This window comes from Gopherus evgoodei, chromosome 24, assembly GCF_007399415.2.
Source record: "Gopherus evgoodei ecotype Sinaloan lineage chromosome 24, rGopEvg1_v1.p, whole genome shotgun sequence".
In the NCBI taxonomy this organism is placed as follows: Eukaryota; Metazoa; Chordata; order Testudines; family Testudinidae; genus Gopherus; species Gopherus evgoodei.
In genome coordinates, this window is record NC_044345.1 from 873,296 (window position 1) to 941,934 (window position 68,639).

General features: G+C 60.9%; 2 protein-coding genes and 1 long non-coding RNA gene across 3 annotated transcripts; 2 read left to right on the top strand and 1 right to left on the bottom strand.

The window, feature by feature from the left end:
* The first annotated feature begins 2,273 nt into the window (after positions 1-2,273).
* Positions 2,274-26,737, top strand: LOC115639524 (thrombospondin-3). The gene is made up of 23 exons (XM_030542407.1): positions 2,274-2,352; positions 5,172-5,378; positions 5,690-5,946; positions 13,608-13,710; positions 14,533-14,559; positions 15,110-15,192; positions 15,668-15,719; positions 15,822-15,970; positions 16,898-17,038; positions 17,940-18,017; positions 18,109-18,261; positions 18,715-18,825; positions 19,138-19,245; positions 19,601-19,760; positions 20,031-20,149; positions 22,015-22,067; positions 22,573-22,766; positions 23,225-23,403; positions 23,672-23,720; positions 24,065-24,261; positions 24,432-24,604; positions 25,527-25,666; positions 26,295-26,737. Exons 1-23 carry the CDS (start codon positions 2,274-2,276, stop codon positions 26,351-26,353), a joined length of 2,871 nt encoding a protein of 956 aa, XP_030398267.1. The 3' UTR covers positions 26,354-26,737.
* Positions 26,738-26,835: 98 nt separating this feature from the next.
* Positions 26,836-28,107, bottom strand: LOC115639525. The gene is made up of 2 exons (XR_003997697.1): positions 27,664-28,107; positions 26,836-27,404 (listed from the first exon to the last, which is right to left on the bottom strand). It is a non-coding gene; the product is annotated as an uncharacterized LOC115639525 (long non-coding RNA).
* A 6,231-nt stretch (positions 28,108-34,338) lies between these two features.
* Positions 34,339-53,628, top strand: LOC115639604 (mucin-1-like). The gene is made up of 9 exons (XM_030542587.1): positions 34,339-34,357; positions 42,558-42,794; positions 44,779-45,526; positions 45,776-45,932; positions 47,189-47,262; positions 47,713-47,855; positions 48,352-48,476; positions 48,604-48,750; positions 53,195-53,628. Exons 1-9 carry the CDS (start codon positions 34,339-34,341, stop codon positions 53,255-53,257), a joined length of 1,713 nt encoding a protein of 570 aa, XP_030398447.1. The 3' UTR covers positions 53,258-53,628.
* Positions 53,629-68,639: the final 15,011 nt, after the last annotated feature.

Consider the following 68,639-nt stretch of genomic DNA (forward strand, 5'->3'; position numbering starts at 1 on the left):
CAACAGAAACACAGGTTACAGCAGAGCTTGCAGGCACAGTCAGGACCCCTCCACCGAGTCCTTCTGGGCTTTCAGGGTGCTTGGATCCTAGCTAGGATACCCTGAATTCCGCCCACACAGCCCCAAGCCCAAACTCAAACTGCTTCCCTCCTGCCACCCCCTTCCTTTGTCCCCTTCCCGGGCAAAGGTGTTGACCTTTTCCCTTCCTTACCTAGCTCAGGTTACAGGCTCCAGTATTGTCCATCCCCTAAAGTCCTCCCCTGCTCTCCCATTCCCCACACAGACAGCCCCTACTCCATCACAGGAGGTGCAGAGATGGTGCAGGGCATGATGCTGTGGGAGTGGATGGGACTTTGGAGTGAAGACTCCAGTCCATTGGGCCAACAACAGGAAATCAGACCCGTCACTTGTCTTAACTCTCTGTAAACTGACCCTCACCAACACTGCCTCCAGATTCTGTGTCCTGCAAACCTCTGCCATCCCCAAATGCACTGACCGTCCGGAGCCTCACCGGAAAGGACCTGTGTCATTGCAGGCAGCTCAGCGAAGATGCCCAGCCAGCCCCGGCTAGAGAATGGCCTATCCTCATTGGCCACCGCCAGAAGTTGGGCTCTAGGGAACATGGATCAAAGGCCTGGCCTCGTTCTGCGACCCTCGCATGTGCACTGCTGCCCTGGTGCTGCCCTGGTCCTGTGGGATGCCAGCTGGGTGCCCTGACCAATGGTGCCTCCCCATTCCCAGATCTGTGGGTCCCCGCCTGCCCCCCTCTGCCTTTCCCTGCTAGCAGACTTCAGAGGTGAACGTGCTTCCAAGATGACCTCGTTGTGTTGTTCTGGAGCTTAGGTTGGGTCCTGAGAGCTGATTTGTGCAGATGCTAGGTGGCCTGGCTTTGCTGCCTCACCTTCAGCATGGGCTGAGAACAACCTGTCTTGGGACTTGGGCTTCCCATGGAGGGAGGGGACACCCCCCCCCACCATGGCAGACTCTCAAATGCATGTGTGGAGTTATATCTCCTGTGTATCTGGCAGGCCCTGGGGCATGTGGGAGTGACCTCCTGTCTCTGGCAGGCCTTGTGATATGTGGGGGGTGACCTCCTGTCTCTGGAAGACCCTGTGGGATGGAGGGGGGGTGACTTGGCAGGATGGTTGGTGTCAATCGTTGTCTGGGTGATGATGTATCATGGGCCGTATGCTGCACACACCTGTCAGGAAACCTCTCCCAGGGGTGCTTGTGCAAAGCCCAGCATTTGGCTGCTCGTGCAAAGAGGTGCATGGGGTCACTGGTGCAACATTCTGCACTCAGCTTTCCAGTTCACAGTGGCTTGGAGCTGGAAGAGAGCATCCATCCATTGTTCCAAGTTCCCATCCTCCTTCTGGGTGCTGACACTGCGGCAGGGTACGTGCGTGTCTCCTGCACACATGGGCACACAAACATGCACCGAGGCTGGTTCCAGACTGACTGACCTCCCCATGACCCTGCAGCTGCCAGCAGGATCTGAAGTCGGGCAGTCAGGAGTTGGGCCTGGGGAAGGTGGCTGGTGATGGGTGGAGGTGGTCTGGTCCTGCTGTCTCCCGAAGACAGGGCTGCCTGGCTAGTCAGAGCTCTGGTGAGGCCGGGCCATTGGAAAGTAAGTCTCTGACAGTCATGTAGATGCTGGCTGGAAGTCTCCTCCTCTGCCATCTGGGGCCATTACCTTCCTGCACTGATTTACCTGGCGGTGCAGTACTGGCCCCCGAGCCCACCTGTCTGTCTGCAGGCCTAATGGTGACTAATAGCCCACCGCCCGCCTCCAGCCCCTTCCCGGCAGGCCAGGGGACGTCCGGCAGCAGCTGCCCCAGGGCAGGGGGAGCCCTGCCAGTGCTCAGCCTCCATCAGAGGCAAGATGACTCCGAGTCTCCATGCTAAAGCCACGCGTGCTCCAGGGCAGGGCAGCCCCCAGGTGCCCCCAGCAGAGACCCAGCGCACCCCAGGGTGCAGCAGCCCCCGGGTGCTGCAAGCAGAGACCCAGCGCACCCTGCCTCGTGCCGCTGCGAGCTGCTGACAGCCTGGGGCCGGGCTCCCCGCGGCGTGGGAGGGGAAGAGGCCTGCGAGCCAGCTGGTCTGGCGGCGGCTCAAACCTCCGAAGCCGGGCTGCGTGCTCCGGGTCCCCGCGAGCAGCGCCCCTGATTGACGGCTCTTTGTTTCCGCCCGCCATCCCCCGCCCCCGAGCAGCAGCGCTCCGGGCTCCGGCGCTTCTCCTGGGCTTCCCCCGCGCGCAGGGGCTGGGGAGCGGCATGGAGAAGGGGGCGCTCTGCGGGCTGCTGGCGCTGCTAGTCCTCGGCGCGGCCAGCTCTGCCAGGCAGGAGCTGCAAGGTAAGCGGGGCCCCGCCGTGCCCCAGCCCGGGGGAGATGCGGGCTGCGGGCTGGGACTGCCCGGTCTGGTCCTGCTCCGCCCCGCCCCGGCCGGCTGCAGCCCGCTGCGCTCCAGGGCGCGCTGGGACCCCGAGGGAGGCAGAGGGACCCCGAGTGTGTTTCGGCTTCAGCCTGCCGGGCGCGGAGCCGGGCGCTGCGCCCTGGGGTAAGGGAGAGACCGCCCTGAAGATCTGCCCTTCTCCTGGGGGGACCTGCCTGCCCGGGCCGGGGCCGTGTGGAACCTGGAGCTGCAGGATGGTGCCAGGGATGCTGCAGTGGGAATGGATGGAGTGTGGGGTTGTGAGGAACTGCAGGGGCTGGAGATGCTGGGGTTAGGGGCCGGCGCGTGGCGGGGGAAGGGAGCCGAGGGCCGAGATGGACTCTGAGAGCTGCAGGCTGGGGAAGTTGGAAATCCTGGGTATAGGGGGATGGGGGTCACTGAGGTGTCTGGGAGCCGTGGGGCCTGGGAACTGGCTGGGATTTGGGGAGTGGAGGGACTGGGAAAGGGCAGATAGGAGCAGCGTGTTGCCCCACACCCCTGCCCAGCCTCTCTTCTGTATCCCCTCCCTGTGAGCTGAGGAGTGGAGGAGCCTGGGATTCACACGCCCCACCGTCCTAGCCAGTGGCTTCCAACTCTGCAGCAGAAGGAACTGGCAAGTGCTCCTGGAACCCTCCTTGCCCAGCCAGGACAGCCCGTCTGCACTCAGCTCCGCGACATCAGGCTGGTGGGGAGCAGCATGCTGGTTGGAAGCTGGATTCCTGACCTCCCTGGGAGGTCTGGCGCTAGGGACTGTGGACAGCTACAAGTGTCTGGGTCTCTGTGCTGCAGTACAGAAGGACATTCTTCCCCCCAAGCCTGGAAACCACAGGGCAGCCTGCAGTGTGGTGCTGCTGGAGGGACTGGGGGTCCATCCAGGACAGGGTGTTGCCCACAGCGCTCTGCAGGGACTAGTGGTGGTGAACCAGACCAAAGGCTGTGTATCAACCTATCAATCTAAATATTCAGCGGGTAGCTGAGAGCTAAGCCAATGCCTCTGGTTCCAGACCTGCAGCTCCATGTAGCACACTGGCGGGTGCAGCCAAGTGCTAGCAAAGGGACTGGCTGGTTCCGGAGCAGCCCATGCTCGGAGTTCAGAGGGGCTGTCAGGATAGGTATTATTCAGGGGTGCTCATTGGCCAGGAGGAACCCATAGGCCTGCGGTCAGAGTTCAGAGGTGCTCAAAGGGTCAAGGTGCTAGATGTCTAGGATACAGCCTGAGGTCAGAGTTCAAAGGGCTGGGTCACGGTTCGTTCGGGCTTTGATCAGATTCACGTCAGAAAGGAGGCCCCTCTATTGGTGACCCGGAGTGCCAGCCTGAGCCGGCTGGGACATTCAGGGAGCTTCCAGTCAGGGCTGGATTTGAGGGGCTGCTGGATGAGCTCACCTAATGCAGGGAAACTCATCGGGGGCACAGGCTACACCCTGCTGCCCCGGATTCCCTTGCAGAAGGAGCAGGCGGCATCTCAGGGTGCATTGGGGTATCTGTGTGCCCCACGCACACGATGTCACTGTTAAAGATTCTGTGGGGTTTTCCAGGGTGCCGCTAGTGTGGGACGGCTGCCAGGTCCGACCCCAGACGTGGCTGAATCAGCTGAGGGATCCCTGTACTCAGTATCCAGGACTTCCTATCTCCAGTGTGCTTTTCGGACCTGCACTGGTGACCCTCCTAGCTCTGTTGAGTGGGGGGCAAGTCTCAGTCTCACCCCTTTCACAGGCGAGGGAGCTGCAGTGAGGGAGACCGTAGCAGGGACAGGATCTGAAATCTGGAGCACCAGGCTCCCGGTCGCTCTGGAGCAGGCTGTTCGGAGTCTGGTGCATGGAAGTGGGGTGGGCACCCGCTGTGGTTTTCACAGAGGCAGGTCCTATGGCCACTGAACCTTTAGTCCAGACGAGTGCATTGCTGGTGGAGAGATGCCAGGCATTAGGACTGGCAGCGGTAACCCCCCCCCCACACACACACACAATGCCCCATTCCAGCATCTCTGTGGCTTGGCCTCCCTGCTGCCTGTTTGTGAGGGGCTCCCAGGACCGGACCCGGCTGTTTCCAGAGGTGGCTGGGCCTGTGCCCCGGGAGTGCCTGGGCCAGGACAGCGTTGAACTGTTAGGGTGGCCACAGCCGCCATCCCGTCTGCCTGCAATGCCGGAGCGCCACCTTGTGGGGCGTGCTCCCCCGCTCTGCCAAGCCGGCACCTTTCCACGGGGCTTCCACTGCCCAGGCTTGGTCTCCCTGTGCTCCCACGCGAGAGGCCTGGGGGCTCAGCTCCCAGGAGAGGTTTCTCCCTCCTTGTGCCGGGTGCTTCAGTGGCCAGGCCCCTGGGGCTCTACAGCAATTTCTCCTGCACTGATGCAAGGGAAGAAGAGTGACCTGGGCAGGGAAGATGAGGGGGGATCCTGGGCGCGCCGACAAGCTGGAGAGGAGGCCCTGATCCTGACTCAGGCAGAATGGAAAGGATGCCAGCCCTCCAGGGCAGGAACTGCAGCCTCTGAGCTCTGCTCTGCCAGGCAGTCACCCCCCTGGAGGTAGAGTGGGTTTGCTCTGTTTGCATCTGTCCATCTCTGGTATTTGCAGCGTGTCCTTCACTGCCCTTTTTGACCAGCCATGCCCCTTGCGGGGGAAGCTTTTCAACGTCTCCCCAAGCGCTGTGCTCCCTCGCCCCGGGGTGACAGGCAGGTCCTGGGTTAGGCTTTCTGCAGGTACCTCTGCCTGTGAGTGCAATTGCCTGTTCTCTCCTCCCTGCAGTCCTAGACCTGCTGACAGTGACTGAGGCTCGGCACATGGCCAGTGTGGCAGACAAGATCAGGACCCAGCTACTGGCAGTTGATGACATTTACCTTCTCTCCACCTTCCGCCTCCCCCTCAAGCAGGGCGGGCTGCTCTTCGGCCTGTACTCCAAAAAGGACAACACCCGGTGGCTGGAGGCCTCTGTCATTGGGAAAATCAACAAAGGTAAGGGGGTTGCTGAGCCAGGGATAGTGGTGCCCGTTGGGAGATGGGACGCCTCTGGGCTTGTGCCTGTCTCAGACCCCGGAAGAGAAGTGGACAGGTGGGGTGTATGGGGGCAGGTGTCCCAGCAAGGCAGGGCGGGCTCTGCGGGAGGGGAAATCCTGGAGGTTGCATCAATGGACCTGGCCATCAAGACGGGCCGTCTGCTGGGTTGGGTACATTGGCTGGCATGGGCGTGCTGGGCAGAGCATGCCTGTCCCGTTGGGGTCCCCACCCTGTGGAGAAACCCTCATGGCCGGTCCTTTGCTTGGCAGTGCTCGTGCGGTACCTGCGGGAAGATGGCAAGGTGCACTCCGTCAACCTGCAGCACGCCAGTGTGGCGGATGGGCGGAGCCACACGGTGATCGTGCGGCTGAGCGGCCTGCGTGGGGACAGCCTGGCCATGGAGCTCTACGTGGACTGCAAGCAGGTGGACTCCAGCGTGGGGCTGCCCGAGGTGATGATCCTGCCGCAGGCAGAGGTGGAGTCGGTCGAGGTGCGCACAGGGCAGAAGGCCTATCAGAAGATGCAGGTGAGCGAAAAGGGGGTGCAGGCTGGGAACTGCGGGGCTGCAGGAGCCCAGTGCTGGAGGTGGCTGTGTCCCACGGGTACCAGGACCGTGGCAGTGGGACTGTGTCACGGAGCCACTGGGCGATGCTCTGGAACTGCTCCCCACCAAGCCAGTCAGGACTTTGGGGAGCCTCCTCTCCCTTGGAGCAGAGCAAGAAGCTTGTTCAGGGCAAGAAGCTCACACGTCTTCACCTCCTGGGTCTCTCCTTGGAGCATTCAGCATCCTCTGCCCCTCCGTGCGCTTCCCACAGCGAGCCCACCCCAGCGGGGTCCTGGGGAAGCCACAGGGTCCTGCACCCCCACTTTGCAGTCAGACGTGACTCTCAGCCAGCCAGTAAAACAGAGGTTTATTCGATGATGGGAGTCTACTACTGTGGGGAGTGGGAGAGCAGGGGAGGACTTTAGGGGATGGACGATGCCAGGGCCTGTAACCTGAGCTAGGTAAGGGAGGGGAAAGGTCAACACCTTTGCCCGGGAAGGGGAGAAAGGAAGGGAGTGGCAGGAGGGAAGCAGTTTGAGTTTGGGCTTGGGGCTGTGTGGGCGGAATTCAGGGGATCCTAGCTAGGATCCAAGCACCCTGAAAGCCCAGAAGGACTCGGTGGAGGGGTCCTGACTGTGCCTGCAAGCTCTGCTGTAACCTGTGTTCCTGTTGTCCAATAAACCTTCTGTGTTACTGGCTGGCTGAGAGTCACTGTGGGTCCCAGGAAGAGGAGTGCAGGGCCGGACTCCCCCACACTCTGTGACAACTGGTGGTAGCGGTGGGATATACTGCACCCCGTGGACGGCGCTTCCTGCAGTAAGTGACTGGGGAGCAGTAAAACGAAGGGGTGGTTAACCCCTGGGAGTGTGTGCCCAGTGAGAAGGACTTTGCAGTAACAGGGTCCCCGGGGGATTGCAGTGAGCGGTCCCAGGGGCGAAGGAGTCTGCAGCTCGACCCTGGCAGAGAGGTGGTGACCTCAAGAAGGGCTGGTGCACTAGGGGTCCCCCTGGAAACCGTGGGGAGCGGCGAGCACCCCGGCCTATGAGTGCCCAGCAGGAAGATGTATGCCAAGCGGCGCAAGTGTGACCTAGTGGAGCTGTGCAAGCAGAGGGGGCTACACCCAGGGAGGCTCATCAAGGACCAGCTGATTGCCCAGCTGGAGCAGGGAGACCGCATGAATAAACGGAGCCCTGTCTCTGAGGGAAGCAGCCGGGCAGATGCAGCGCAGGCACCAGTGTCTGTCCCCGCTGGGAGTGGTCAGCCGGCGGACGAGGGCTTCCCGAGACCCCCCCTTCCTAGGCCTAGGGGAAGGGCGGGGAGGAGCCCAGTGTATACCGAGGGCACCGTGACCCCCCCGGCCAGCAGGGGATCCTCCCGGCGAAGCCCACCCCCCAGCAGGGGATCCTCCCGGCAACACTCGGCATCCGTGGAGCGGACGCGGCTGGAATATGAAAGGGAGAAGCTCGAGTTAAAGAGGCAAAAGCTGGAGGAGAAGGCGAAACAGCGTGAACATGAGGAGAACCAGCGCCAGCGTGAGTGGGAGGAGAAGGAGAAACAGCGTAAACATGAGCTGGAGCTGGCCCAGCTGAGGAGCAGTGAGGCCCCAGCTGCGGTGAGTGAGGGGGGACCCAAGCCTACAAAGAGCTTTGATAAGCACTTGCTGCCCCGGCGTAAGGAGGGGGAGGACATAGATACCTTCCTGACGGCCTTTGAGAATGCCTGCGAGCTGCACCGGGTTGACCCTGCAGACAGGATCGCAGTTCTCACCCCCTTACTGGACTCCACAGCCGTGGAGGTGAACACCCGACTGAAAGGGGCGGAGGCAGGGGACTACGAACTGTTCAAACAGGCCGTGCTCCGCGAGTTTGGGCTGACTCCTGAGATGTACCGGAAAAAGTTCCGGAGCCAGCGTAAAACCCGTGAGGTCACATACCTACAACTGGTCAACTGGGCCCAGGGGTATGCCCGCAAGTGGACAGCTGGGACCCAAACTAAAGAGGACCTGCTTGACCTATTCATACTGGAGCACCTGTGCGAGCAGTGCCCGTCCGACCTGAGGCTGTGGTTGATGGACCAGAAGCCGGAGAACCCACAGCACGCAGGCCAGCTGGCTGACCAATTTGTGGACAGTCGGGCAGGGGATGGCAGGGAGGAATCTCGAAGGAGCAAGCCTGCCTCAAGGCAGAGAGAGAGTCATCATGGGACCTCCCAGCGGGGTCCTATGGAGAACCCCCCCAAAAGGGGAACATCCAGCGGCAGGTCCCTCCGACCCACTCAAGGGGACCCACGAGACATGGGCTGCTATCGCTGTGGCCAACGAGGTCACATACGGGCCCAGTGCCCCAAGCTCAGGGACAGACCAAGCAGACCCAACCCGCAGAGGGTGGACTGGGTAAAAACCCAATCGGAGGAGGGGCTACATTCCCAGGAAAGGGGGGCTGGCAACATACCACCTGTGGATGCTCCAGGCTCCGGGTTTTTGGTTTACCGAGTGGGCGCGGGGCTGTCCCTCCGGAAAGAGTGCATTGTTTCCCTGGAGGTAGGTGGGAGGAAGGTCACTGGGTACTGGGACATGGGCACAGAGGTGACGCTGGCCCGGCCTGAGGTGGTGGCCTCAGATCGGATGGTGCCCTACACCTACCTGACCCTGATGGGGGTGGGCGGGACCCCATTCAAGGTGCCCGTGGCAAGGGTACACCTGAAATGGGGGGCCAAGGAGGGCCCCAAGGATGCGGGGGTACACCGATATTTGCCCACTGACGTGTTAATGGGAGGGGCAGGGAGATGACCCCTTAGTAGATCTATTCCCTGGGACAAAAGCTGGTTCCCCCCTGGAGGCGATTCCCCTCTCTGATTAGCTGACCCCGGGCCAGCACGCTGAGATCAGGGGGTGCTGCATCTGTACCGACAGCTGTTTTCCAACCAGCCTGGACGCACTAATTTGACTGTCCACCGGGTGGAGACCGGGTCACATGCCCCTATAAGATGCTCCCCTTTTCGGGTCACTGGTAAAACTGCCCAGGATCTTGAAAGAGAGGTCAGGGACATGCTGGCTTTGGGGGTGATCCAGCCGTCTTCCAGCCCTTGGGCCTCGCCAGTGGTGCTAGTCCCCAAGAAGGATGGGTCAATCCGGTTCTGTGTGGACTATCGAAAGCTCAATGCCATCACCGTATCTGATGCCTACCCTATGCCCAGGCCTGACGAGCTCCTAGACAAGCTGGGAGGTGCTCGGTACCTCACCACTATGGATCTTACCAAAGGCTACTGGCAAGTGCCGCTGGACGCAGATGCCAGGCTGAAATCGGCCTTTATCACCCCTCTGGGGCTCTATGAGTTTCTGACCCTGCCCTTCGGCCTCAAGGGAGCACCGGCCACCTTCCAGCGCCTGGTTGATCAGCTACTGAGGGGGATGGAGAGTTTTGCCGTGGCGTATATTGACGACATCTGCGTCTTCAGCCAGACCTGGGAGGACCACATGTCCCAGGTTAAACAAGTCCTGGACCGACTCCGAAAGGCTGGGTTAACAGTAAAGGCTGAGAAGTGCAAGGTGGGGATGGCTGAAGTATCTTACCTGGGCCATCGGGTGGGGAGCGGCTGCCTGAAGCCGGAACCAGCCAAGGTGGAGGTGATCAGAGACTGGCCTGCTCCCCAAACCAAAAAGCAGGTCCAGGCCTTTATTGGGATGGCGGGATACTATCGAAGGTTCGTGCCCCACTTTAGTGCCATAGCCGGCCCCATCACTGAACTGTGCAAAAAGGGGAAGCCAGACAAGGTGATCTGGACTGAGCAGTGCCAGGAGGCTTTCCGGGCACTGAAGGAGGCTCTGGTTAGCGGCCCAGTTCTGGCAAACCCAGATTTTGACAAACCCTTTATGGTGTTCACTGATGCCTCAGACACGGGACTGGGGGCAATGTTAATGCAGGAGGATGAAAAGGGGGAGAGACACCCCATCGTGTACCTGAGTAAGAAGCTGCTACCCCGGGAACAAAGCTACGCGGCCATCGAGAAGGAATGCCTGGCCATGGTGTGGGCCTTTAAGAAACTGGAGCCATATCTCTTTGGGTGACACTTCACCGTGTACACCGACCACTCTCCCCTGACCTGGCTGCACCAGATGAAAGGAGCCAACGCCAAGCTCCTGAGGTGGAGCCTGCTCCTGCAGGACTATGACATGGACGTGGTCCATGTGAAGGGAAGTGCCAACCTGACAGCGGATGCGTTGTCCCAGAGAGGGGACCCTGAACTTCCCCAGGTCACTGGGCAGAGTGACCCTGCTCAGTTCAGTCTCGAAGGGGGGAGAGATGTGATGCAGTAGGGACTGTCTGTGTGGGGGGTGGGAGAGCAGGGAAGGACTTTAGGGGATGGACGATGCCAGGGCCTGTAACCTGAGCTAGGTAAGGGAGGGGAAAGGTCAACACCTTTGCCCGGGAAGGGGAGAAAGGAAGGGAGTGGCAGGAGGGAAGCAGTTTGAGTTTGGGCTTGGGGCTGTGTGGGCGGAATTCAGGGTATCCTAGCTAGGATCCAAGCACCCTGAAAGCCCAGAAGGACTCGGTGGGGGGGTCCTGACTGTGCCTGCAAGCTCTGCTGTAACCTGTGTTTCTGTTGTCCAATAAACCTTCTGTTTTACTGGCTGGCTGAGAGTCACTGTGGGTCCCAGGAAGAGGGGTGCAGGGCCGGACTCCCCCACACTCCGTGACAACTACACGCCACCTAATCAGGTGGAAGAGATAGATGAGGCTTTTTTCAAACAACTAACAAAATCATCCAAAGCCCAAGATTTGGTGGTGATGGGGGACTTCAACTATCCAAATATATGTTGGGAAAATAACACCGCGGGGCACAGACTATCCAATAATTCCTGGACTGCATTGCAGACAACTTTTTATTTCAGAAGGTTGAAAAAGCTACTGGGGGGAAGCTGTTCTAGACTTGATTTTAACAAATAGGGAGGAACTTGTTGAGAATTTGAAAGTAGAAGGAAGCCTGGGTGAAAGTGATCATGAAATCATAGAGTTTGCAATTCTAAGGAAGGGTAGAAGGGAGTACAGCAAAATAGAGACAATGGATTTCAGGAAGGCGGATTTTGGTGAGCTCAGAGAGCTGATAGGTAAGGTCCCATGGGAATCAAGACAGGGGAAAAACAACTGAGGAGAGTTGGCAGTTTTTCAAAGGGACGTTATTAAGGGCCCAAAAGCAAGCTATTCCGATGGTTAGGAAAGATAGAAAATGTGGCAAAAGACCACCTTGGCTTAACCACGAGATCTTGCGTGACCTACAAAATAAAAAGGCGTCATATAAAAAATGGAAACTAGATCAGATCACAAAGGACGAATATAGGCAAATAACACAGGAATGCAGAGGCAAGATTAGAAAGGCAAAGGCACAAAATGAGCTCAAACTAGCTATGGGAATAAAGGGAAACAAGAAGACTTTTTATCAATACATTAGAAGCAAGAGGAAGACCAAGGACAGGGTAGGTCCACTGCTCAGTGAGGAGGGGGAAACAGTAACGGGAGACTTGGAAATGGCAGATATGCTTAATGACTTCTTTGTTTCGGTCTTCACTGAGAAGTCTGAAGGAATGTCTAGTATAGTGAATGCTTACGGGAAGAGGGTAGGTTTAGAAGATAAAATAAAAAAAGAGCAAGTAAAAAATCACTTAGAAAAGTTAGATGCCTGCAAGTCACCAGGGCCTGATGAAATGCATCCTAGAATACTCAAGGAGTTAATAGAGGAGGTATCTGAGCCTCTAGTTATTATCTTTGGGAAATCATGGGAGACGGGGGAGATTCCAGAAGACTGGAAGGGGGCAAATATAGTGCCCATCTATAAAAAGGGAAATAAAAACAACCCAGGAAACTACAGACCAGTTAGTTTAACTTCTGTGCCAGGGAAGATAATGGAGCAGGTAATTAAAGAAATCATCTGCAAACACTTGGAAGGTGGTAAGGTGATAGGGAATAGCCAGCATGGATTTGTAAAGAACAAATCGTGTCAAACTAATCTGATAACATTCTTTGATAGGATAACGAGCCTTGTGGATAAGGGAGAAGCGGTGGATGTGATATACCTAGACTTTAGTAAGGCATTTGATACGGTCTCGCATGATATTCTTATAGATAAACTAGGAAAGTACAATTTAGATGGGGCTACTATAAGGTGGGTGCATAACTGGCTGGATAACCGTACTCAGAGATTAGTTATTAATGGCTCCCAATCCTGCTGGAAAGGTATAACAAGTGGGGTTCCGCAGGGGTCTGTTCTGGGACCGGCTCTGTTCAATATCTTCATCAACGATTTAGATGTTGGCATAGAAAGTACGCTTATTAAGTTTGCGGACGATACCAAACCGGGAGGGATTGCAACTGCTTTGGAGGACAGGGTCAAAATTCAAAATTATCTGGACAAATTGGAGAAATGGTCTGAGGTTAACAGGATGAAGTTCAATAAAGATAAATGCAAAGTGCTCCACTTAGGAAGGAACAATCAGTTTCACACATACAGAATGGGAAGAGACTGTCTAGGAAGGAGTATGGCAGAAAGAGATCTAGGGGTCATAGTAGACCACAAGCTTAATATGAGTCAACAGTGTGATACTGTTGCAAAAAAAGCAAACGTGATGCATTAACAGGTGTGTTGTAAACAAGACACGAGAAGTCATTCTTCCGCTTTACTCTGCGCTGGTTAGGCCTCAACTGGAGTATTGTGTCCAGTTCTGGGCACTGCATTTCAAGAAAGATGTGGAGAAATTGGAGAGGGTCCAGAGAAGAGCAACAAGAATGATTAAAGGTCTTGAGAACATGACCTATGAAGGAAGGCTGAAGGAATTGGGTTTGTTTAGTTTGGAAAAGAGAAGACTGAGAGGGGACATGATAGCAGTTTTCAGGTATCTAAAAGAGTGTCATCAGGAGGAGGGAGAAAACTTGTTCACCTTAGCCTCCAATGATAGAACAAGAAGCAATGGACTTAAACTGCAGCAAGGGAGATTGAGGTTGGACATTAGGAAAAAGTTCCTAACTGTCAGGGTAGTTAAACACTGGAATAAATTGCCTAGGGAAGTTGTGGAATCTCCATCTCTGGAGATATTTAAGAGTAGGTTAGATAAATATCTATTAGGGATGGTCTAGACAGTATTTGGTCCTGCCATGAGGGCAGGGGACTGGACTCGATGACCTCTCGAGGTCCCTTCCAGTCCTAGAGTCTATGAGTCTATGACAGGAACAGGGTCTAAAACAGAGCTTGTAGGTACAGAGAACCGGACCCCTCGGCCAGGTCCATTCTGGGGGACAGTGAGCCAGACCCACCACCTCTGCACTTCACTCCTCGACCCCAGCCAGCTCCAGACTAACAACCCCCCCCAGCCCCTCCTTTCTGCTCAGCCCCTTTCCTGGGCCAGGAGGTCACCTGATCTCTTTGTCTCCAACACCTTCAGTTGGCACCTTTGCAGGGGAGGGGCCCAGGCCATCAGTTGCTAGGAGACAGAGTGCCAGGCATTTAGGTGCACAGGCCCTTTGCTCTGCCAGATACTTAAGAACTGCCATGGGGACACTGAGGCACCAACACAGTATTCAGAGAAAACATTAAGAACATTCCCACTTCGTTACAGACCCCAGAGACTGAGCCTTTTTCTTTTTGTGGATCAGGGGTTCGTGGAGTCAATGAAGCTGATTCTAGGAGGGTCCATGAGCCGAGTTGGGGCCCTGAGCGAATGTCCCTTCCAAGGGGATGAATCCATCCAGAACGCAGGTAACTTCAGGAGGCACTGCAGGGGTGCACGTGTGCTGCACACACATATGTCATACATCCAACACAGGCACCGCAGGGGCGCATGTGGGACGGACACATGTATGTCATACATCCCACGCGGGCACTGCATGGGCACATGTGGGCTGCACACATGTATGTCATACACCCAACATGGGCACTGCAGGGGCGCACATAGGCCACACACACGTATGTCATACATCCCACATGAGCACCTCATGGACACACTGTCATACATCCAACACGGGCACTGCACAGACATACACACACCTGTTATATACTGAACAAGGGCTCCATACCGGCACATATAGGGGGTCCAAGTACACATATACGTGTGTGTTACATATTGAACAGGGGCAACTGCAGTGACATGGACAGAATCCGAGTCATGCATGTTACACATGGAAAGCAGGTGACCCAGACGTGTGTGTCATGTAGGAAACACAGGTGGCCACAAGCTCACGCACACACAGGTTGCTGAGAGAGTCCGTCAGGCAAAGCACAAACTGGGTGGTGCCACTTCCCTCTCCTCCAGCACCTGACGCCACCAGGGCAGGCTCTCCCCAGCAGCCTCCTCCTGGAGGGCACGAGGTCTCGAGCCACCTGGAAGCTTTCCCGTGGGGCTCTGGGGCATTCATCATCTCTGGTCCCTTGGCGTTCGGGGGAGGGACGATGCTGCAGCCTGGCAGGCTGCTGTTGGCTTCCATCTGGCCAGCGGCCGCCCCTGAGCCGTGGCCTCATGCCCCAGGAAGGCAGATGATGCGCTAGCCAGACTAACTTCTCCTCCTGTCTCTTCTCTTGCAGTGACCAGGGTGCTAAACTCCATCCTGGGTGAGTTGCTGGCTGCTCGTCACCCTCCCACCCCCTGGGGTCTGGGGAGCCGCTTGTGGGCAGCTGGAGGCCTCAAGGATGCCGGGCGGGGAAGAGGAATCGTGCAGCTGTCTAGTGACCTCGCCTTTTGCCCAGCCACACCTTGGCACAAACACTGCCAGAGCCACAAATGCAATGAGTTTGGGGGTCTAAGCCTGCTCCCTTGTCCACAGCATAAGGCCACTGAACAGGAGTGTTATCCTGTGCTCAGAAGACCCAGGGTTGGGATAGCAGGAGCACTAGCAGGGCTGTGTGGGATGCAACTCAGCCCTGGTCTGCGTTGCTCGGCCCTGGCCCTGTCCATCTTGGCAGGTCTGGTGACCGGGGAAGAACCAGGAGGTCAGGGTTGACTTGAGGTTTGTCCCTGGTGGGCTCGGCTCCTACTGGTCACTAGGTGGTGGCGTCTGCCCTTCCCCATGGGCTCAGGGTGGCAGTGTGCAGAGTGGTCCCCAGCCAGCGGCCCCCAGAGTCTTTGCCCTGGACCCTGACCGTGTCCTTTGTGTGTGGGCAGGTGAGCAGGCCAAAGCCCTGGTCACTCAGCTGACCCTCTTCAACCGGATCCTGGGGGAGCTGCGAGAGGACATCCGCGACCAGGTGAGCCAGCTTTGGGGGCTGGTGCTCCTGGCTCCAGGGCAGCCCCCTTGCTGTGGCAGGATCGGCACAGTCTGGATGTGGCCGTTAGCTTGAATCTCGCCTTGGCCCTGCGCATTGGCAGGGGGTTGGGTGCTGGGGTGGAGTCCGGGGTGCGGGGGGAGGCAAGGCACACGTAGGGTCACCGAATGTAACCACAGCTGGGAGCCAGGCGACACCCCATTGCTTCACCTGCCCCCCCCTCCCAGATTGGTTCCTGTGGGGCCCCCCCCCCCGAAACTGACTCACCTGGCCCCTTCCCCTCTCTCTGGGGTGTGAAGAAGGTTCTTGTGTCCTTAACTGGGTCCTATAGTGGCATTTGGGGGTGCAGCATCTCCCGCTCTTGCTGCCCAGTGTGGGGACTGTCTGGCCTGCAGACTGTGCCCTGCCCGGTGCCCAGGTCCCTGGCTCTGACTCCTTCCATTCGGCTGCCTTGCAGGTGAAGGAGATGTCTCTGATCCGGAACACCATCATGGAGTGCCAGGTCTGCGGTGAGTGCCTGGGCCCTGAGAGAGCTGGCGCCCACCGTGAGGGTCCCCTTCCCTGTGCAGGGCCGGCCAGCTGACCTGCCCCCCTCCCGGCTCTGTCTGCAGGGTTCCACGAGCACCGCTCTCGCTGCAGCCCGAGCCCCTGCTTCAGTGGCGTCGACTGTATGGAGACGTACGAGTACCCCGGGTTCCGCTGTGGGCCCTGCCCGCCCGGCTTCGAGGGCAATGGCACCCACTGTGCCGACATCAATGAGGTGAGAGCGCCCCCCGCCGTGCCCTGGGGCCAGCGTTTCCACGGAGCGCCCCCCCCCCCCGTGCCCCCGGGGTCAGCGTCTCCAATGAGCCCCTCCCCCCCGCCATGCTCTGGGGCCAGCATCTCCGCAGAGCGCCCCTGCGCCCCCGGGGCCAGCGTCTCTGCGGAGCCCCCCCCCCACGCCCCCAGGGCCAGCGTCTCTGCGGAGTGCCCCCCTGCGCCCCCTAGGCCAATGTCTCCGCAGAATGCCCCCCCCACACCCCTGAGGCCAGCGTCTCCACTGAGCCCGCCCCCCCCGGGGCCAGCATCTCCGCGGAGCTCCCCCCACCGCGCCTCTGGGCCAGCATCTCCGCAAAGCGCCCCGCCCTGTGCCCCTGGGGCCAGCATCTCCGCTGACCCCCCCCACTGTGCCCCTGGGGCCAGCATCTCCTCTGAGCCCTCCCCGTGCCCCTGGGGCCAGCGTCTCCGCAGAGCACCCCTCCCGCCGCGCCCCCAGGGCCAATGTCTCTGTGGAGTGCCCCCCCCCCGCGCCCCTGGGGCCAGCATCTCTGCACAGCTAGCAGCCGGGGCTCACGAGGGCCCAGGAGACACCATCCTGTCCACCCCCAGCACGCAGTGGGGCTCCATTACCTTCTGGCTCCAGGCTCAGGGAAGCATCTCTGTGCCACAGCTGCCCATTAGAGTCCCAGCATCCCCCAGGGCCTACCTGCAGGCTGTGCCCTCTAGAGAGGGTGTTGGGACCCCACTGCTCACCAGCTCCCATCTGGCGAGGGCTGCTGATCCTGCAAATCCCCGGCTCTCCCAGCAGGGAAGTCTCAGCTTTCCGTGAAAACAGAAGTTCTACCCATGGTGTCTGTGGGAAGCACTGGGGAAAGTCACCCAACTGATCTTCTCCCCATGGGCCTCGCGCCATCCCTCTGTCTCACAGTGCGGTTATGCAGACCCCTGCTTCCCAGGCTCCAAGTGCATGAACAGCGCGCCTGGCTTCCGCTGCGAGCCCTGTCCTCATGGGTACCAGGGGAACCTTGTCTCTGGCGTGGGCACAGACTATGCCAAGGCCAGCAAGCAGGTGAGGGCAGAACCTCCACACTGGCCCTGCTGCCGGCAGCTCCGTGCAGCTGGGAGCCTCTGGAGAGCGCAGGAGGCGGGTACAGCTGAGAGCGGGTTCCCCGAGCAGGCTGTGTGCCCAGCCTCTGGCAATGGGTGTTGTGGGGATACGTAGCCTTGGGGGGGGAGGTCTGGGGAGGGGGAGGCAGTACGAGGCAAAGGGCTGAGTGATGGTCTCCACCTGTTGGGCCTGGTCTCCCCGCGGCAATTCTGGGGGGGAGCCTGCGGGGAACACTCAGCTGGGGAGGGGCAGAGTCCCTGTGGGGAGAGGGTATTGCAGTGTAATGGGGGGGCGTTACGCTACTGATGGGCCCCACGCTGGGCCTAGCCCAGGAACCACTTGCCCCTGTGCACTCAGAAGCACCTATAGGAGCCGCAGGCAGGGAGAAGCCAATGAGGGCCTGAGCTGGGCCTGGGTGAAGGGTGAGGCCTATAGCTGCATGCCCTGGGACCCCTGAGAGCAGGGAGGGTTGGGGGCCTGCAGAAGCCAGCAGGGTGCTGGGTCCCAGTGGTGTCAGGCTGGGGGGGTCCCTGTGCGTGCCAAGGATGGTGCACGGTCGCTGTGGTGCCAGGAATGGTGTGGGATCCCAGGAATGGTGTGGGGTCCCTGTTGTGCTGGGGTATGTGTGTCTCCGTGGTGCTGGGGCATGTCCCCGTGGTGCTGGGGGAAGGGTCCCTGTGGTGCTGGGGGTGTGTGCGGGTTCCCCATGGTGCGGGGGGGGGTGCGGGTTCCCCGTGGTGCTGGGGTAGGGGGATCCCTGTGGTGCTGGGGGGTGTCCCTGTGGGGCGTACCCATGCTGGGGAAGGCACAGGGTCCCCAGGGGCCTGTGCCACTAAGTGACAGTCTCTCTGGGCTGCTGCAGGTTTGTACAGATATTGACGAATGTAACGATGGCAACAATGGTGGCTGCGACCCAAACTCCATCTGCACCAACACGGTGGTGAGTAGCACCTGCCCCCTTGCCCACACTGAGCGGCCTGGGCCGGGACTGCCTGGGCGCGTCTCACCTGCTTGGCCCCATCTCCCTGCAGGGCTCCTACAGGTGCGGGCCGTGTAAGGCTGGGTTCCTGGGGAACCAGACGCTGGGCTGCATCCCACAGAAATCCTGCAGCAGCCCCACCCACAACCCCTGCGACATCAATGGCTACTGCATGTTTGAGCGGAATGGTGCCGTCTCTTGTGCGGTAAGCGTGGGGGGGGAAGAGTCGGGACAGGGCCCAGTGAGCATGGGGGGTGGGGGGCAGAGCTGGGGTAGGACCCAGTGAGCATGGGGGTGGGGGGCAGAGTCAGGACAGGGCCAAGTGAGCATGGGCGGGAGGCAGAGCTAGGACAGGGCCCAGTGAGCATGGAGGTGGGGGGCAGAGCCGGCGCAGGACCCAGTGAGCTTGGGGGGCGGGGGCAGAGCCGGGACAGGGCCCAGTGAGCATGGGGGTGGGGGGCAGAGCTGGCACAGGACCCAGTGAGCAAGGGTGCGCGGCAGAGCCGGGACAGGGCCCAGTGAGCATGGAGGTGGGGGGCAGAGGCGGGGCAGGACCCAGTGAGTGCTGCAGGGGAGTGGGGGGGCAGACATGGCTGGTTGCTCCCTGTGGGCCCCTTCCCCCCATGACGGCTCCTGCTTTCCCCACCTCTCCCTCCAGTGCAACGTGGGCTGGGCCGGGAACGGGAACGTGTGTGGTCGGGACACGGACATCGATGGCTACCCAGACGAGCCGCTGCCCTGCATCGACAATGACAAGCACTGCCAGCAGGTGGGGGGCTGGGACGAGGGGGCCTGGTGGGGGGAGACGCATCCCTGGGGCAAGAAGGGCTGGTGGGGGAGTATCCAACCCTGAGGCAAGGGGGACTGGTGGGGCAGGGAATCCAGCCCCCCGGGGCAAGGGGGGTCAGTGGGGGTGACCCAGTCCTGGGGTCTGGAGGCTGGCCATGGGACCCTGCCCTGGGAGGGGTGCAGCAGAGAGAGCAATGGGGGTTCCAGGTTCCAGGCTGGTTGGAGCTGAGGTGGGGGGGCTGCTAGTGACAGGATTGCTGCCCCCGGCTCTAACATGGGTTCCTCACTCCAGGACAACTGTCGGATGACGCCCAACTCCGGGCAGGAGGACGCTGACAATGACGGCGTCGGGGACCAGTGTGACGACGACGCGGACGGGGATGGCATCAAGAATGTGGAGGTGCCGTGGTGCTGTGGCCTGGGCTCCGTCCCTGGCACTTGGTCTGGGTGGGGGCAGGCGTCGCACAGACCCCCTGCCATGGCGTCCAGGGAACGGGGCTTTCTGCTCGTTGTGGGCTCTCAGCTGAGAGCCCCCATTGATGGCACCTATGACCATGTCCCTCAGCATGGTGGAGGCAGGATCTTTCCTTCACCTCCCTCCCCCCAGCTGGGATGGGGGTCTCTCCCCATTCCCTCGTCGCAGTGACAGAGGTCTCTCCCCATTCCTCCTCTGGGCTGGAGTCTCTCCATGCCCCCCCCACAGCAGAGATGAGGGGGTCTCTCCCCAGTGATGGAGGTTTCTCTCTCTCTCACAGGACAACTGTCGACTCTTCCCCAACAAAGACCAGCAGAATTCAGACACCGACTCCTTCGGGGATGCCTGTGACAACTGCCCCAACGTACCCAACAATGACCAGCGGGATACAGACAGCAACGGTGAGGGGAATGCCTGTGACAACGACATTGACGGGGATGGTAAGTGAGGGGAGCTGTGGGCTGGGCCAGGAGGGGCCTGGGGGCTGGGCTGGGCTGGTGGGAGGCCTGGGGGGCTAGCCCTGGGGGAGGGGGGAACTGGGGCCTGGGCTGGGAGGGGGTTGGGCTGGTGGGAGACCTGGGGGGTGGTAGGGCTGCCGGGAGGCCTGGGAGCTGGCCTGGGAGGGTTGACGGCTATGTGGGGCAGGGGCTTGTGGGCAGTACCCATTCACACACACACACACACACACACACACTGCTGTCCCTCAACAGGGATCCCCAATGTTCTCGATAACTGCCCCAAGGTGCCCAACCCGTTGCAGACAGACCGGGATGAGGATGGCGTCGGGGATGCCTGTGACAGCTGCCCTGAAATGAGCAACCCCACTCAGGTATGGGGCCAGGTGGTACTGACCCTGCCATGCCCGACCCCGGTGGCCAGGGTGTCACGGAGTGTGGGGGAATCAGGGCCCTGCACTCCCCACTTCCTGCGATTCACCGGGACTCTCAGCCAGCCAGTAACACAGAAGGTTTATTAAATGACAGGAACACAGTCCCAAGCAGGGCTTGTAGGTACAACCAGAACCCCTCAGCCAGGTCCCTCTGGGGGGCAAGGAGCTTAGACCCCAGACTTGGGGTTCTCTGTCTCTTCCCAGCCAGCCCCAAACTGAAACCAAAAATCCCTCCAGCAGGCTCTCCCCTCTCCTTTCCTCTCCCTCTCCCTTTGTCCAGTTTCCCCGATAAAGGAGTCGACTCCCCACCCCCTTCCTGGCTCAGGTCACAGGCTCAGGTACTGTCCCCCAACTAAAGTCACCCCCTGCTTTCCCATCCCCCACGCAGACAGCCCCAGTAAATCTAAATGACATTCCCAGGTCAATCCACCCGGCTCCCTACTGCGTCACACGGGGCCACAGGCTACGAGCTAGAGGGGGGACCATGGACTATCTAGTCTGGTCTGCTGTACACCTGGGACATGTGGGTGGGCTGAACTGTCAGGGCTGGGGGCGGGAGTCTCTTCATCTGACCCCATTACAAATTCACAGGGGTGTGCTGCCCGGCCCTGGTACAGAGCCTCCAGGGAGCTCTGCCAAGCCTGCAGCTCGGGCTTTCCCACGGGGGGCTCTGCAGTCTCTGGCTCTGAGACTGGGCTGTTGGGCTGCAGCCCCCAGCCCTGGTTCTCTCCACGGGCTCCCAAGGGCGAGTCCAGCCGAGCTATGACTCCTGCTTAGAGGATCTTTCTCCTGGAGGGGGCAGCACACACAGCGAGTAGCTGCATGCACAGGGTGCAGCCTTGTCAGAGCAAGCCAGCATTTATTAATCACCTGGAATCCAGCCCTGGCAAGCGCAGGTCAGCGTGGCGAAGCCAGGCTGCAGACACAGCCTGAGCTGGGCAAGGAAACTACCTGATACCCCAGGCTCTTCTGGGATCCATTCTGGGGCTCCCCTGCCCCGGCCTCGGGAGTAACCTTAACACAGACCCCTCACATCTTATGCCCTGGTGCTGTGTCCCCCTCTTCCCCTGCCTCGGCTGCAGGAGTTCAGAGCTAATGTCCCAGTCAGTTGCTGAGGCTACTGTTCTCTCCATTCATAGGTGGACAGTCCTTGGTAGTTCATTCACACCTGCCCAGGGCCTGCACATGTGCCTCCAGCACCTGGCTTCTATTCCTTTGTCCCACTGAGTGCGCAAACTGAATCACCGTATAGTATTCAATAAAATGTTACCAAAAATTTACACATTTTCTACACCCCGACTACTGGGATACCTGAGAGCCCCCTCTCCCTCAGTAGCTGGGGGTGGCTGGGGCAGGGATCCCCCTCTCCCTCAGTAGCTGGGGGTGCTGGGGGCAGGGAACCCCCTCTCCCCCAGTAGCTGGAGTGCCATTGAGGTGGCTGGGGCAGGGAGCTCCTTCTCCCCCAATAGCTGGGGTCCCATTGAGGTCCCCCTTGGTGGCTGGAGCAGGGAGCCCCTTCTCCCTCAGTAGCTGTAGTGCCATTGGGGTGGCTGGAGCAGGGAGCCCCTTCTCCCCCAATAGCTGGGGTCCCATTGGGGCCCCCCTGCGTGGCTGGGGCAGAGAGTGCCCTCTCCCCCAGTAGCTGGGGTCCCATTGGGGTCCCCCTGGGTGGCTGGGGCAGGGATCCCCCTCTCCCCCAGTAGCTGGGGTCCCATTGGGGTGGCTGGGGCAAGGATCCCCCTCACTACCAATCAGGGCTGTCCCTCGGAGGTTCCTTGCTGAACTAGAGCTCTGGTCTCTTTCAGACAGATGCAGACAGCGACCTGGTGGGAGACGTCTGTGACACCAATGAGGACAGGTGGGTGCCCATGTCCCTACCCTGCCCAGCAGAGACAGGCTGGAGGGGGCAGCTATTGGCTTTCCTGCCTCTGTCCCTCCCTGGCAGGAGGGAAGCCGCGGGTCCCTGTGGGGCAGCAGAGCTCTCTAGGGGGTAGTGGGAGTCCCTCAGGACTCATAGACTCAAAGACTTTAAGGTCAGAAGGGACCATTATGATCATCTAGTCTGACCTCCTGCACAATGCAGGCCACAGAATCTTACCCATCCACTTCTATAACAAACCCCTAACCTATGTCTGTGTTACTGAAGTCCTCAAATTGTGGAGTTGGGATAGCGAGAGCCTAGGGGCAGATGGGGGTGGCAGGAGCCCTGGGAGGAGTCCATTGGGGAAATTTGGGGTCCCAGGGGGAGATGAGCATCACTGGGGGGCACGAGGGGCTTAGAGGAGGTTGTGGGGGGTCTTGGGGGATCCATGGGTCCCTGTGTTGTGCCCCACACGCACTCATCCCGCTCTCTGTCTGCTCAGCGATGGGGACGGGCACCAGGACACCAAGGACAACTGTGCCGAGATCCCCAACAGCTCCCAGCTGGATTCGGACAACGATGGGCTGGGGGATGAGTGTGACAACGACGACGACAATGATGGCATCCCCGATTACGCAGCGCCCGGCCCCGACAACTGCCGCCTCATCCCCAACCCCAACCAGAAGGACTCGGACGGTGAGCGGCCTGGCCTGGCAGGGAGCAGCACGGCTCAGGCCTGGGCAACTTGAAGGAGCCAGCCGCCCCTGCAATGCAGACATGGGGGCTGCTGCCACACAGACTGCACCCCTTTGGCCCAGGAAACGGGCCCTGCTGGGACAGGCACTTCCTGGCCACTGGAACTGTGTCCGCCCAATGCTCTGCTGGCATGGAAATGTCATCCAGGGTCAGCCCCCAACTGCCAGCTACAGCACCGAGTGCCAGGCTGGCCAGAAGCTCTGTTGCTCACAGGCCCTAGAGTCCAGTGTGCTGGAGGCTGAGCCCCCCCTGCTCTGTCCTGCGCCCTCCCCCGGCGCCGTGTGCTCTGCCCCGCACCCTTCCCTCCCCTCCCCGGGCACCCCCGTCTCCCCCCGCTTTATGCATGTGGGTGCTTGCCCACGGCCTTTCCCGTGACCAGCTGCGTGTTGTGTGCTCAGGGAACGGTGTGGGCGACGTCTGTGAGGAGGATTTCGACAATGACACTGTGGTGGACCAGCTGGACGTGTGTCCAGAGAGCGCTGAGGTGACACTGACCGACTTCCGGGCCTACCAGACCGTCATCCTCGACCCCGAAGGGGATGCCCAGATCGACCCCAACTGGGTGGTTCTCAATCAGGTACAGCTGCGCCAGGTGCTCCCTCGTGGGGTAGGGGGTACGTGGCCTGTGTGAGCTGCATGGGAGACCCAGCCCTATCTCCTGTTCCCCAGCTGGTGCCTGGGGCACACAGCACTGGGGAGGGTGAAAGCAGGGATCAGCATGGGGAGCTTCTCCCTGCAAACAGAAGGGGCCATGGCTGGGGCCAGAGAAGTGCTGGCCCTGGGGCAGGGCGCTTGGAGCTGCACTTACAGAGACTGAAAGTCACATCCAACTTCTCTGCTTCCAGGGCATGGAGATTGTGCAGACCATGAACAGTGACCCAGGCCTGGCAGTAGGTAGGTGGGTTTTCCTGGCCTTTGCCCAATGATCCCGTGCCCCTGTTGGTCTCTGCAGCAAGTTACACCTCCCCACCTCCCCCTCATCTCTTCCCTTTTCCCTCATCAGCTGAGATTTAAGGTCCAGGCTTCCCACTCCCCCCACAAGCGTGACCTCTGGGTCCCGGAGCCAGAGACAGGAGATGAAGGCTGGGAGGCAGCAGGCTGCTGGGGTGATGCTGGACAAGGCCTTGTCTCGCCATGGCCAGTCCCCCAACTGGAGCACTGAGGTCCCTTCTCCTCTTGCCTAAGTAGCCCAGGTGTGGTTGCCCCTTGCTAACTCTCCACCCTGCCCTTGTGCACAGGCTACACGGCCTTCAATGGGGTGGACTTCGAGGGCACCTTTCACGTTAACACCATCACGGATGATGACTACGCCGGTTTCATCTTCAGCTACCAGGACAGTGCCAGTTTCTACGTGGTGATGTGGAAGCAGACAGAGCAGACGTACTGGCAGGCGACGCCCTTCCGGGCAGTGGCTGAGCCAGGTCTACAGCTCAAGGTCAGTGCTGGGCAGCCAGGGAGCTGCATGGGAACCCCCAGGCCTGGACACAGCATCAGGCAGCCAGCTGAGTCCAGTAGATGCTGTTCCTGCCCCACTGTGGGCGCCCTAGTTCCCATCCTCCACCCTTGGGATCCCTCTCCATTAACTCTCCTGCCCGCTTCCTACAGGCCGTGAAGTCGGAGAACGGCCCTGGGGAGCACCTGCGCAATGCCCTGTGGCACACAGGCCACACCCCAGACCAGGTCCGGCTTCTCTGGAAAGATCCCCGCAACGTGGGCTGGAAAGACAAGACCTCCTATCGATGGCAGCTCACACACAGGCCCCAGGTGGGCTACATCAGGTGAGAATGGGGAGGGGCAGGCCCAGAGCCCGGCAGTAGGAGCAGGGTGGGCATGGAGAGCACACACCCGACTGGGGATAGTGCGGCTGGCGGGGGTGTCCCAGCACCCCACGGGTTTGGTGGAGCCCCAGTAGGGATAGTGGGGTTGGCGGGGGGGACCTCAGCACCCTATGGGTTTAGTGAGGCCCCCAGTGGATATAGTGGGGCTGGCAGGGGTGTCCCAGCACCCCGTGGGTGGACCTCCAGTGGAGCTGGCAGGGGGACCCAGGAGCCCTGTGGGTTTGGTGGGGCCCCCCGTGGGGATAGTGGGTTTGGCGGGGGGACCCCAGCACCCCATGGGTTGGTGGGGCCCCAGGGAGTATAATGGGGCTGTTGCGGGGACCCTAGAGCTCTGTGGGTTTGGTGGGGCCCTCAGTGGATATAATGGGGCTGGCAGGGGGACCCCGGAGCCCATTCTCAGGGCAGGGGGCCCCACTGGAAGCTTGGCCCAGGAGGACGGCCATGCAAGGCAGTTTCCTTTTTAACCAGGCCACCGCGCTGGTTGGCAGCTCTTGGGGGGTGGGTGGGGGACGTGTTTGTGCAGCTCAGCGCCTGGGAACCGGCCCCCACAGCCCAGTGCTGACTCCATTCACAAGCTGGGCCTCAGCGGCCATTGTCCCTGTCGCCATAGCAACCCAATCCCTGCTCGGAATGCTCCGGCCCAGCAAAGGCCTTTCACATGCAAACAGGCCGAACAATGGGGCTCGGAGAGGCCAGGTGCTGGGGCCTGAGAATGTCCCTTCCTGAGCCTTGGGGGGCAGCCTGGGAGCTGACTGTCCCCCAAGGGGTGCCCTCTCCTCTGTACATGGCCCCCCAGGTCTCGCCGGCCAGAGCCCCCACCCCACGGGACTATGCTCACTGGGCCTGGCCCATCTCTCCCCAGGGTGCGGCTCTATGAGGGACCCCGTCTGGTTGCCGACTCTGGGGTGATCATCGACACCACCATGCGGGGCGGGCGGCTGGGCGTCTTCTGCTTTTCCCAGGAGAACATTATCTGGTCCAATCTGCAGTATCGGTGCAATGGTGAGCATGGCGGGGCAAAGGGCATGCTAGCTCCAGGATTCAGCACCGAAGCCCGTCTGCCCTGCTCTGTGACCTGCCCAGGCAGGGAGGGTTTGGGTGGGGGTGGGGCCCCACCACACCTGGCTGGACTAGGGGTTGTGCCAGGCAGTGCCCATGCAGCCGCGGTGTCAAGAACTCGACAAGGCTCTTCTCAGCATAGAGCATTCGGATTTTATTGACGTTCTGCCAGGGACGGGGGGCTCGGACTCCAGGCCCCTCCACTGGGGTTGCTGAGGGCACCAGTGTAGGTGCTGATCTCTGTGACATGGAGAGCTGCAGCCCACTTAGGGGTCACTAAAGGGCATTCACTCACTGGTGACCCAGAGTCAGATCAGAGCCAGCACCCCCGTGAAGGAAAGGTCTGTGTCCCATTCCCCTGAGCCAGCTGAGGCCCCCCCGGGCCTGCATCAGACCTGGCAGCCCCTAGAGGGGAAAGCCCCTGTGTCCCACTCCCTGAGCCAGACGGAGGCATGAGCCCGTAGGATCAGGGTGTAGGAGCCCCTATGGGGCAAAGTGCCCAGTGATCCCTGTTTCCGGGTTCGCCCTGCATTTGCCTTCATCCTCTCTCTCTCTCTCTCCTACCTGGCAGACACGATCCCAGGAGACTTTGAGCCTTTCCGCCGATTCCTGCTGGAGGGCCGCGAGTGAGGAAGCCTCCTTCCCCAGCCACACCCAGGACCTCTCCAAGTGCATCACCAAGGGACTTCCTGTGACTTCCACAGCCTCCTCCCTGAGCTGGGCCTTGGCCTCTCCCTGTCTGTGGCCCACAGGCCTCCACGCTGTCCAGACCTGGGTACTGGAACCCATCGGACCTTGCGTTGCAGTAACTGGTACTAAAGTGCCTGCCCAGCCCAGCTGGGCCTGCCTCCCCCTCAGCAGGATAACCAAATCACACACCCTCGCCAGGACCCAGCCTCATGGGGCTCTGTAGCTGGGCATTGAGCAAAGGACCGCAAGGCAACTGGTGCATCTGCTGGAGGATTGGGGCCATCAGGCAAGCTTCTCCAGTTGGTACTGCTAGTGCCCAAAGCACCCGCCCCTCAGCCCTGGCGCTCCTTCTCCTGCTGGAACCTTCACCCCGAGTCTGGCCTTAAAGTTCTGATTGTTTTCTGCCCTGTGCGCCTTGTTTCTGGGTGGGGTGGGGGGGCAGGGTGAGGAGACAGAGGGCAGATTGACCCCAGCACTTGGAGCTGCTTGCCTTGTAGATCCCAGTATCCCCTGGGTTCACCAGAGTCCTGTTTCCCATTTGAAGCTTGTCCAGGGCTGGTGGGAATGCTGGGATCTCTCTGGGATGCTTCTGGCTGCAGAAAGGAACCTAGACTGTGTCCTCTTTGCTGACATGCACTTCCAGTCTTACTGCGGTTTCTAGCCTGTACTGGCAGGGCACTGCTGGGAGGAAGCTCGCAGCACTGAGGTCTCAGCTAGGCACTGAGAGGGCACTGCTGTTGGGAAGCGTGTGGCACCTGCGTCCTCAGCCGGAAACTAACAGCACACTGTTGGGAGGAAGTTTGCAGCACTGGGAATCGTGACAGGCCACTGCTGAAAGCAGCTCACACTCATGGTAAGTCAGCCCTGGGAGGAGGGGTAACTAATCCCTTGCCAAGGAACCTGTTCCAGGACGGGGCGCTCGTCTCCTTGCTGAGCAGCTCAAATCCATTCAGACTCCGGCTGGGACGAGTGCAAGACGAATGCAATGCCTCTGAAAGATAGTCATGCCAATTACAGCTCTCCCAACCTTAGAACGAAAGGGACCGGCTCCCCCCCGCGGGGCTGGGGAGCAGTGAGAGAGGCCGGGCAGGAGGGAGCGGCTCTGGAACCTCGGGTGAGCCCAAGGAGGCAGGAGGCCGGGACGAGTGCAATATTGGTTGGTGATAGAACAACACTGCACAGCATCCCGTCCCTCCTGCGGCCCTGGAAGGAGGTGCCAACCGCAGCCCTTCGCCCAAGCAACGTCTCACCTCCGCTGGGCTCATCCTCTGGGGCTCACTCTGCTCTGGGGGTAGCGCCTGGCTCCACGGCTTCTGGCCCCGGGGCCGAGGCTGGGCCCCAGCTGACAGCTCCTGGGAAAGTTCAGGAATTACTGATCCCCCGGCACAGGCCCAGGGCTCTCTGAGGACCCAGGCGGGCCAGAACCGCCCCAGCCAGGGGGTAGACCTGCTTGGAGCCAGGTGGTCCCGGTGCAGCTAGGTTCCGCAGCCCCGTCCGGACCCACTGGGTCCCGGCGCTCCAACGCACCCTGGCTCTGTGGGAATTCAGTTAAATAATCAGAGTTACTGTTGCCATGGAGACAAGTGTCCCAGCAACAGGGCTGAATGCAGGTCACAATGAGCAGCTGAGCCTGCAGCTTCCCCTCCCCCCAGGGCAGCCCAGCCTGGAGCCCAGGTCCCCAGGGAAAGGACCCCCCCTTACCTGCCTCGCACCCCCAGCCAGACAGAGGAGCAGGGGGACCCAGCCCTCCTGTGCCGGCCCCGGGCTGCTCTCTGCACCTCATCCCGGCTCCGGCCACCTGCCTGGACTGGGTCCTGCCTCCTTCCCCTCCAAACTCTGCAGCCCTGAGTGCGAGGAGCGCCCAGCCCCGGCTCCGGCCCAGCGCAGCAACAATGGAAATGCCAAGTCGCCTGAGTTCACTGAGGCATGGAGAGTCCCCTCTTAAAAGGGCAATGCGCTCCCACCGGCCTGGGACTGAACCGACCCACTGGGGATAGCCCGGCCTGGCAGTGGGTCTGGACTATGCCCTGCGGGCTGTTCCCCAGGGTTCTGCCCAGGCCAGTTTTCAACAGTGAAAGCCAAGGGGCTTCCAGCCTTTGTCCGGGGAGTGGGGTGGAGAGGATAGCCTCTTCCCTGCCATGCCCTGGTGCAAGGGACTGGGGTACAGTCAGCTGGTTATGCCCCCACTCCACCACCCCCCATGCACAGGAGATGGGGCTGAGGACCTGCTGGAGGCATTCAGTGCCATCTCCTAGTGACCAGGGCTGCCGTGTCTAGGCGGCAGGGTGCACAGGTGGGTGTCACCTGTACTGGAGAAGCAGGTGACACCCACCTCCTGCCAAACTGCACTGATGGGATGGACCGGCTCATCGCCACCTGTAGTCAACATTGTCTAATGCTTTCTGTGATAAGACCATTTTCCATTGCTTGTAACTTTACCAAACTTAGGCTGCTTTGGCTGAAATTTCCCAAGCTTAGCATCTGCTTTAGGCTGAATTTTTCTGGAAATTTTCAGCAAAAACAGTTCAGTTATTTCTGAGAATGAGGTTATGGGAAAATACATCACCCATGTTACAAATTTCTTACAATTGCTTCAGTGAGAAGCTCTAGTGCCCCCGTGCTTTGTTGCAGGGTCTTGTCATTTGGTCTTTGTGTCGGGGAGGGGCCTTTTGCCATCCTCATGAAAGTGGGCCCAAATCTGCCCATTATAAACCTCGGACAATATGCACAAGGCTCATCAGAGGCTGGTAGCTACATTCTCCAAACGTTCCCCCTGCACTGAGTCTGCTCCACCCCCCATGCCCCAGCTCCTACAGGACAACTGGCCTGAGCATGCTCCAGCCCTGGGCTGCTAGGTCAGAATAGGACTTTCTCTGCAATTGCTCCTTCCAAACCCCAGAGCCACAGCATAGCACAACCGAGGGCAGAGAGATTGTCTGTCCCATGCGCTCTGTGCCTTTCCCCCACCCGCACTAGCCTCAGGCAGCCTGGAGGAGACATAGAGCCCTGTTGTGAAACAGGAGACAATATTCACCTGCAGAACCTGGCATGGACCCCAGGATTCCTGAGTCTCAGGCTTGGTCTACACTAGAGATTACTTTGGTATAATTTATGGTGCTCAGCACTGTGAATAATCCACCTCCAGCATGACATAAATTACACCAACCTAAGTGCCAGTGTGGATGTGCTACGTCAGTGGGAGAGCTGCTCCTGCCGCTCCTGGAGGTGGATTTATTATGCCAATGAGAGAGCTCTCTTCTGTCGGCATAGAGCGTCTTCTCCAGACACCCTGCAGCTGCACCACTGTAGCACTTCTAGCGTAGACGAGCTCTAAGGTTTCCTGTCAGCAAACACCTGTGAAACCCACTGGCAAACTATGTGTCTCATCCTCCTCTGCTAGTGTGTCCTCATAGAGAATGACAACCTACTACTGCTACCAGTTACCTCCCTTAGCTCTGTGCTCTCGATTGAAAAGTTCCAGCCCTGATGGCAACTCGTGTGTGGGACAGTGTGATGCCACAGGACGGAATTTCTATTTTTTCAGTTGTCTTTTTAAAAAACCTAGGAAACTGCATTAAAAAAAAACTATGTTACAAGACCAGTAAGGCTGCAAAGGCATGCATTAGGAAATGCCTGAATGAGCTCTGCCCATGCAAATTAATTTGGCCTCCTTGTATGTATGCATTATGATTAAGTTGGTAGAATTTGATTTTTATTTTTCTAATAATTTTGACGTGTAATAGCAATGTTTATCTTTAAGCATCCCCCCTTCCAGTTTTTAATCAATGTAAATGTTCACACTTGCTCAAAGTTATGGGTTAATTTTTTTTTCCAGTTTAAATTTTGACAGTTGTGGGGAAGTCAGACAATAATTGTTTAATGAGAGCAGACATTGCGATTCAAAAAGTTAAAGCTTTATACCTATTAAAACACAAATGATCAACATCACATGTCAAAATATACAAGGTAAATATCCTAAAATCAACCAGCAGTTTTCGTAATTTGCCTAGTGTCATGGAGTCCTCAGGCGATGCTCCGGAACTGCTCCCCACAAAGCCAGGCAGGACTTTGGGGAGCCTCCTCTCCCTTGGAGCAGACTTGTTCAGGGCAAGAAGCTCACACGTCTTCACCTCCTGGGTCTCTCCTTGGAACATTCAGCATCCTCTGCCCCTCCGTGCACTTTCCAAAGTGAGTCCATCCAGTGGGGTCCTGGGAAAGCCACAGGGTCCTGCACCCCCACTTTGCAGTCAGACGTGACTCTCAGCCAGCCAGTAAAACAGAGGTCTATTCGATGACAGGAACACGGTCTAAAACAGAGCTTGTAGATACAGCGAACCAGACCCCTCAGCCGGGTCCATTCTGGGGGGCAGTGAGCCAGACCCCCCCCATCTGCACTCCACTCCTCAACCCCAGCCAGCTCCAGACTAACAACTCCCTCCAGCCCCTCCTCTCTGCTCAGCTCCTTTCCTGGGCCAGGAGGTCACCTGATCCCTTTGTCTCCAACACCTTCAGCTGGCACCTTTGCAGGGGAGGGGCCCAGGCCATCAGTTGCTAGGAGACAGAGTGCCAGGCATTTAGGCCTTTGCTCTGCCAGATACTTAAAAACTGCCTAGGGGACACTGAGGCACCAACACGGTATTCAGAGAAAACATTAAGAACATTCCCAGTTCGTCACACCTAGTTATAAATTCCAATGATTGCTGAAGGCAAGAGTTGTCATTGGTTTGTGTGTGTATTATGACATAGATGTTTACCAATATTTACCCATTTAAAAAAATGTATTCCTTCCAAGCCTAATTATGAGACAGTCTGTAACTAATCAATCACATAGTAGTTTTTGCACAACAGCCGAGCCAGCCCTGTGTGTATTTCAATGTCAGTACATGCTTCCCAGCTGCCCCTCCCTCACAGGCGGTTCCTTCTGGTAAGAAACACAAACACACTCATGTTTTGCAAGTGTTGGTGCTGACGAGGTGAGGGTGGAGTCTGGCTCAATGGCTTAAGGGCTTTTGGGAAGCCACTCCAAGGGCAGGGGCAGAGGCGTCACACCCCTCCCCCACGCCCAGTGGGTGAAGAATGGCTTATGTGGCTGGGTGAAAGCATGTTCCCAGAACTGGTGCTCATATGGGGCGGGGGGGGATCCTGCCAGGCACTGCCCCAGCACCTGCTGATCTTGGAGGGCTCAGTGCTTGGCAGAGTGGGGGCACATTTCAGGGTGCCCAAACCCAGCCAAGCAGCTTGGGCTGGCAGGCTGGGAGCCGGCTTCTGTTCTTGAAGGTTTGAGAAATCCAGGTGCATCCCATCTTACTGCAGGTCTCTCTGTTATAGTGACAGGGAGACTGAAGTCTCCTTTGGCCCCCAGGAGAGTGGGGTCGCTCCAGGCCCAAGGCAGGGTCCATTGGTAGGAAGTGTGAGAAAACAGCAGGGTAGCTGGAGAAAAACTGCAGCATGTAGACCTGAGACTGGGCCCATTGGTGTGTGCTAGTGTGCAGAGAGGGGCTAGCCCCACCAGTGGGCCCTGGGGAGCCGCTGGGGGTGGGGCTGGGGGCTGGGCCCCCAGTGGGTGCTGGAGAGACGCCCGTGGGGGGTGCTTGGGGCTGGGCCCCCAGTGGGCGCTGGGGAGCCACCAGGGGGCGGTGCTGGGGGCTAGGCCCCCAGTGGGTGCTGGGGAGCCGCCGGGGGGTGGTGCTGGGGGCTGGGCCCCACCAGTGGGTGCTGGGGAGCTGCCAGTGGCTGGTGTTGGGGGCTGGGCCCCCAGATGCTGCTGGGGAGCCGCCAGGGGGCGGTGCTGGGGGTTGGGCCAGTGAGCAGAGTTGGAGGTTTACAATTGATGGCAGGCAAATTAAATTTACACACACAAAACACCATTTTAAGGGGTGTCTGTGCCCTGGTTCCTGCCTTGCTCCCTGCGAGGCATCTCCTCAGCACCGCTGGACACCATGCGCATCACCCCTGCCCTCTGCTCCCTCCTCTGGCCTCCCAGAGACCAGAGCCGAGTTCAAGGTCCCCGCGTCAAGGCGCCTCCTGGCCTGGTCCCAGGGTATCTAGAAGATTGAGACTTTCAGGGGGTGGGATGGAGTCTCACACATCAGCCTAATGCTGGGTATTTACACCTTCCTGTGCAGCACCTGGTGTTGCCCCATCAAAGAGAGACACTGACGGACCTCAGGTCTGACCCAGTCTGACTGTTCCTAAACACAGAACCCCTGCCCTGTTGGGAGGGGGAGAGAGAAAATGAACTACATGGGACACGTTAGTCAGTTGCAGTGTTGTAGCAGTGCTGGTCCCAGCAGACGAGATGGGTGAGGTAATAGCTTTCACTGGACCTATGTCTGGGCTGTGGAAGGTACCAGCCTTCGAGCTATGGAGCGTAGGAAGAGCTCTGTGTAGTTCAGATGTTGGTCCAATACTAGATATTACCCCACCACCCTGTCTCCCTCTGATCTTAGTGTCACGGACTCACAGATCATGCCTGCTCGTGGCCCTGTGCGGTCCGTGGGGGGGTGCCCCTTTCAGTGTGACAGCCCTTCTCGGGGGGCCACTCTCTCTCGGGGTCAGGCCCCTCTACCTCCTGGAGCCACACATCTCAGCCTTAGCACACCTGTTTCTAGCTGTGGGCCCCTCAGGGAGTCCACCCCCAAAGGGGTTGACACGCCCCCGCCCTGTTCTCTAGCCTGGAGTGACTCTCAGCCATTGTAACACATGAAGGTTTATTGAGCGTCTGAATCCAGCACAGGAAACTCTCAGGGCCTCAAGCCTGGCCTCGCTCAGCACAGCACATCCCAGTCCCCCCTGCATCCAGGGGGGCTCTGCCTGCTCCCCCTCTCCAGCCCCAGCCCCCCTGCTTCCCAGCTGGGCCTCCGATATCCCCGGCCCCAACCCTGCCTCTGTCCATTGTCTTCTCTCCAGGTAAACAGGGTTGTAAACAGGGTGGCTGGGTCTCCTCTCCTCTGGCCCCTCTGGCTGGAACTGGCTGGTCAGGTCACGAGGGTCCTCTGTTCACAGCCCATTGTCCTCCCACTGGCCAGAACCGGCTGTGACTCCTGAGCCGGGTCTCCGGGTCACCAGGTCACCAGTCGCTGGGGTCTCCATCCAGGGCTGGCTTTACGCCTATTCCACCAATTCCCCTGAATTGGGCCCCGCGCCTAAGAGGGCCCTGCGCCCAGTGAGAATCCCTTCCCTGGCTAGAGGCGCCTTTTTAATTTTTACTCACTTGGCGGCACTTTGGGTCTTCGGTGACCCTTCGGCAGTGGGTCCTTCGCTCATTCTGGGTCTTTGGCAGCACTTTGGTGGCGGGTCCTTCAGTGCCACCGAAGACCTGGAGTGAGTGAAGGACCCCCGCCGAAGTGCCGCCAAAGACTCAGAGCACCGCCCGGTGAGTACAAGCCCCACGTGGTTTTTTTTTTAAGTCATCCCGGCCGTGGCCCTGTCAAAACTGTTCGAATTGGGCCCAGCACTTCCTAAAGCCGGCCCTGTCTCCATCCTCGAGGCCATCGGCCGGGGTCCCAAGTCCCCTCTCCCGACCTCTGTAACAACAAACTCCCTCTCCCCTCACCTTGTTAAACCAGCAACACCCGGGGACACTGAGTCCCCCTCCCTCTGCGTGCAACCCACTGGAAAACACAGAAAAACCAAGAGACCCCCCACTTTGTCACAGTTAGTCATGGCACTCGGTGTGCTGATGGTTTTTGTTGCCCTTCTCTGCCCCTTTCCCAGTGCTAACACATCTTTCTGAGATGGGGCGACCAGCCCTGCAGGCAGTGTTCAGGTGTGTGAGGGGGAGCGGGGTATCAGGGATTTACATAATGCCATTATGGTATTTACTGTCTCACTGTCTATCCCCTTCCCCGGCAGGGCCCAACACCATGTTCTCTGCTTAGCCGGCCACTGCGCACTGAACACACGTTTCCAGAGATCCAGGCACGATGAAGCGGCTGGTGCTGAGTGAGGGGCCAGGCCCCGAACTGGCCAGTCCTGGGGTCACTCGCTCAGGCTCAGGCTCACCTGCACTTCAGTGACCCCAGCGGCCAGGTGAGCTGCTGTGAACACAAAGATGCCCAGTAGGTGGCAGCGTCGCTCGACCAATGAGCTGCTGTCGCTGCAGAACAGGTGCCACAGGGATGGGGGGGGCAGGAGGGGAGGAGCTCACTGGATACCCCCCTCCCCCCATGGTTACACTGTTGGAGGGGGGTCAAGGCCAGGGCAGGAGGCAGATAGACATGGGCAGGGCGGGGAGTGCAGAGGGCATGGGGCAGATAGACATGGCCGGGGTGGGGGTGTGTGATGAACTAGGAATGTTCTTCATGTTTTCTCTGAATACTGTGTTGGTGCCTCAGTGTCCCCTAGGCAGTTCTTAAGTATCTGGCAGAGCAAAGGCCTAAATTCCTGGCACTCAGTCTCCTAGCAACTGATGGCCTGGGCCCCTCCCCTGCAAAGGTGCCAGCTGAAGGTGTTGGAGACAAAGAGATCAGGTGACCTCCTGGCCCAGGAAAGGAGCTGAGCAGAGAGGAGGGGCTGGAGGGGGTTGTTAGTCTGGAGTTGGCTGGGGACGAGGAGTGAGGACAGACGTGGGGGTCTGGCTCACTGACCCCCAGAATGGACCCGGCCGAGGGGTCCGGTTGGCTGTACCTACAAGCTCTGTTTTAGACCCTGTTCCTGTCATCGAATAAACCTCTGTTTTACTGGCTGGCTGAGAGTCACGTCTGACTGCAAAGTGGGGGTGCAGGACCCTGTAGCTTCCCCAGGATCCTGCTGGGGTGGGCTCGCTGGGGGAAGCGCACGGAGGGGCAGAGGATGCTGAATGCTCCAAGGAGAGACCCAGGAGGTGAAGCCGTGTGAGCTTCTTGCCCTGGAGACAGTCTGCTCCAAGGGAGAGGAGGCTCCCCAAAGTCCTGACTGGCTTGGTGGGGAGCAGTTCCAGAGCATCGCCCGGTGACTCCATGATAGGGGGGTGTAACGGGCATGGGGCAGACAGACATGGCCGGGGAGGTGTAGTGGGCATGGGGCAGATAGACATGGCCAGGGAGGGGGGTGTACTGGGCATGGGGCAGATAGACATGGCTAGGGTTGGGGGGGTGTAGTGGGCATGGAGCAGATAGACATGGGCAGGGCAGGGGGTGCAGAGGGCATGGGGCAGATAGACATGGCCAGGGTGGGGGGCATGTAGCGGGCATGGGGCAGATAGACATGGCCGGGGTGTGGGGCGTGTAGTGGGCATGGGGCAGACAGACATGGCTGGGGAGGTGTAGTGGGCATGGGGCAGATAGATATGGCTGGGGGGCTGTAGCGGGCATGGGGCAGATAGACATGGCCAGGGTGGGGGGCGGGTAGTGGGCATGGGGCAGACAGACATGGCCGGGGCGGTATAGTTGGCATGGGGCAGATAAACATGGCCGGGGGGCTGTAGCGGGCATGGGGCAGATAGACATGGCCAGGGTGGAGGCGGTGTAGTGGGCATGGGGGAGGCAGACATGGCAGGGGGGGTGTAGCAGGCATGGGGCAGATAGACATGGCCAGGGTGGAGGCGGTGTGGTGGGCATGGGGGAGGCAGACATGGCGGGGGGGGTGTAGCAGGCATGGGGCAGATAGACATGGCCAGGGAGTGGGTGTAGTGGGCATGGGGCAGATAGACATGGCCAGGGAGGGGGTGTAGTGGGCATGGGGCAGATAGACATGGCCAGGGAGGGGGTGTAGTGGGCATGGGGGAGACAGACATGGCCAGGGAGCGGGTGTAGCGAGCATGGGGCAGACAGACATGGCCAGGGAAGGGGTGTAGTGAGCATGGGGCAGACAGACATGGCCAGGGAGGGGGTGTAGTGGGCATGGGGCAGACAGACATGGCCAGGGAAGGGGTGTAGTGAGCATGGGGCAGACAGACATGGCCAGGGAGGGGGTGTAGTGAGCATGGGGCAGACAGACATGGCCAGGGAGCGGGTGTAACGGGCATGGGGCAGACAGACATGGCCAGGGAGGGGGTGTAGTGGGCATGGGGCAGACAGACATGGCCAGGGAAGGGGTGTAGTGAGCATGGGGCAGACAGACATGGCCAGGGAGGGGGTGTAGCGGGCATGGGGCAGACAGACATGGCCAGGGAGGGGGTGTAGTGAGCATGGGGCAGACAGACATGGCCAGGGAGCGGGTGTAGCAGGCATGGGGCAGACAGACATGGCCAGGGAGCGGGTGTAGCAGGCATGGGGCAGACAGACATGGCCAGGGAGGGGGTGTAGCGGGCATGGGGCAGACAGACATGGCCAGGGAGCGGGTGTAACGGGCATGGGGCAGATAGACATGGCCAAGGGGGGGTGTAGTGGGCATGGGGCAGATAGACATGGGCAGCGCGGGGGGTGCAGAGGGCATGGGGCAGATAGACATGGCCAGGGTGGGGCGGGTGTAGCGAGCATGGGGCAGACAGACATGGCCAGGGAAGGGGTGTAGTGAGCATGGGGCAGACAGACATGGCCAGGGAGGGGGTGTAGCGGGCATGGGGCAGACAGACATGGCCAGGGAGGGGGTGTAGTGAGCATGGGGCAGACAGACATGGCCAGGGAGCGGGTGTAGCAGGCATGGGGCAGACAGACATGGCCAGGGAGCGGGTGTAGCAGGCATGGGGCAGACAGACATGGCCAGGGAGGGGGTGTAGCGGGCATGGGGCAGACAGACATGGCCATGGTGGGGGCGGGTGTAGTGGGCATGGGGCAGATAGACATGGGCAGGACGGGGGGTGTAGCGGGCATGGGGCAGACAGTCATGGCCAGGGAGCGGGTGTAGCAGGCATGGGGCAGACAGTCATGGCCAGGGGGCGGGTGTAGCAGGCATGGGGCAGACAGACATGGCCAGGGAGCGGGTGTAGCAGGCATGGGGCAGACAGACATGGCCAGGGAGGGGGTGTAGCAGGCATGGGGCAGACAGACATGGCCAGGGAGGGGGTGTAGCAGGCATGGGGCAGACAGACATGGCCAGGGAGGGGGTGTAGCAGGCATGGGGCAGACAGACATGGCCAGGGAGGGGGTGTAGCAGGCATGGGGCAGACAGACATGGCCAGGGAGGGGGTGTAGTGGGCATGGGGCAGACAGACATGGCCAGGGAGGGGGTGTAGCAGGCATGGGGCAGACAGACATGGCCAGGGAGTGGGTGTAGCAGGCATGCGGCAGACAGACATGGCCAGGGAGGGGGTGTAGCGGGCATGGGGCAGACAGACATGGCCAGGGTGGGGCGGGTGTAGTGGGCATGGGGCAGATAGACATGGGCAGGACGGGGGGTGTAGTGGGCATGGGGCAGACAGTCATGGCCAGGGAGCGGGTGTAGCAGGCATGGGGCAGACAGTCATGGCCAGGGAGCGGGTGTAGCAGGCATGGGGCAGACAGACATGGCCAGGGAGCGGGTGTAGCAGGCATGGGGCAGACAGACATGGCCAGGGAGGGGGTGTAGTGGGCATGGGGCAGACAGACATGGCCAGGGAGGGGGTGTAGCGAGCATGGGGCAGACAGACATGGCCAGGGAAGGGGTGTAGTGAGCATGGGGCAGACAGACATGGCCAGGGAGGGGGTGTAGCGGGCATGGGGCAGACAGACATGGCCAGGGAGGGGGTGTAGCGGGCATGGGGCAGACAGACATGGCCAGGGAGGGGGTGTAGTGAGCATGGGGCAGACAGACATGGCCAGGGAGCGGGTGTAGCAGGCATGGGGCAGACAGACATGGCCAGGGAGCGGGTGTAGCAGGCATGGGGCAGACAGACATGGCCAGGGAGGGGGTGTAGCGGGCATGGGGCAGACAGACATGGCCAGGGTGGGGCGGGTGTAGTGGGCATGGGGCAGATAGACATGGGCAGGACGGGGGGTGTAGTGGGCATGGGGCAGACAGTCATGGCCAGGGAGCGGGTGTAGCAGGCATGGGGCAGACAGTCATGGCCAGGGAGCGGGTGTAGCAGGCATGGGGCAGACAGACATGGCCAGGGAGCGGGTGTAGCAGGCATGGGGCAGACAGACATGGCCAGGGAGGGGGTGTAGCAGGCATGGGGCAGACAGACATGGCCAGGGAGGGGGGTGTAGCAGGCATGGGGCAGACAGACATGGCCAGGGAGGGGGTGTAGCAGGCATGGGGCAGACAGACATGGCCAGGGAGGGGGTGTAGCAGGCATGGGGCAGACAGACATGGCCATGGGAGGGGGTGTAGCGGGCATGGGGCAGACAGACATGGCCAGGGAGGGGGTGTAGCGGGCATGGGGCAGATAGACATGGCCAGGGAGGGGGTGTAGCAGGCATGGGGCAGACAGACATGGCCAGGGAGGGGGTGTAGCAGGCATGGGGCAGACAGACATGGCCAGGGAGGGGGTGTAGCAGGCATGGGGCAGACAGACATGGCCAGGAGGGGGTGTAGCAGGCATGGGCAGACAGACATGGCCAGGGAGGGGGTGTAGCAGGCATGGGGCAGACAGACATGGCCAGGGAGGGGTGTAGCGGGCATGGGGCAGACAGACATGGCCAGGGAGGGGGTGTAGTGGGCATGGGGCAGACAGACATGGCCAGGGAGGGGGTGTAGCGGGCATGGGGCAGATAGACATGGCCAGGGAGGGGGTGTAGCAGGCATGGGGCAGACAGACATGGCCAGGGAGGGGGTGTAGCAGGCATGGGGCAGACAGACATGGCCAGGGAGGGGGTGTAGCAGGCATGGGGAAGACAGACATGGCCAGGGAGGGGGTGTAGTGGGCATGAGGCAGACAGACATGGCCAGGGAGCGGGTGTAGCAGGCATGGGGCAGACAGACATGGCCAGGGAGGGGGTGTAGTGGGCATGAGGCAGACAGACATGGCCAGGGAGCGGGTGTAGCAGGCATGGGGCAGACAGACATGGCCAGGGAGGGGGTGTAGCAGGCATGGGGCAGACAGACATGGCCAGGGAGGGGGTGTAGTGGGCATGGGGCAGACAGACATGGCCAGGGAGGGGGTGTAGCAGGCATGGGGCAGACAGACATGGCCAGGGAGGGGGTGTAGCGGGCATGGGGCAGACAGACATGGCCAGGGAGGGGGTGTAGTGAGCATGGGGCAGACAGACATGGCCAGGGAGGGGGTGTAGTGGGCATGGGGCAGACAGACATGGCCAGGGAGGGGGTGTAGCAGGCATGGGGCAGACAGACATGGCCAGGGAGGGGGTGTAGTGGGCATGGGGCAGACAGACATGGCCAGGGAGCGGGTGTAGCAGGCATGGGGCAGACAGACATGGCCAGGGCAGAGGGTGCAGAGGGCAGGGGAGAGATAGGGAGAGGCACTAGCCTCGGCCCTCCCCTTGCAGCCTGTGTCCATCCCCCGCCTATCTGACCCCCATCACCCCGTTGCCATGAATGAGGCAGCGAGAAGGGGGGGCTGGTTACAAAAGAGCTCGCCCCCTCCAGCTGCAGGCCTGGGAAATGCAGCCCCATTGGAGAGGTCTGGTCCTTCCCCTCCCCCTGCCAGCATATCTCAGTCACCTACTGTGGGGCAGGGGGGAGATCATTTTCACCCCACAGCTAGGGACCGGGATGTCCGTAATTGCTCCAAACCAGCCAGGTGCTCAGCAATCTGGGCAGGTTCCTTGGGGCCTTGTAGCTCGGGGGTGAGGGCAGCACCCAAGGGAAGTTGCTTTTCCCTGATCTGCCAGCCACACCCTTGGCTTGTGCCCAGGCTCAGCACCGGGTGCCTGCCAGCGGCTCCTGAGGGGCAGTGCTCACTTGGAGCGTCCTTGGATCATCTGAATTTGCATAATCTCTTCTCTTGTTTGCTTTTATTAGTGCGCCCTCCTGCCAGCCCAGTCAGCCGAGTTTCCTTTCTCTCCAGGGCTAAAGGGCTTTGGGCACTTTGCTGTGTAAGTTCTGCACCTGTTGGACTGTCTGTGTTTGCAGACCAAGGACACAGGAGGCTTCCAGTGCTGCTATTTCAAGCGCACTGGGTGGCATCTGTTCTTATCGGCCTGGCTAGTGCGGCTCCGCAGCGGGCTCATTCTGCACCTGCCTAGGAAACGAAATTTTAGTGTGAACCCTGGGCACTCGCTAACCTTGTATGTCCGGGGGTCACGCTGTGCTCAGCGCCTGCCTTTGTACATTCAGCATGAGACCCAGGCAGACCCTGCTTCTGCCTCGTCTCTGTCAGAGCTCTGGCTGCCCGAGGTGCAGGCGGGCCTGGATTTTGCAGCTCTTTGCTGTTTGTGCAGGGGGGACGTCCTTCTGGCACTGCTGCGTTTCTTCTGTGAGCCGCTCCTGCCCTGTGGGCTCAGCAAGATGTGATGGTGGCCTCCACAGACGCGTGGTCTCTGCTCTCCCCCTCCATCGTATCCCATTTTCACCCTGGGGCACCAGCACTGCTCAGCCTGGCAGCAGTTCTGTTGCGCTAGGCTGCCACGTCCCTTTGGGAAGCGCTGGCCTTGCAAATCTTTGCTGGTCATTGGTCTCAGCTCAGCCCACTGGTCGCTGTTCAAACCCAGCTGCCCTGGTGTCATTCTGCAGCGTAGCGTTTGCTGGGCTCCCCCGGCCCCGCATGTCTTTGCCCAGAGGTGCCCCCTTGTCCTGAACAGGCCCAGCCTTGCCCTGCTCCTGCTGGACTCTCTCCACATTGTGAGTGCAGCACCCGGCCCCAGCCTACCCCAGGCCAGCACAGAGACCTCGTGCCCAGTGCTGGGCTCGTCAGGTGCCTTCTGTGGGGCCCGGCCAGATCCTGTGCTCCTGGAGTCTCCCTGGGCCTGCCCCCTCCTGATTCCTGTAGCTGATTCCCAGCTCGCCTTGCCTCTTGGATCCCATGCCCAGTGCAGCCAGGTGGGTGCCCTGGGGTGGCAGTGGGACATGGGCGGGCAGGATTCGCATGCCACACTCCCAGCTCTGGCGGCTGGCCATGGGCCCAGGGCTCCCGTATGGAGACAGCCCCCTCCCCCATCATCTCCCCCAGCCCCGCCCCGGCGTGGCGTCAACAGCCCTGGCCTGCTCATGATGTGCCTGGGGAAATCTGCTTTTTTCCTTTTTCCTTGTTTCTGTTGGGTAGTTCCTGCTCTCGCTCCCTCCCTGTTAGCAAACACGAACTCCATGTCACCGACTCCCCTGACGACACCCAGGGGGCTGGGAGTCTGTGCAGCCGTGGCTGATCCGTGGTCCGGCAAGGGCGCAGGGCAGGGGGCCTTGTTCCCCAGTTCCTGGGCTGCAGACTGGGCCCCTTATCCCCCCTGCCCAATGCTGGGAACTCCAGTGACACCCAAGGCCCAGCCACACATGGACTCGGTGCAGGTGGGGCAGGGAATCGGGGGCTCAGCACAGAACTCTCTGCTGCCACTGGCGCCCCTTCCCCAGGGCGTCCTCGGCGTGGGCCTGGGTCACCGAGTCAGATGCAAGGGGCATGATGGCGGCTTATGGCCAGAAGCAGAGAGGGGGCAGAGGCCCTAGTGCCAGCAGAGGGAGAGACACAGTCATGCCAGCCCCAGAACCATGGCAGGTGGGAGCCTGGGGGGGCCTCATGCCCAGCAGCACGAGGGCTGCTGGCACTTGGCAAGGTGGGCACCCACCTGGGCATGCCCTGGGGATTACACCGTGTGCATTCCACAGGGGTGAATCTGGGGCAGGTGAGAGAAACCCAGGGCCAGACAATAGCTGGTACCTGGATTTTAACCCCACACGGGGCATGAGCTGGGGAAGGGACCAGGCGGCCGGCTGAGCAGCACCAAGCTCCCAAGGCATCTTGCTGGCTGAGCCAAGAGGCTGCAGGGACCCTCCCATCCTCCCCCTCCCCCCAGTTCCTGGTTCCCCTCTGGCCCAGCTCCAGAGCTGTGGTTCAAGGCTAGGGCTGAGTCCGGGTGGGACGGGGGAATCAGACCCCCCCATTCCTCCAACCTCAGGCTTCTGCCCCATTCTCCACCCAGTGGGGCCTCTCCCCAGCCCCAGTTCAGGGCCATCCCCTGGCCCTCGCTGAGCCCCTGTGCTGGGGACACTGCAGGGGTTTGTTCTCTGACCTTTCCACACTCATCTAGGGAGGGCGAGTGAGGCAGGGCTGGGGCTGAGGTTTTGGGGGCAGGGCCTCAGGGCTGGGGGTGCCCTGGGGAGGGCAGGGCCCTAAGACCAGCACAGACCTGGGCGACACCGAGCGAGCTCCTGGGAGTGTCCCCAGCCCGCTGAGTGAGGCCCCACCTGCTTGCAGGTGCTGCTATAAAGCTCGAGCCGCAGAGCCGCTGCCAGTTCCTGATTCCTGGATTGTCGAGAGCCCTGCGGGCTAAAGGGAGGTGCAGCCCCATCGAGCAAGGCAGAGCCCGAGCCCGAGCCTGGTGCTGGGACACCCGGGGCCAAGCCCCCACCCCACCACCTGCCATGAAGCCCCGAAGTCTGGGCACAGCTGCCCTGCGGCTGGGTCTAGGGCTGCTGCTGCTGCTGGCCACAGGTGAGTGGCACCTGGAGCCGGATCGGACTCACTCTGGGCTGCGCAGGGGGTTGGGGGAGTCATGGCGTGAGGACGGCGGAGGACCCAGGGCAGGTTTCTGTCCGTTCCCTAGAGGGATCCGTGGGGTGGGGCCATGGCTCAGCAGGTCGGGCAGCCTCAGGGCCCCGCTGCCTTTAGCCGCTGATCTGCCGCTTGATGCGGTGAGGGGGAGGAGGGGCAATGGACGAGTGGGGCCTGATTGTCCCAGACCCCACAGTGACCCAGAAAACAATGGGCAGCGCCTGGAGTTCCTGGGCCACCCTCTGCCCAGCCCGCCCCCCGGGCCCAGTGTTCCTGGGGTACCCTCTGCCCAGCCCCCCCCCGGGCCCAGTGTTCCTGGGGTACGCTCTGCCCAGCCCCCTCTTTGGCCCAGTGTTCCTGAGGTCCCCTCTCCCTGGGGTGGGTGCTTTGGGGAGCCCCTTCTCCTCCCCCAGGGCCCCTTTCTGAGGGTGCCCAGAGGCAGCGGGTTGGGACGCAGGAGGTCGTTGGCCGACAGTCATTGGTGCCTCTCCCCGGGGGCTGACCCTGGTGGGTCTGGGCTGTGTCGCTCTGGCTGAGCCCAGTGCTAACGGCCTGGGTCCAGTCAGGGAAGCCCGGCAGGGAACGTCCTGTCCAGGACTCCTGGGGGCAGCACGTGGATCCCTGACTGCCCCGAGTGACCTGCCAGGGGCCAGGACACGGCGCCCCAAGAGAAGGGGGGCTGTTAGCCCCAGGCTGGCCCCGGCTGCAGGCTCAGGCCGAGGGCGTCTTTATGGCTCCCAGGACTGTGGGGCCCGTGGGCCTCCTGTGAACGGGCAGCGCTGCCCCTGGCTGGCCGTCCTCTCTGCATCGGGGTGGGCTGCTGGGTTTGCGGCAGGAATTGCTCCACAGGACGCCCCAGCTGGGCGCGTCGAGGCCCAGGAAGGACGGGGTCAGAGCCTCAGCCGCTCTCACTGCCCGGGGGGTGTCGGCAGGCGTTCCTCCAGGCACCTTCCACAGCAGGGAGGGAGGCGGAGCCGCCGGAGCCCCTTCTGGGCAGGACGCTCCGGCCAGGCTGGCACTGCCAGGCCCCTGCTCTGGACCCCCAGCTACCGACGCCAAGTAAAGGTGCTTGGGGAAGGAGCCAAGTAACATTCCACACCAATGGGCCGGAACGCAGAGGCCAGGCCAGCCCAGCCCCACACGGCTCACTCCACACGGGGCACGAGGGTGGGGGCCTGGGGAGCTTTCCAGGGATTCCAGGGGGCGGGGGGAGCTCTCTGGAGAACCCGGGGGGGGAGGGTACGGGGAGCTCTCTGGGGAACCTGGGGGTGGGGGCAGCTCCCCAGGGACCTGCAGGGCTTGTCTCTGCTGGGGATGTGAAGCAGCTCCAGATGGGACCCAGGGGCTTCCGACACCCAGCTCCACGCACTGAGTCAGACTCCCAGACGCGGGGCTCGGGGAAGGTGCCTGATCCACAGCAGGGCTGAGGTGCCCACGGATCACTGGGCTGGGCCCACGTCAGACCCCACATCGGGGTGTTTGTGCCCTGGCAGCACAGCCCCTCTTCGAGTTCGAGCTGGGGGACTTGGTATGTCAGGCTGCGGCCCCAGGCACTCCGGTCACTCCGATCCAACCGGGGATCATCAGCACAGCCCCGGGACCTGCCCCCCTACAGGACCCCCAGAGGACAGTGACGTTCCCCTCCCTTGTCTGACTCCTGCCTTGGAGCGGCTTTGTCTTGTCGGGGTCACCAGCTGCTTTCCTTGTCCCTGTGACCGTCCAGGCATTGGCTGAGCCCTGGGAACTTTCGGCCTCACTAGAACCTTGTGGCAGTGAGTTCCCCAGGCTAGTCACAAGCTGTGTAAAATAACTGCCCCGACAAGTGGGCACCTGATGCCCCAGCTTCCCCATCCAGGGGTTTCTATTGCTTGCCTGCACCCCGTACTTTGTTCTGTTTCTTCCTGAACTGAACTTTCTCTCCTAGGTACAGCACAGGGCACCACCACTGCCACTGGTGGCACCAACACGACCACCCCGCCCCCCAGCAGCACGACTACCCCGCCCTCAACCAACACGACCACCCTGCCCCCCGGCAACACGACCACCCTGCCCCCAACCAACAGGACCACCCCGCCCTCTGGCAACACGACCACCGCACCATCAACCAACACGACCACCCTGCCCCCCGGCAACACGACCACCCTGCCCCCCAGCAACACGACTACCCTGCCCCCAACCAACACGACCACCCCGCCCTCTGGCAACACGACCACCGCACCATCAACCAACACGACCACCCTGCCCCCCGGCAACACGACCACCCTGCCCCGCAGCAACACGACTACCCTGCCCCCAACCAACACGACCACCCCGCCCTCTGGCAACACGACCACCCCTCCCCCAACCAACACGACCACTCTGCCCCCAACCAACACGACCACCCCGCCCTCTGGCAACATGACCACCCTGCCCCCAACCAACACGACCACCCTGCCCCCCGGCAACATGACCACCCTGCCCCCCGGCAACACGACCACCCCGCCCTCTGGCAACACGACCACCCTGCCCCCCGGCAACACGACCACCCTGCCCCCAACCAACACGACCACCCCGCCCTCTGGCAACACGACCACCCTGCCCCCAACCAACACGACCACCCCGCCCTCTGGCAACACGACCACCCTGCCCCCAACCAACACGACCACCCCGCCCTCTGGCAACACGACCACCCTGCCCCCAACCAACACGACCACCCTGCCCCCCAGCAACACGACCACCCCACCCCCAACCAACACGACCACCCCTCCCCCTGGCAACACGACCACCCCTCCCCCAACCAACATGACCACCCCGCCCCCAACCAACACAACCACCCCGCCCCCCAGCAACACGACCACCCCTCCCCCCAGCAACACAACCACCCCGCCCCCCACCAAGACGATCACCCCACCGCCCCCCACCACGATCACCCCACCCCCTAGCAACACTACCACCCTGCCCCCCAGCACCTCCACTACCACCCGGGCCCGGATCTATTTCTTTCTCTCGTTCCGCATTGTGAACTGGAACTTCAACGACTCCCTTCTCAACCCCAGCACCAGTTACTACAAGGAATTATATTCCAAAATCCATTTCATGGTGAGCACAGCAGCCCCTCCCTCCCCTCCCTGCCAGCGGGGGCGGCTGCCAGCCCCAGGCTGGGGGGCTTCGCAGGGAGCTCCAGCGAGCTGCCATGTGACGAGCCTTCGGGCCTCTGGTGGCTGCTGCAGTTCGGGCTCCACACCCAGAGACCCCACGGAGCGGGGAGGGGAGACGCCTCCACCCCACCCCACTCCACCCCCAGGCCCCTGAGCCCCAAAGTCTCCTGTCCTGCAGTAGGGAAGGGAGAGTCCCTCAGTCCTGCCTGGGGAGACACCCCCCCCGACCCTGCCTTTGGCTCTGGGCCCCTCTGCCCCTTGCCAGCCGGCTCTGGGGAGACACCCCCCGACCCTGCCCTCGGCTCTGAGCCCCTCTGCCCCTCTTCAGCCGGCTCTGGGGAGACACCCCCCCCCGACCCTGCCCTCGGCTCTGAGCCCCTCTGCCCCTCTTCAGCCGGCTTTGGGGAGACACCCCCCGACCCTGCCCTCGGCTCTGAGCCCCTCTGCCCCTCTTCAGCCGGCTTTGGGGAGACACCCCCCGACCCTGCCCTCGGCTCTGAGCCCCTCTGCCCCTCTTCAGCCGGCTTTGGGGAGACACCCCCCCCGACCCTGCTCTCGGCTCTGGGCCCCTCTGCCCCTCTCCATCCAGCTCTGGGGAGACACCCCCCCCCGACCCTGCCCTCGGCTCTGGGCCCCTCTGCCCTTCTCCATCCAGCTCTGGGGAGACACCCCCCCCGACCCTGCCCTCGGCTCTGGGCCCCTCTGCCCCTTGCCAGCCGGCTCTGGGGAGACACCCCCCCAACTCTGCCCTCGGCTCTGGGTCCCTCTGCCCCTCTCCAGCCGGCTTTGGGGAGACACCCCCCCCGACCCTGCCCTCGGCTCTGGGCCCCTCTGCCCCTCTCAGGCCGGCTTGGGGAGACACCCCCCCCGACCCTGCCCTCGGCTCTGGGCCCCTCTGCCCCTCTCCATCCAGCTCTGGGGAGACACCCCCCCCCCGACCCTGCCCTCGGCTCTGGGCCCTCTGTCCCTCTCCAGCCGGCTCTGGGGAGACACCCCCCCGACCCTGCCCTCGGCTCTGGGCCCCTCTGTCCCTCTCCAGCCGGCTCTGGGGAGACACTCTCTGCCCCTGCACCCCAGAGAGGAGCAAGGAAGGTTGGCAGGGCTGGGGCAGATCCGCCAAGCTGGGTGCTCCCTGCCCCTCCCCCCAGAGCCGGCTGGGGTGCTGGCAGTGACTCTGTTCCCCTCTGTCTGTGACAGTACCGCAGTATCTACGGCTGCCCAACGTGCCTGAATGGGCAGAACTACCTGGGATTTACTGATCTGCGTTTCAGGTACAGTGTGTGCCATGGGGCTGCCCCAGCTGTGGGCAGGGGAGGGGGCAGCCTGCTGCCTCCTGGGCTGCCGGGGGGGGCTGGAGAAAGGTGAGGAGAGAGCAGGTGACCCTGGGGTGTCATGTCCGACAGCCCAGAGCTTTGGTTGCCTGAGCCTGTGCTGGGCAGGTGTCCTGCCTTTGCGGGGGGGGGGCGGGTGCTGGAGCAGGGGCAGGTCAGGGCATAAGGGAGGTGGTTCAAAGGGGTTGTGTGGGGGGAGCAGCTGGTGTGGGGCCCAGTGGATAGTGTGGGGAAATTGGTGCAGGGCCAGGTGGCAGGAGCTGGAGGGAGCAGATGGATGGTTTGGGGAGGCCAGTGCAGGGGCAGATGTGAATGGGGGAGCTGGGGCAGGGGCACGGGAAGGGCTGGGACCAGACCCAGTTAACACCCCCTTTCTGGCACGCTCTGCAGCCCGGGCTCGGTGGTGACTGAGTCCGTCCTGCAATACCAAGTGAGCAACACCAGCATCAGGGCCACCGACATTGAGCAGCAGCTGACACAAAGGCTGGACAGCCAGAACAGCTTTGGTGGACTCCAGCTGGACAATATCCGTGGTGAGCAGCCTCCAGCCAGGCCCCACAGTGTCTCCACAACCACGTGTCCAGGGGTCCCTGTGCTGGGGGCTCAGCCCATGGCTGATCGGGGCTGGTGTCTATGGCCCTTTTGCAGAGCTCTGTGGAGACCGGGCTACCCTCAGGGGCTCCTCCAGCTCCCACCAGAGGCCCCTGGCTGGGCTGCTTTGGGGTATGTGGACGGTGCCTGACCTGCCAGCCCAGCCCAGCCTGTATCTGTCCCGGGGAGGGAGGGCTCCTGTGCCCCCTGGCAGCACAGCCATTGAGAGCCGTCCTCACTGACCTGCACTGGGGCTGAGCCCCCAGCCATCACACTCAGCCTCTTCCCAGCACCCCAAGGCCAGGCCCCTTCCGACAGCCCCTGACTGTCCCTGGCCCGTCTGCCTGGCCAGCTGCGTCCCCTGGCCTGGGCCTCTCTGCTGGGATCCCTCTCCTCCAGGTCCTCTCCAGCCCCTGACTGCTCCTACTTGTGTTTTAGCCAACTCTGGCAGCAATCCCCCAGCCACCACAGCACCAGCTCCCCTGGTGCCTGGCTGGGGCATCGCCCTGCTGGTCCTGGTCTGCATCCTGCTGGTGCTGAGCATCCTCATCTTCATCCTGCTGGTGAGTGCCCCCCGCTGCCCATCCCTCCGGCTTCAGGCCCCCTCCAGCCTCTCTCCTTCTTCATGCCTGACCCCACCATTCCCTCCACACCCCATCCCTATTGACCAGCCTCCTCTTGCCTGTCTAGATCGTCTGCTCGTGCCACAGGAGGAGCCGTGGGAAGCTGGATCTGTTCAGCTCACAGGCCTCGTACCAGCCCATGAATGAGTACCCCACCTACCACACCCACGGGCGCTTCAGTGCCCCCGGCAAGAAGCAGAATCCTTACAGTGATGTAAGCAGCGGGGCCTGGTCCTGCCCTGGGGTGCCCCCTAGCCCAGCGTGTGCCCCAATGCCTGTCCCCGTACACTGCCTGGGTACACCCCTGAACACCGGTGCCTAGTACACAGCAGCTCTGCCAGGCACGCGGTGGGGGTGCCAGTGTTGGGCACTGAGGGTGGAAACCGCCCACATTGCTCACTGAGGGGGGGATTTGGGAGAGGAGGGGGTTGGTCGGCTCATCCCAGAAAATTTCGCCAAAGAGAACACAAACCCAGGGGTGGTGGTGGTGGTGGGGGAGATTAGTGCATGGTGATGACATGGTGCTTCCCACAGTCCTAATTGTCTCCCACCCAATGCACCCCCTGGGAGAGAGCTGAGGGGGGAGGGTCAAGGGCACGGGGGTCCCAATGCCAGAAATGTGAGCATGGGGCCGTGCTGCACAATTCAGCTCGTCGGGAGGGATGTGCTAGGGGCAATGCGACGGGGGGAGCTCCTGGGGTAGATGGGAGTGGGGTTTACGGGGTGTGATCCTGTGGGATTATAGAGCGACGTCCTGGCGGAGTGGTCCTGGGGTGGGGGGGTTCATGTCCATGGGGGGGGGCAGGGGACTGGCCTGGCTAGAGCCAGGGGAAATATTGTTCTCCCCAGTCAGGTGGCTGCAGCACAGGCCCTGAGTGGCCCCAGCCCCCCCTCGCTGTGTTAATCACTCGTGGGGCAGCTCCCAGCTGATGTGAAACCAGCAGCTAAATAAACAGCAGCCAATGGGGCAGGCTGGTGACTCTGCCCAGGTCTCTGGGGACCGCTAGTCCTGTCCCTGCCATGGCCTGGCCTGCCCTGGGCAGCACCAGCATCCCCGTCCCTGCCTGCCCACTGACCGGCCCCCAGCCCTGCTGGCTTTTCCGTCCCTGGCAGGTCCTGTGGCCAGACAGGATGTTTGCTGAACATTTGGCCCTAGTTCAGCAGGCGAGATGGGAGGTCAGATTTGCTAGACTGTCACTATGGGCCTGCCGGCCTGGGACAGTCGGATCTGGAATCTGTGACTCCTGCTGCTGTCCATGGAGGACAAGCCCCCTGCCTTCTTCTAGAGGGGTGGGGGGCTGGGGTGGGGCTAGGGTCACACGGTGGCACTGTGGGTGGGGGGGTTGAGTGAAGGGGCTGGAAGGAGGGTCAGAGGGTGGCTTCAGGATAGCATTGGGAGTGGGGGCAGGGTGAGGGTGGGGCGATGGAGTGGGGGTGAGGTCACAGAGTTGCAGGATGAGGGTGTGGGGCAGGGATGGGGGTGGGGGTAGGGTTGCAGGATGAGGTTGTGGGGCAGGGATGGGGTGGAGGTGGGGTTGCAGGATGAGGTTGTGGGGCAGGGATGGGGGTGGGGGTGGGGTTGCAGGATGAGGTTGTGGGGCAGGGATGGGGGTGGGGGTAGGGTTGCAGGATGAGGTTGTGGGGCAGGGATGGGGGTGGGGTTGCAGGATGAGGTTGTGGGGCAGGGATGGGGGTGGGGTAGGGTTGCAGGATGAGGTTGTGGGGCAGGGATGGGGGTGGGGGTAGGGTTGCAGGATGAGGTTGTGGGGCAGGGATGGGGGTGGGGGTAGGGTTGCAGGATGAGGTTGTGGAGCAGGGATAGGGGTGGGGGTAGGGTTGCAGGATGAGGTTGTGGGGCAGGGATGGGGGTGGGGGTAGGGTTGCAGGATGAGGTTGTGGGGCAGGGATGGGGGTGGGGGTAGGGTTGCAGGATGAGGTTGTGGGGCAGGGATGGGGGTGGGGGCAGGGTTGCAGGATGAGGTTGTGGGGCAGGGATGGGGGTGGGGGTAGGGTTGCAGGATGAGGTTGTGGGGCAGGGATGGGGTGAGGGTAGGGTTGCAGGATGAGGTTGTGGGGCAGGGATGGGGGTGGGGGCAGGGTTGCAGGATGAGGTTGTGGGGCAGGGATGGGGGTGGGGGTGGGGTTGCAGGATGAGGTTGTGGGGCAGGGATGGGGGTGGGGTAGGGTTGCAGGATGAGGTTGTGGGGCAGGGATGGGGTGAGGGTAGGGTTGCAGGATGAGGTTGTGGGGCAGGGATAGGGGTGGGGGGGGGGGTTGCAGGATGAGGTTGTGGGGCAGGGATGGAGCGGGGTGGAGGTGGGGCTGAAGCCTGGCTCCGAGAAGTCGCTCTACCAATGGTTGCCTTGGCAGCGCCGGCTGTGCCCCTGCTCAGGGCGGCCTGGCTGGGCTCTGCCCCTGGCACCGTGCCCATGGAGACCAGATGGCCCCGCTCCTGCCCCGGGATGGGGGGTTAGTGTAACTCTCACGCCCAGCTGGAGGCTCCCGGCTGGGGGCAGCCTGCCCTGACGGCCCCTGGCTGGAGCCAGGCCCTGTGCTCCCAGGAACGCTGGGTTCCCTCAGCCGAGCCCGTCCCTGCTGACCGGTGGGAGGCAGCCGAGGCCTGGGCGGTGCCCTCGGGGAGGGCGGCATGGGCTGCAGCAGGCAGAGTCTGTATGTGGGGCTCCGGTTTTCCCTCCCCAGCCCCGTGGGGCCCCAGCAGCCCACAGTGGGTGGCTGGCGCCTCCTCGGCTCCACGTCTGTCCCCTTGTGACTGACCAGCCTCCCTTACCTCTCAGGATCGGCGCTACAGTTTTTCGCACACTAGGCGCACGGCCATTTCCCCGCCCTGCGCTGATCCCGCGGCTCCGGTGGAGCTGCCGCAGCCATTTCTGCGGAGGCTCCGTTGGTCCGCGGCTCCGGTGGAGCTGCCGCAGTTGTGCGGCTCCGGTGGACTGCCCGTGAGGACGACTGCGGCAGCTCCACCGGAGCCGCCTGCCGCCCCCCCCCCGGGAAAATGCTGCCCCTCGAAAATCCTGGTGCCCTAGGCGATTGCCTAGTTCGCCTCAATGGAAGCGCCGGCCCTGTTACCACCTCATTCCCAGTTCCGGCCTGACACTGCCTGAGGGACTGGGGGACTGGGGGAGCCTGTCAGGGCAGTGGGTCACTCTGCTGTTAAATGGTCTCAGCCAGGCCAGCCCCACATGCCCAGGCCAGCCCCAGGGTACCAGGCCAGCCCCACAGCCCCAGGCCAGCCCCAGGGTACCAGGCCAGCCCCACAGCTCCAAGCCAGCCCCAGGATACCAGGCCAGCCCCACAGCCCCAGGCCAGCCCCAGGGTACCAGGCCAGCCCCACAGCCCCAGGCCAGTCCCAGGGTACCAGGCCAGCCCCACAGCCCCAGGCCAGGTGCAGGTACCAGGATGGTTGGGCAGCTATGAACATGGAGAGGGCTGGTCTGCTGGCCTGTGGGGCCAGCTCAGAGGTGCCGCATGTGGGGAGGATGGGGGGGGGCAAGGGGGCTCTGCTGCTCACTCCCTGCATCAAGCACAAACTGTTTTCCAAGTAAACCTTGGGGGTGGGGGGCTGAGGGATCAGGGAACTTGTCAGCGATGGCAGGAGGAGGGTCACCACTCTGCTCAGTGAAGACGGGCCTAATCAGATACAGGGGTAGAGGACTTGGGGGGACTTTATCTGCATGAGGACCCTAGTGATGCCAGCCCCATGAGTCCTGCAGTCTCTCTGCACGGCCATGGGTGGGTGCATCCACAATGAGCCCGCCAGCCAAGCAGCCTGTGCTGGGCCGGGCACTGGCGTGACCTGGCACTAGGACGAGTGGGCAGCGGGGGGCTCATCAGTCACCGGCGTCCCTGGCTCTGCATTTGGCATGGCGGGAAGAAGCACTGCTGCCCGACCCGGGCCCTGGTGCGGTTCCTGTGGGGCTGGGCCCCAGCAGCGGGTGTTTGTGTTACTCGGGTCCCTGTTCCTAGCTGGGCTGGCTCCAGCTCCTCTGATCTGTGCAGCCAGTCGCTCAGGCTGTTCAAACACCCGGCCTGAGTAAATATTTACCTCTGCAGGCCGCTAATGGCTGAGACAAAAGAGCCAAGTCATGGGAAGCCTGGGGCGGGGGAGCATAGCCAGCGCATAGGCACCTTGGAGGGGCTGGTGTGGCCTGGAGGGTGGGGACGCTCCTGCCCTGGAGCCCTTGGCTGTGGGGCAGGGCAGGCCTGTGCGCGCCCAGGGGGCAGTGAGGGGCCGAGCTGGGCGCGTGACCAGTGCCGTATTTACAGCAGACACTGGGCTGTTTGTGGTGCTGTTGGCAGAAGGCCAGTGCTAGCTCCAGCCGCGCCAGGTGCTCTGAACATTAACCCCGTGAAGCATCCACAGCCCTGCAGGGCTGTGGGGTGGGGTCACCTTCCCCCAACCCCACCATGTTCCCCCCATGCTGCTGTGGGGCAGCAGAGCTGGAGAGGTCCCTGAGGTGTCTCCCTGCTGGCAGGGACGGGGTGGCCGGTATCAAATGTGACTGGGGCCTGTTCCTGGCCCCAGAGCCCCGGTTTCCATGCCAACAGGGGTACTGGTGGTTGCCTGGCTGGGGGTCCTGGTTGCCAGGTAATGGTGGATTGGCCCAGCCTGGCTCTAACCCCTTTGCTTCCCCCCCCAGATCGCCGCCGGCAACGGCACCAACGCCTTCTACGCCAACCCTGCGACATCAGACAATCTCTAGGGGCACTACCCCGAGGACCAGCAGGAGCAGAGCTCTCAGCATCGCCACCTGCTTCCTGCAGCTGGACTCCAGGGTGCTGGGTGGGGCTGACAAGGCAGGGGTTTCCTGCACTGGGGAGGAGGGGGTTGCATTCAAAGTGTGGCGGGGTGAGGGAGGGTGACTGCTCCCCCCACCCTGCAACCCCTGGCCCTGGGTTTGGGCCATGTGAGGGCAAGCACTAATGGGGCAAATTCCTAATGGGGGACAGTAAAGGGGCTGCCCCATATATCCCCCCCACCAGCCAGCCTGGGCAGTGCAGGGAATATGACAAGGACTCTCCAGGGGAGCCCCTCAATACTGCCCCAAGCTGTGTATGGGGCGTGTCCCCTGCTCCTTCCACAGCCTGGGGGGCCCTCTGGCCCAGCTTCCACCTGTTCTCAGGAGGTGGGAGCGACCATCAGACGGTTCTGGAGCAGCCAAATTCGAATGCATGAAGGAACTGGATGAACAATGCAAGGGAAGGACCCTCCTCTCTGCCTCCCCCAAATTCCAAGCCCCGCCTGCCCGCAATCACTTGCCAAATGCTGTACCCTGCCACGAGGCCCCCAGTGTGCAGTGTTCGGGTTCCAGGGGTCGCGCTTGCCTGCACAGCTGGACTGGGGCTCCACTTTTATCATGTGTTCTGTAACCACGCGGCTCTGTGATGGCCGCCCCGCCGTGACGGGGGGTCACAACGTCCTTGGGAAGGTCTGTATTTATAGTGTTTCACAATAAAGGGATCTGTGCTGAGTCAGGCTCTAGGCTGGTTTTCTCCTGCCCCTCTCGGACCTCTGCTTCAAAAGGGTGGGAGCAGTGGCTGCCCTGGGCCCATGATAGGCTGGGTGGGGCTGTGCCAGAGTTGCCCTTCAGTGCCATTTCTTACTGGCTCACCGCATGTGATGGGGAGAAACCCCCTGCCGCTGCCCTCCTCCCTCCAGCTGTGTGCAGAGGTGTGGAGCCAGGTGCCCAGGCTGGGACACGCTGAGACTCATGGGACGGGCTGGGCATGGCACTGGGCAAACATTGAAACGCCAGAAAACAAGGAAACAAAAGTGAATAGTTACGTAAGGAAGTGACTGTGGGGCTAGGCCCAGGGCATGGGGCCAGGCAGCCCCACCCCAGCCAGAGCCTTAGGTCCCTGGACCCCTGAGCTCCCCCACCCCACCCCATCCCCAGAGGCGAGTTATTGGGCTCCCTGGATCCTGACTCAGGAAAGCTGCAGCTACATCCCCAACCCCTGTGCCCCAGGGAGGGCCTGACCCCTCTCTGCTGATATGGAGTGCACCCAGGAGGGGCTGGGGCCCATGGCCGTCACCACGCTCTAGGGGTCCGTGAACTCATTCTGGCCCTTCGATGGGGAGGAGGACGCAGGAATTGCTGCTATCCCCTGGCATGTTTTGAAGCTAATTCCTCCCAGAAGCAGTCAGGCGAGATGAGCGGAGAAGCCTGTGACAGCGTGGGAATTATGAATAATATATTGGAGGAATAGCGTGTTTCTCAGTTTCCCCCATGTGGTGCATGGGTAACTAGTTATGGGGGAAATAGTTATTTGCTCTTTGCAGAGACACAGGCGTGACTCAGCTCAAGCTGCCTGGGGCCCCATGAAAAGTCCCAGAGGGCAATGGCCACTCTAATTGCCCGGACTCTTAGCACCTAGCAAAAAAACTATCCTGGATGTGCCCCCCCACCCCCTCCCCACTTAGGAGCCAGAGGGGTGTGACCAGCTGGGGACAAAAGACTGGGGAGGGATCAGGCAGGCTTCTTACCTGTGGGCTGCTGGTGACTTGCCTGGGTCAGCACAGGCAGCACAGCTGGACCAGGAGCCTGGGTCTCTGCCTCAGGTCTTCTCTCTTCCCCACTCAAAACTGAGTCCCACACGCTGGGCGGAGGTGCTACCATGTGTAAACAAGCCACCTTCCATTTCTGGGGGGCTGCCTGCCCTGCTCAGCCATCGCTAGGCTCAGCAGGGCCCTGGGCGGGATCTGAACCAGCGCTGCCCACCCCGCCCCCTAGTGCCCGGCCCACCCTGCCGTGACCCTGGACACAGGTGTGTCACACAGACACTTATCACCCACCTGCCACATCCCTGTTCCCAGTTCCTGAGTCACTCATCGAGGAATGGTGACAGCTGGGAACAGGGCAAGATGTTTCCTCCACACCACTTCCGCGTCCAGAGCCCCCCCATCCTCCCACGAGTTGCTGTCCTGCTCCTTCGCACCACAGCCCCCCCGTCTCCTGGGAGGGCCCCCCCTCCAGTTCCACAGGGCCCTTCTCTCTCCCAAGGGCTCCAAGGCATCTGTCATGGAGTGTGGGGAAGTCAGGGCCCTGCACCCCCACTTCCTGCGATTCACCGGGACTCTCAGCCAGCCAGTAACACAGAAGGTTTATTAGACGACAGGAACACAGTCCCAAGCAGGGCTTGTAGGTACAACCAGGACCCCTCAGCCAGGTCCCTCTGGGGCAAGGATCTTAGACCCCAGACTTGGGGTTCCCTGCCTCTTCCCAGCCAGCCCCAAACTGAAACCAAAAACCCCTCCAGCAGGCTCTCCCCCTCCTTCTCTCTCCCCTCTCCCTTTGTCCAGTTTCCTGGCAAAGGTATCACCTCGCCCCACCCGCCCCTACCTGGCTCAGGTTACAGGCTTAGGTCCTGTCCCTCACCTAACGTCATCCCCAGCTCTCCCATCCCCCACACAGACAGCCCCTACTCCATCACACCAGCCCACCGCAATGCCGCACACTGGACACAGGTGTGTAATAGAGACGCTTATTATGCGCCTGCCACAGCCCCTTTCCCGTTCCCGCTGAGTCACTGACCGAGGAATGGCAACAGGGCAAGACCTTTCCTCCACACCCTGCAGCCAAAACCCTCCCACCTCCAGAGGCCTCCCCCACAAGAGTGGCTGTCCCTCCCCTCCATACCACAGCCCCTTGCCCCCTGGGATTGCCCCCCTGCCAGCCCCACAGGGCCCTTGCACCTCTCTCCCAAGGGGCTCCGAGGCATCACAGCTGGATGGACTCCCTGGGGTGCCAGCCAGCCCCTGACCAGGGGCACAAACCTCCTCCCCTCCCCAGGTCTCACCTGGAAATCCCCGGGCACTGAGCCAGCCACACACAGCACCTGGGACCCCAAACCGTGCCCTGCTCTGGGAGCTGGATGCCCAGTGCTAGCAGCTGGCTCCTAGCGGGCCCATCGCTGAGCCAGGCTGGAGTTTGCAGGCTGTGCTGGGTACAGGGGGGCCCATAACACCAAGACACGTGTCCAGCTCTTGCTAGTTGGCATGAGCCCCCCAGGGAACCTGTGCAGCCCTTTGCCATCCCCACCGGCACCACAGGGGCTGGAACTAGGAGGGCTGGGGGCTGCTGCACCCCCTGGCTTGAAGTGGTTCCATTCTACACAGGGTTACAGTTTGGTTCAAGGCTCTCAGCTCCCCCACTGCCACAGGAAGGCTGGGCAGGGACGAGGAAGTGGTGCCCCAGACGCCCGACCCAGCCGCTGCCCGCAGATCCCGTGTCTGGGGCCATCTGAGGGCCGGGCGAGTGGAAAGTGCACTCCCAGCTACATGTCCACAGTCCTGTGCCGTGCCCAGGCGTGAGGCTGCCTCCTGCTGCCCAGGGCATGGTGGGGACTGTCACAGAGTGTCGGGGAGACAAGGCCCTGCACCCCCGGCTTTCTGCGATTCACCAGGACTCTCAGCCAGCCAGTAAAACAGAAGGTTTATTTAGACGACAGGAACACAGTCCAACTCTTGCAGGTACAGACAACAGGACTCCTCATTCAGGTCCCTCTTGAGGGGGTGGGGGGAACAGGGAGGCCAGATCTCTGTTGGGAGGCCGGAGCCTCATCTTGGGCTCCTCTCCATTTTCTCAGCCAGCTCCAAACTGAAACTCCCTCCAGCCGTCTCACCCAGCCTCCCCCCCGGCTTCTCCCCCAGCCTTTGTTCATTTCCTGGGCAGAGGTGTCACCTGGTTCCAACCCCTCCTCCTGAGTTCTCATGTTATATGCTCAGGTATCTGACCTCAAGGAAAGTCTCCCATCCCCAATGCAGCCAGTCCCAGCAAAACTCCCCTGCAACCTTTCAGGTCAATACTCCCCACTCAGTATTCAAATAACACATTAAGAACATTCCCAGTTTGTCACATCTCTCCCCCCTTCAAGAGTGAACTGAACAGGGTCACTTCAGCCAGTGATCTGGGGAAGTTCAAATCCCCCATGGATGCCCCAGCATCCCTCCCCTTCCTTGGTGGGAGTTACCTCAGGCCCTTCCAGTTTCACACCCCCCTTTAGGTTGAGTGTGCTCGATAGCACTCATAGTCTGCAGGTGGGAAGACTTATGTGGCCCATGTCCTTTTTCCACCCCAGTATTTCTGGGGTTCTGTCATGGAGTCCCTGGGCGATGCTCTGGAACTGCTCCCCAGAAAGCCAGTCAGGACTTTGGGGAGCCTCCTCTCCCTTGGAGCAGACTTGTTCAGGGCAAGAAGCTCACACGTCTTCACCTCCTGGGTCTCTCCTTGGAACATTCAGCATCTTCTGCCCCTCCGTGCGCTTCCCACAGCGAGTCCGCCCAGGCGGGGTCCTGGGGAAGCTACAGGGTCCTGCACACCCACTTTGCAGTCAGACGTGACTCAGCCAGCCAGTGAAACAGAGGTTTATTCGATGACAGGAACAGGGTCTAAAACAGAGATTGTAGGTACCGCGAACAGGACTCCTCCGCCGGGTCCATTCTGGGGGGCAGTGAGCCAGACCCCCCCCATCTGCACTCCACTCCTCAACCCCAGCCAGCTCCAGACTAACAACCCCCTCCAGCCCCTCCTCTCTCCTCAGCCCCTTTCCTGGGCCAGGAGGTCACCTGACCGCTTTGTCTCCAACACCTTCAGTTGACACCTTTGCAGAGGAGGGGCCCAGGCCATCAGCTGCTAGGAGACAGAGCATCAGGCATTTAGATGCACTGGCCATTTGCTCTGTAGCAATCACACCCCCTTATCCCACCACCTAGATATTAAGAACGGCATAGGGGAAACTGAGGCACTAACACCATATTCAGAGAAAACATTAAGAACATTCCCAGTTTGCCACATCTTCAAACTGGGATGGGGTCTTCTCCCAGTGTTCCAGTTTGGAGGGCTATGATTCGGTCTCTCTTGGTTAAGAGCCCCTATCTTGACCTTGGGCACCCTCTGGAAAGGCTCCTCTATGATGGGTGTGACCAAGTGGGACTGTACTTAATGTTTCCTCTGAATAGTGTAGGGGTGCCTCAGTTTCCCCTATGCATTTCTTAAGTCTCTAGGTGATAGGATGAAGGTCATTGTACATAAATGGCTGACACTCTGTGTTCTGGCAACTAATGGCCAGGTCCTTCCCCACTGCAAGAGGATGCTAAAGGTGTGGGGGAACAAAGAGATCAGGTGACCTCCTGGCCCTGGGAAAGAAACAAAGGCCAGAAAGGAGGAGCTGGAGGGGAGTAAGGTTGGAGCTAGCTGGGGACGAGGGGTGAGTGCAGATGTGGGTGTCTGGCTCGCTGCCCCCCAAGATGGACCCAGCTGAGGGGTCCGGTTCGCTGTACCTACAAGCTCTGTTTTAGACCCTGTTCCTGTCATCGAATAAACCTCTGTGTTACTGGCTGGCTGAGAGTCACGTCTGACTGCAAAGTGGGGGTGCAGGACCCTGTGGCTTCCCCAGGGCCCTCCTTGGGCGGACTCACTGTGGGAAGCGCATGGAGGGGCAGAGGATGCTTTGGAGCATTCTCCAAAGGCCAGACCCAGGAAGGTGAAAGCCGTGTGAGCTGCTTGCCCTGGAGACAGTCTGCTCACAGAGAGGAGACTTCACCAGAGTCCTGACTGGCTTTGTAGGGAGCAGTTGCAGAGCCTCTCCCAGGGACTCCGTGACAATGGGCAAGGGTTCTAAAGCCATTTTCCCCTTGTCCCAGGCCTTCCTCACCCTCTGACAGGGGTGACAGGATCGGCAGTCGTAAGGTGGGATCAGACAGGAGTAAAGACCCCAGGCCAGTAAAAGTTCTGCAGCAGCCTCTGCTGGGTATGCCAGATTCCCTGGTGCCCTAAGAGTGGGATGTCATGGGCCCGGCACAGCAGCTGGTGGCGATACTTATGGGGTGCCACCAGCTGCCTCCTGATTCCCCATGACTCCATTTCCCCTGGGGAAGCCCATTCTCATTACAGGAACCCCTTCTCCCACAGGAACCTTTTCCGGCAACCTGCCACCATGGTCTGTACCGCACTGAGGTCAGCCAGATTTTACACTGGCTCCGGAACCTTTCCCAGTACATCTCAGGAGTCAGCCCAAACTCATGTAGCAGGGCCTTTTTTAATAGTTCGTAGTCCCTTTTCTCCGCCCCTTCCAGTTGGCGGTACAATCCCACGGCTTTGGGGTCCAGTAAGGGGGTGAGAACCTGGAGCCTGTCTACAGGATCAACCTGGTGCAGCTCGCAGGCCATCTCAAAGGCATCCAGGAAGTCATCCATTTCCTCCCCATCCTTACGCTGGGCCAGAATACACTTATCAATGCTCCGCGCAGTCCTGGGCGCCCCCTCACTCACCGCAGCTGGGGGCCCGCTGCTCCTCAGCTTGGCCAACTCCAGTTCATTCTGCCTCTGTCTCTGTCTCTCTTCATGCTGTCTCTGTTTCTCTTTCTCCTCCAGTTCATGCTGTCTCTGTTTTTCCTGTTCTGCTCGCTCCCCCATCAGTTCCTGCTCCCTTAACTCCAGCTCTTTCAGCCTTAATTCCTTCTCCAGTTCCAGCCGTCTCAACTCCAGCGATGGGGAGCTTCGCTGGGACGATCTCCTGCTGGCCGGGGGTGTCACGGTGCCCTCAGTATTTGCTGGGCTCCTCCCTGACCTTCCCCTAGGCATAGGAGGGAGGAGTCTCAGGAAGCCCTCAGCAACCATCTGACCACTCCCGACACTGGTGCCTGCCCTGCATCTGTCAGGCTGCTTCCCTCAGACATAGGGATCAGTTCATTTGAGCGATCTCCATCCTCCAGCTGGGCAATCAGCTGTTCTTTGGTGAGCCTCCCTCTGTGCAGCCCCCTCTGCTGGCCACTCACAGGCCTGCCTGGGCTCGCCCCGCCCCAGTTTCCAGGGAACACCCATAGTGTGCCAGCCCTTCTCGAGGTCGCCACCTCTTTGCCAGGGTCGAGCTGCAGACTCCTCTGCCCCTGGGACCGCTCCTGCAATTCCCCGGGGGACCCTGTTACTGCAAAGTCCTTCTCTCTGGTCACACACTCCCAGGGGTTAATCACCCCTTGAAACCATCTCTTTCTGAATCTTCAGCACGCCTGGTCCTTGTCATCCCCCCCCTTCATTTAACTGCTCCCCAGTCACTTACTGCAGGAAACGTCGTCCATGGGCTGCAGTAGACAGGGTTGCCCAGATGATTAAGGGGGACTGGCGTCTTCAGCAGCAGGAGGCCCCTGCCGCTGAATTGCCACCAAAGACCCGGCACTTCAGTGGCGGGTCCTGGGGCGGAAGGACCTCCAGCTGTGGGTCTTCGGGGCACTTCGGCGGCGGTGGGTCCTTCCATTCAGTTGCCACCAAAGACCCGGAGCGGAAGAAGCTCTGGGGGCCCAGGCCCCATGAGAATTTTCTGGGGCCCCTGGAGTGAGTGAAGGCCTCCCACTCCAGGGCCCCCGAAAAACTCTCATGGGGGCCCCTGTGGGCCCCAGGGCCTGGGGCAAACCGCCCCACTTGCCCCCCCCCAGGTGGCCCTGGCAGTAGATCCCACCACTGCCATCAGTTGTCACAGAGTGTGTGGGAGACAAGGCCCTGCACTCCCGGCTTCCTGCGATTCACCAGGGCTCTCAGCCAGCCAGTACAACAAGTTTATTTAGACAACAGGAACACAGTCCAAGACAGGTCTTGCAGGCATAGACAACAGGTCCCCCCCTCAGTTAGGTCCATTTTGGGGGGCGGGCGACAGGGAGGCCAGAGCCCCGTTGGGAGGCCAGAGGCCCATCTGGGCTCCCCTCCCCCTTTCTCAGCCAGCTCCAAACTGACACTCCCTCCAGCTATCTCATTCAGCCTCCCCCGGCCCCTCCCCCAGCCTTTTTCCAGTTTCCAGGGCAGAGGTGTCACCTGGCTCCAACCCCCCTCCTGGGTTCTCATGTTATGTGCTCAGGTATCATCCCTCAAGGCAAGTCTCCCATCCCCACTGCAGCCAGTCCCAGCAAAGCTCCCCTGCAACCTTCCCAGGTCAATACTCCCCACTCAGTATTCAAAGAATGCATCAAGAACATTCCCACTTCGTCATAGGGACACATGGCCAGAGTGTAGGGTTGGCACCGCGGTGCATGGAGCGGTCCGTACAGCAGCCCCTCCTCTGGCTCCCGGTGTCCATCCCTGGACTGACATTGCCCTCTGCCAGCCGGTGGTAGTGGTGCAGCACAGTGTCTGCCACCCATAGGCCTCTTCGGGTGGACTCCTGACTCCACAGACCACCAGGGAGTAGCAGCTGTGACCCTAGAGAAGCCATTTTCACCCCCCAGGGCCAGGGCCCCCTGCTAACAGGGGGAGCGGGGCTAGTGTAGCAGAACTCAGGCCAGGCGTGGGCTCTGGGCACTCCCTCCAGTAGCTACCAGCAATTCCTGTACAGGCACCATGGCCTAGTGGTGAAAGCAGGGTGAGGCATCATGGGTTATGTTCCCCCTCTGCCACTGATTGACTTGGGCAAATCTCTTAACCTCCACGGGCTTCTCCCTATGGCAGTTGGGATGTCCAAGGTCTCAGGGGCAGCTGCTGGAATGTGCTACACAAAGGCCAAAGATTTGTACAAGGGAAAAGGACCCAGATGTGCACAGCCAGCCTGAGCGAGCCTGGGTGCCCTCTCCAGGGCTGGGTCCAGCCGTGGGGGGGTGGCACAGTGCAGTGAGACTCATTGCTCCTGGAGTCTCTGTATGTCATGTCAAGGGGTAAAGAACACTTCACTTCATTCATGATTTATAGCCCTGTATCATAGCTCCCCCTTAGTTGTCTCTATTTCCAGCAGAACGTGTCCCAGATTTAACCTCTCCTTATACAGAAGCTGTTCCATCGCCCTGATGGTTTTTGTTGCCCTTCTCTGCCCCTTTTCCAGTGCTAACACATCTTTCTGAGATGGGGCGACCAGCCCTGCAGGCAGTGTTCAGGTGTGTGGGTGGGGGGGGGTGTCATGGAGTGTGGGGGAGTCTGGCCCTGCACCCCTCTTCCTGGGACCCACAGTGACTCTCAGCCAGCCAGTAAAACAGAAGGTTTATTGGACAACAGGAATGCAGGTTACAGCAGAGCTTGTAGGCACAGTCAGGACCCCTCAATCGAGCCCTTCTAGGGGTTCAGGGTGCTTGGATCCCAGCTTAGGATACCCTGAATTCCCACCACCCAGCCCAAAACCGAAACTGAGCTAACTCCCCTATAGTTGGCCCCTTCCTTTGACCAGCTTCCCGGGCAAAAGGTGCTGACACCCCTCCCCCCTACCTGGCTCAGGTTACAGGCCTAGGTCCTGTCCCTCACCTAAAGTCCTCCCCGGCTCTCTCACTCCCACACAAACAGTCCCTACACATCACAGGGGGGTACCAGGGATTTACATAATGCCATTATGGTATTTACTGTCTCAGGCCATGTCTACATCTAAAATTTTGCAGCGCTGGTTGTTACAGCTGTATTAGTACAGCTGTATAGGGCCAGCGCTGCAGAGTGGCCACACTTACAGCAACCAGCGCTGCAAGTGGTGTTAGATGTGGCCACACTGCAGCGCTGTTGGGCGGCTTCAAGGGGGGTTCCGGGACCGAGAGCAAACCGGGAAAGGAAACCAGCTTCGCCGCGGTTTGCTCTCTCGGTCCCGGAGCCAGCCAGCAAACCGCGGGGAAGGAGACCTGCTTGCTCGGGGTTCCGGGACCGAGAGAGCAAACCGGGAACGCCGCGGTTTGCTCTCTCGGTCCCGGAGCCAGCCAGCAAACCGCGGGGAAGGAGACCTGCTTGCTCGGGGTTCCGGGACCGAGAGAGCAAACCGGGAACGCCGCGGTTTGCTCTCTCGGTCCCGGAGCCAGCCAGCAAACCGCGGGGAAGGAGACCTGCTTGCTCGGGGTTCCGGGACCGAGAGAGCAAACCGGGAACGCCGCGGTTTGCTCTCTCGGTCCCGGAGCCAGCCAGCAAACCGCGGGGAAGGAGACCTGCTTGCTCGGGGTTCCGGGACCGAGAGAGCAAACCGGGAACGCCGCGGTTTGCTCTCTCGGTCCCGGAGCCAGCCAGCAAACCGCGGGGAAGGAGACCTGCTTGCTCGGGGTTCCGGGACCGAGAGAGCAAACCGCGGCGAAGCTGGTTTCCTTTCCCGGTTTGCTCTCTCGGTCCCGGAACCCCGAGCAAGCAGGTCTCCTTCCCCGCGGTTTGCTGGCTGGCTCCGGGACCGAGAGAGCAAACCGCGGCGTTCCCGGTTTGCTCTCTCGGTCCCGGAACCCCGAGCAAGCAGGTCTCCTTCCCTGCGGTTTGCTGGCTGGCTCCGGGACCGAGAGAGCAAACCGGGAAAGGAAACCAGCTTGATTACCAGAGGCTTCCTCCTTCCACGGAGGTCAAGAAAAGCGCTGGTGAGTGTCTACATTGCATTACCAGCGCTGGATCACCAGCGCTGGATCCTCTACACCCGAGACAAAACGGGAGTACGGCCAGCGCTGCAAACAGGGAGTTGCAGCGCTGGTGATGCCCTGCAGATGTGGACACTCTCAAAGTTGCAGCGCTGTAACTCCCTCACCAGCGCTGCAACTTTCTGATGTAGACAAGCCCTCACTGTCTATCCCCTTCCCCGGCAGGGCCCAACACCATGTTCTCTGCTTAGCCGGCCACTGCGCACTGAACACACGTTTCCAGAGATCCAGGTACGATGAAGCGGCTGGTGCTGAGTGAGGGGCCAGGCCCCGAACTGGCCAGTCCTGGGGTCACTCGCTCAGGCTCAGGCTCACCTGCACTTCAGTGACCCCAGCGGCCAGGTGAGCTGCTGTGAACACACAGATGCCCAGTAGGTGGCAGCGTCGCTCGACCAATGAGCTGCTGTCGCTGCAGAACAGGTGCCACAGGGATGGGGGGGGGCAGGAGGGGAGGAGCTCACTGGATACCCCCCACGCTTTACACCGTTACACTGGGTGCTGGTGGGGGGGAGGCAGGGCCAGGGCGGGGGTGCGGGCAGTGATCTGGGCAGGTTTCTCGGGGCTCGGGGCGAGGGCAGCACCCTCAGGGAAGTTGCTTTTCCCTGATCCGCTGGCCACACCCTTGGCTTGTGCCCAGGCTCAGCACCCGGTGCCTGCCGGCGGCTCCTGAGGGGTGAATCTGGGGCAGGTGAGGGGAGCACAGGGCCAGACAATAGCTGGTGCCTGGAATGATTAACGCTAAGCTGCGCGAGACCAGGAGGGCCCGGGTGGCCTTTCCAGCAGCACCAAGGCCTCCAAGGCATCCGGGCAGCTGAGCCAAGGGGCTGCAGGGACCCTCCACCCTACCCCCACCTCTGTCTCTGGGCCTGGTTCCCCTCTGGCCCGGCTCTGGAGCTGTGGCGTGAGGCCAGAGCTGAGCCTGGGTGGGATGGGGAAATCAGGCCCCCGCATTCCTCCAGCCTGGGGCTTCTGCCCCATTCTCCACCCAGTGGGGTTTCTCTGCAGCCCCAATTTGGGGTCCTCCCCTGGCCCTCACTGAGCCCCTGTGCTGGGGACACTCCAGGGGTTCCTGCTCTCAGATCTTTCCACGCCCATCTCCTGTCTAGGGCGGGTGGGTGAGGCTGGGGGCAGAATGCTCTGGGGGCAAGGCCCCAGGGCTGGAGGGTGCTCTGGGGATTGCGGCCCCAGGGCAAGCACAGGCCTGGGTGATACTGAGCAAGCTCCTGGGAGTGTTCCCATTTCACTGATCCCCAGACCCGGTGCTCTCTCACAGCTCTGGAACAGCCCCTGCGAGGAGCATTTCAGTTTTTCAGCCCCCCTAGGGTCAGACGTTCACTGGGGTCAGCCCCTTGGCTTCTTCACCTGGGGACTGTACCTCAGAGCCTTCAGCACCTAGGTCACCCTGTGAGCTCCCTGCAGTGAGTTCCCCTGAGTTGGACACTGGGGGAGACTTGCACCCCGACTTCCTCACTCCAAAGTGACTTTCAGCCGGCGGGGTAACCGCAGGAGGGTTATCAGGTGTCTGGACACAGCACACAGAGGCCTTGATTACCACAGAGATCAGAAAGTTACAGCAAACTCCAGCTGGGTCGGCCCTGAGCCCTCTGCCCCCTCTTCTGCCTCCTGCAGCCCAGACTGAGGAGCGTCACCTGGAATTTTTTGTCCTCCAGCTGGTCACAGCCAGCTGGCTCCTAAGGGGGATGGGGGGCATCCAGGGTCCTTGTTGCTAGTTGCCAAATGTGACAAACTGGGGGGGGGTCACCTTGTTATGTTGCATGTGAATCTTACTGTCCTATACGAATACTGTGTGCACCTCAGTTTCCCCATGTTCTGCACCAATGGCTGGCTGGTGGGAACTGGGTGTGTGACTTTTAGCTGAGGCCCTCATGGCAGGTGAGCCTACCCAGCTGCCTGCATATAGGCGATGACTGATGCCCTTCGCATCCTGAGATCCAGGAGTGGGATGTGACCAGGTGACACTTTGGCTGGGAAGCAGGACAAAGACTGTAAGAGGAGCAACGGGTGTGTTGGAGGCCAGGCAGCAGGGTCCAGGGCAGTCTGCTGTGGGGGACTGGAAGAGAGGGGGAGTCCAGGGCCTCTGACTCAGGGTCCCCCAAGATGGACTTTGCTGAAAGTCACTGATTTCTGTTCTAGCAAGCTCTGTTCTATGCTGTGTCCCTGTCACGGAGTGTGGGGAGTCCGGCCCTGCACCCCTCTTCCTGGGACCCACAGTGACTCTCGGCCAGCCAGTAAAACAGAAGGTTTATTGGACAACAGGAACGCAGGTTACAGCAGAGCTTGCAGGCACAGTCAGGACCCCTCCATCGAGTCCTTCTGGGCTTTCAGGGTGCTTGGATCCTAGCTAGGATACCCTGAATTCCGCCCACACAGCCCCAAGCCCAAACTCAAAACTGCTTCCCTCCTGCCACTCCCTTCCTTTGTCCCCTTCCCGGGCAAAGGTGTTGACCTTTCCCCTCCCTTACCTAGCTCAGGTTACAGGCTCTGGCATCGTCCATGCCCTAAAGTCCTCCCCTGCTCTCCCACTCCCCACACAGACAGTCCCTACTGCATCACATCTCTCCCCCCTTCGAGACTGAACTGAGCAGGGTCACTCTGCCTAGTGACCTGGGGAAGTTCAGGGTCCCCTCTCCGGGACAACGCATCCACTGTCAGGTTGGCACTTCCCTTCACATGGACCATGTCCATGTCATAGTCCTGCAGGAGCAGGCTCCACCTCAGGAGCTTGGCGTTGGCTCCTTTCATCTGGTGCAGCCAGGTCAGGGGAGAGTGGTCGGTGTACACGGTGAAGTGTCGCCCAAAGAGATATGGCTCTAGCTTCTTAAGGGCCCACACCATGGCCAGGCATTCCTTCTCGATGGCCGCGTAGCTTTGTTCCCGGGGTAGCAGCTTCTTACTCAGGTACACGATGGGGTGTGTCTCCCCCTTTTCATCCTCCTGCATTAACACTGCCCCCAGTCCCGTGTCTGAGGCATCGGTGAACACCATAAAGGGTTTGTCAAAATCTGGGTTTGCCAGAACTGGGCCACTAACCAGAGCCTCCTTCAGCGCCTGGAAAGCCTCCTGGCACTGCTCAGTCCAGATCACCTTGTCTGGCTTCCCCTTTTTGCACAGTTCAGTGATGGGGCCGGCTATGGCACTAAAGTGGGGCACGAACCTTCGATAGTACCCCGCCATCCCAATAAAGGCCTGGACCTGCTTTTTGGTTTGGGGAGCAGGCCAGTCTCTGATTACCTCCACCTTGGCTGGTTCCGGCTTTAGGCAGCCACTCCCCACCCGATGGCCCAGGTAAGATACTTCAGCCATCCCCACCTTGCACTTCTCAGCCTTTACTGTTAACCCAGCCTTTCAGAGTCGGTCTAGGACTTGTTTAACCTGGGACATGTGGTCCTCCCAGGTCTGGCTGAAGACGCAGATGTCGTCAATATACGCCACGGCAAAACTCTCCATCCCCCTCAGTAGCTGATCCACCAGGCGTTGGAAGGTGGCCGGCGCTCCCTTGAGGCCGAAGGGCAGGGTCAGAAACTCATAGAGCCCCAGAGGGGTGATAAAGGCCGATTTCAGCCTGGCATCTGCGTCCAGCGGCACTTGCCAGTAGCCTTTGGTAAGATCCATAGTGGTGAGGTACCGAGCACCTCCCAGCTTGTCTAGGAGCTCGTCAGGCCTGGGCATAGGGTAGGCATCAGATACGGTGATGGCATTGAGCTTTCGATAGTCCACACAGAACCGGATTGACCCATCCTTCTTGGGGACTAGCACCACTGGTGAGGCCCAAGGGCTGGAAGATGGCTGGATCACCCCCAAAGCCAGCATGTCCCTGACCTCTCTTTCAAGATCCTGCGCAGTTTTACCAGTGACCCGAAAAGGGGAGCATCTTATAGGGGCATGTGACCCGGTCTCCACCCGGTGGACAGTCAAATTAGTGCGTCCAGGCTGGTTGGAAAACAGCTGTCGGTACAGATGCAGCACCCCCCTGATCTCAGCATGCTGGCCCGGGGTCAGCTGATCAGAGAGGGGAATCGCCTCCACCGGGGAACCCGCTTTGGTCCCAGGGAATAGATCTACTAAGGGGTCATCTCCCTGCCCCTCCCAATGTCCACACACGGCCAACACCACATTCCCCCTGTCATAGTATGGTTTCATCATGTTCACATGGTACACCCGACGGTGATGTGCCCGGTTTGACAGCTCCACCACATAGTTTACCTCATTCAGTTGCTTGATAACCTTGAAGGGCCCTTCCCAGGCGGCCTGGAGTTTGTTTCTCCTCACGGGGATGAGAACCATCACCTGATCCCCGGTGGCGAAGGCACGGGCCCGTGCCGTGCGGTCATACCAGACCTTCTGCCTCCTCTGGGCTCGGGCCAGATTCTCCCTGGCCAGGCCCATGAGCTTGGCCAGTCTTTCCCGGAAGGTCAGGACATACTCCACCACTGACTCTCCCTCGGGAGCGGCCTTCCCCTCCCATTCGTCCCTCATCAGGTCTAGGGGCCCCCTCACCCGCCTTCCATACAACAGTTCGAAAGGTGAAAACCCGGTAGATTCCTGGGGTACCTCCCTGTACGCAAACAGCAGGTGAGGTAAGTACTTGTCCCAATCTTGTGGATGCTGGTTCATAAATGTTTTTACCATCCTCTTCAGCGTCCCGTTGAACCTTTCTACCAGCCCATCGGACCGGGGGTGATACGCTGAGGCCCAGTTGTGCTGGACCCCACATTTCTGCCA

Coding starts and splice junctions, on each gene's coding strand:
- LOC115639524 (XM_030542407.1), top strand. CDS start 2,274: ATGGAGAAGGGGGCGCTCTGCGGGCTGCTGGCGCTGCTAGTCCTCGGC. Junction 5,379..5,689: donor CATTGGGAAAATCAACAAAG/GTAAGGGGGTTG, acceptor TTTGCTTGGCAG/TGCTCGTGCGGTACCTGCGG. Junction 22,068..22,572: donor TGTGACACCAATGAGGACAG/GTGGGTGCCCAT, acceptor CTGTCTGCTCAG/CGATGGGGACGGGCACCAGG.
- LOC115639604 (XM_030542587.1), top strand. Junction 45,933..47,188: donor ATTCCAAAATCCATTTCATG/GTGAGCACAGCA, acceptor TGTCTGTGACAG/TACCGCAGTATCTACGGCTG. Junction 47,263..47,712: donor TTTACTGATCTGCGTTTCAG/GTACAGTGTGTG, acceptor CACGCTCTGCAG/CCCGGGCTCGGTGGTGACTG.